General features: G+C 36.1%; 1 long non-coding RNA gene across 1 annotated transcript; it reads left to right on the forward strand.

Annotated features, from left to right (window-relative positions):
* The first annotated feature begins 12,780 nt into the window (after positions 1-12,780).
* Positions 12,781-40,731, forward strand: LOC111759954 (uncharacterized). The gene is made up of 3 exons (XR_002793782.2): positions 12,781-15,892; positions 16,971-17,101; positions 39,172-40,731. It is a non-coding gene; the product is annotated as an uncharacterized lncRNA (long non-coding RNA).
* Positions 40,732-72,089: the final 31,358 nt, after the last annotated feature.

The following is a 72,089-nucleotide window of genomic DNA, read 5'->3' on the forward strand; positions in this document are numbered from 1 at the left end:
CTACTTTCTCAGGAACATTTTCTATTATAGATTATAAATAACACAGAATCAGTTATTTTCAAGAATATTTTTGTTCTCTTACTTCAGTTCATTTTCAGTATCAAGGCAAAAGATGATCCTTTGAAACAACACAAGAACTTTTTATTTTTCTTTTAATAAAACCACACTTCTTTTTTATCACACTTTCATTAAACATTTTATGAATGTACTAAAAAATATTGACGCCAACATTAAAATGCTCTTCTCTCCTAGCAGAATTATGTTTCTTCATTCTTCTCGCCCTGTGTGTCATGGAGCATTCCAGCCATACTCTGAAATGTGGCCTTTGTGGGCCCCTGAGGGTCTAAGTGTGGACGCCAGCAAGGAAACTACCAAACAAGAATCTGAAAACAAAATCAAAACTGGATGGAAAAAAATCACTAGGGCTTCTTCTCTGAAAACTATCTTGAAACTTCAAGGTGTCGTTCAAGTCATTAATTCATTCATTAATTAAATTTATTTAACAATAGTTTACTGAGGCTTGCCACATGCCAGATTCTATTAAAGAAGTTGGGATATAACAGGAAACAAATCAGTTCAAAATCTCTGCTCACAAAGGTTACTTGCTGAAGAAAGCAAGCAAATAAGTAAACTGTATAGTTAATTGTAAGGTGACAATTGCAATGGATAAGAATAAACAGGAAAGGAGGATAAAGGGTGAGGTTGAGGTTTTCTATTTTAATAAGGTAGACAAAGAAACACTGACTAAAAAGTGACTGGAGTGAAGACTAGAAGAGTTGAGAGAGGAAGCTATGTGGACACTTGGAGAAAGAGGTTTCCAAGGGAGGGACCAGTGGGTGCCCTGGGGAAGACATGTGCTTAATGTGTTCAAAGAATAGCACAGAGGTTTATGTTTTAACAAAATCTTTCAAGTTGCCGTTTTGAGATTAGATAAAAGGGAACAAGGTTGGAATTAGAAACACTAATTAGGAGGCTAATGAATAATACAGGTGAAAAATGATCATACATGGACAAAGGTGGTAGCAGTGGAGATGATGAAAAGACAAAACACATATAAATGGTGCTAACTTGCAACCTATCTTTTGACTCTATAAGTAAGCAAACAAATGAGACAAATGTTATACAGCATCTGTTTCTAATACAGTTTATTACCCCTTCTTTCTTAAAAATGTAATTCATCAGAGACTTTTAAAAATATTCCTTTGCATTTCCATATCAAATTTCTACCAAAAAAAATCATACTGGCAATTTGATTGGAATAGCACTGCATATATGGATATTTTTAAAATGAATTGACATATTTTCAATATTGCATCTTCTAGTTCATGAACCCATATTCATTTATTCTGCCACTTATTTAGGTCTTCTTTAATATGTCTTAATAATGTTTCTTTAATATCTCTCAGTAATGTTTTATAGTTTTCTGTGTTTAGGTTTTGTACAGTTTTGGTATATTTACTCTTAGTTTTTGTTTTTATTTATTTATTTAGGAGGTACTGGGTATTGAACCTGAGACCTCGTACATGGGAAGCAGGTACTCAACCACTGAACTACATCTGCTCCCCTTGTTTTATTTCTAAATTCTATTTTCTAGTTACTTATTGCTGGCATATAGAAATAAAATTGACTTCTATGTGTTGACCTTATTTTCAATGACTGTGCTACATTTTCTCAGCTTATCTGAAGATCCTCTTAGGTTTTCTGCATATAAATTTTGTCTTCTAGAAATAATGACAGTTTTATTTCTTAGTTTCCATACCTTATGGAACTGGCTAGGAATTCCCATATATTGTTGAAAAGAAATAGAAGTTGTGGACATCATTTTTTTTGTGCCAGATCTCAGGTGGAAATCTTTCAATAGTTCATCATTAATTACAGTATTTGCAGTAAGTTTTTTCTTTTTTAATTATTTATTTCTCTCCTTCCCGCCCCCCCCCCCCCCGCCCCCCGCCCCATTGTCTGTTCTCTGTGTCTATTTGCTGTGTCTTCTTCTTTTTGTCCGCTTCTGTTGTTGTCAGCGGCACGGGTCTGTGTTTCTTTTTGTTGTGTCAGCTCTCCGTGTGTGCAGCACCATTCTTAGGCAGGCTGCACTTTCTTTCGCACTGGGCGGCTCTCCTTATGGGGCGCACTCCTTGTACGTGGGGCTCCCCTACGCAGGGGACACCCCTGCATGACATGGCACTCCTTGTGCGCATCAGCACTGTGCATGGGCCAGCTCCACACGGGTCAAGGAGGCCCGGGGTTTGAACCACGGACCTCCCATGTGGTAGACGGACACCCTAACCACTGGGCCAAGTCTGCTTCCCAGTTTTTTCTTAATCACTTACCAAATTAAGTCATGTTCATTCAATTCACAATGTGCCATAAATGGGTGTTGATTTTTTTCACTTAATCTTTCAGCATTTGTCAAGGTACTCATTTGATTTTTCTCCATTATTCTTTTCATATAGTAAATTAATATGATTAATTTCCAAAAATTGAACCAGACTTATATTCCTAGAGTAAATTCTCCATCGTTCAATTGCTAATATTTTGTTTATGCATCTATATTTGTGAGAGAGAATAATTTCCTTTCTTGTAATGTCCTTGCCAGGTTTTGAATCAAAGTTATGTTTGTGTTCATAATTTCTTCTTATTTTTGTAAAAGTGTGTAAGATTTGAAGCGTGAACCTCCTTTTGTTTCTGATATTGGACATTTATGCCTTTTCTCTATTATTGAAACTCATTCTCAGTTCATTTAAGGTGTTATCAATTTTATTAGTCTTCTAGAAATTTACTTTTTTCTTTTTAAATATTATATTATCCATTTGTTATCTACTGCATTAATTTCTGCTCTTTATTATTTCCTTATTTACTTCTTTGACTTTAATTTGCTTTCTTTTTTTCTAAATTCTTTGAATGAATACTTAGAGACCTGATTTTCAGCCTCTCTCCTTTCCTAAACATATGCTGTTAAAGTTATATTTTTCCCTCTAAGCATAACTGTAGCTGCATTCAAGTTTTGATATACCACATTTTCATTACATATGGTTCAAAATTGTTTTTATTTCATTGTGATTTCTTTTTGATCTATGTCCTTTTACATGTATAGTCATTAATTCATATTTATTAATTTGCCAATTGTCTTTTTTGTATTAATTTTAGCTTTATTCCCCTGTGGGTAACAAATGTGTTCTATGTGATATCAGTCTTTTGAAATTTATTTAGACTTGCTTCATGGCCTAGTATATTGCTAATTTTTCATAAATGTTCTACATATTTTCCTTTAAAACGTAGTCATTGAATGAAGAGCTCCATATTGGCCCAATGTATTAACTGTGTTGTTCAAATCTATTATATTTATACTGAGGGGTTTTTTGGTCCATTTATTCTAGTAGTTTCTGAGAGAGTTGTGTTGAAATCTTCACATCTGTTAATTTTTCTCTAACTTTAATTCTGTTAACTTTTGCTCTCTATATTTCTAAGGCCATTTAATTAGGTACTTACACTTAGTTTTTATTTAACCTCCTATTAATGGATCACTTTATAATTATGAATAGTCCCTGTTTTATCTGTAGTAATACTTCCTGCCTTTCTGTGTATGTTTCATCTAATGTTAATATAGTTATACTGGCTTTGTGTGTGTGTATTTGCATTGTACATGTTTTCCATCCTTTTATTCCCAACCTTTTTGTTTCTTTATATTAAAGTATATCCCTTTAAGCAACCTATAATTTTTTTTCAACTATCTGTGACAGTTTGAAGTTTTTTATGGATTCCAGAAAAGATCATGTTCTTGAAGCTTAGCCATTCCTGTGGGTGTGGGACCCTTTGATTGGATTCAGTTTGGGGGCCTTTGATTGGATTGCTTCAGTGAGGCATAGCCCAGGGTGGTTCTTGGGCCTCTTGCTAGAGTCCTTTATATATGGAGGACCAAAAGCTGAAATACACAATAAAAAAGCCTCAGAGACAAAAGGAGAGATCCCACAGGCTGGAGACTGGAATCAGCAGAGCACAGAGGCATGGAAGAGGTCCCCTAGAGGATAGGCTCATGTAGTGGCTTGGAGCTGAAGAGATGAGACCCAGAGGACAATGGAGATATGAGCAGACTGGCATTTGCCCTGCCATGTGCTTGATCATCCACAGTTGAACTTGTAGAGAAAGCATCTTTTGATGACGTTGCCATTGCCTGATCACATACAGCTTCAAGTTGGTGAGACATCATCTCTTGATGATGCCTTGATTTGGGCACTTTCACAGCCTTAGAACTATAAGCTTTCAATCTAATAAAGTCCCAAAATAAAAGCCAACACACTTCTGGTATGTTGTCTCTGAAGATTTTAGCAAACTAAAACACTATCTGATGAGGTTTTTAAAAATTAGAGTGTTTAGGATATTTACATTTAAAGCAAATATTAATATGTTTGGATTTAAACCTATTATGTTATTTTTCTTCTGTTTGACTCTCCTGTTCTAGGCTCCGTTTCTTTCCCTTCTTGGCTTCCTTTTGGGTGGCAGTAACTACATTCTTTTGCTATTCTTTCGGTGCTTATTCTAAGACATCACTACTTGCTTCTTTAACAAGTTAATACCACTCTTTTCCTTCTACATTTTGTGCTTTTGTTGTCGTATCATATAATCATGTTTTAGACTGCCAAAGGGCTGCCAGTGCATCGTACCAGAAATGTGTTGGCTTTTATAAGGGTATTTATTTGGGATAAAAGCTTACCATTCCAAGGCCATGAAAAGTCCAACTCAAGGCACCATAAGCAGTGCTTTTTCATACAGGTCAGCTACCATGTGTTGAAGCAAGATGGTGGGAGATTTTTGCCCGGTTTCTAACTTCCCTATCAGTCTGTACAGTCTCCCAGATATGAGCTGAGGACAACCAGGCATATTGCTTCTCTTTTTTTTTGTAGGTACTGGCTGGGAATTGAACCCCAGACCTCGTATGCAGGAAGCCAGTACTCAACCACTGAGCCACATGGGCTCCCCTGGGTTGAGCTGGTGCAGTCACTTAACGGCTTTGAGCCACATTGGCTCCCCAGGGCTTTTCTTTTACCAGGACTCCTTTCTCAGGCTCGGCTGCTCTGCTTTTTTCCTGATTTCAGCTATAAGCTATCAGGCACATGGCTCATCTTTCTCCAGGGCCTCAGCTGTCTGACCCTCTCCTTTCTGTCACATGGCAGGATCAAAAATGGTAGCTCTCTTTTCCTGTGTCTGAGTGTGTGTCCATTCATATCAGACCTAATCCAAAGCCCTAAAGTGATCTTATCAAGTAATCTAAGGAAAGGCCCCTCGACTGAATTTAATGTAATCAAAGGGTATCACATTCAGAGGAATAGATTAGTTTACAAGCATAATATTTCTGTTTTTAGGATTCATAAAATAATTTCAAACTACTACAAATCATATACATATATATATATATATACACAAACACACACATGTGGCTATTTAAACCCCACAGGACATTATTAGTATTATTTTGGACAATCAATATTTATTTATATTTGTCCATGTTTCTCTTTTCTCTTGCTCTTCATTTCTTCCAACATCAGAATGTTTCCATTAGGCATTACTTTCCTTCTGCCTAAAGAAGAATTTATGTTATTTTCTTTAGTGTAGATCTGCTGGTAATGAATTCTTTGTCTTATTTGGAGAATGTCTCATTTCATTTTTTTCTCCTTTTGAAGGTTGTTTCCATGAGATATAGAACTCTAAGCTGGCAGTTTTTGTTTTTTATCTTCCGTAGTGCTTTGAAGAGCTCATTCCATTGTCTTGCGTGTTTCATATATTTCTGCTCAGAATTCACTATATATAATCATATTTTTGCTCATTTTATTTCTTAGAATGTTCTTGATATGCCTAGGTATGGCTTTTCATTTGTAGCACTCCTTGAATATGTGATTTAACATATTTTCATCAGTTTTGGAAAGTTCTCAGCCATTATGTCTTCAAATATTACTTTTCCCTATTCTCTATATTCTCTTCCTCTGGGATTCCCACTAGATGTATGCTATAACTTTTTATCGTATTCTATCTATTATGCTTTAAGAAAAGAACCCATATTTTGAATTCTTTCTCTGTGACTCAGCTTAAATATTTTCTTTTTTAAAACAAACCAATTTTATAGTTACATATTAATAAACCATAAATCCATCCAAAGAATGCAATAAATGGTATTTGGTATAATCACATATTTGTGCATTTATCTGTAACATGGAACATAAGATAGTAAAACCTCATGTAAAACACAAATATGGAGGATAGTGCATATATAAGACTGTTTCCACAAAATATAAATACAAATATACTAGAAGGAAAAAGAAAAGCAGCTATGTATGGCAGGCAAGGCATAGAGAGGTTGAGAGGTGATGTTTGCTTACTTATTTGTTTTTAGTTTGTTATTATTATGGAGTAATGGAAGTCCTCTGGGAATGATTGAGTGATGAATATTTTCCTTTGATCTATATTCCAGGTCAATAACGTTTTCTTTATTTTTGTCTACTCTACACTTAAGACCATTCACTGAGGTATAGTTTCAGTTATTTGTCAACTGTTTGACAGGAACATCAAAATAATTGCCATTTGATTCTTTTTTTTTTCATTTGATTCATTTCTATCATTTCCACTTCCCTTCTGAAATTTTTCTTCTTGGCGTCTTTCTTATTGAATATGTTAATCATATATCTATTTTAAAGTCTGAGTCTGAGTCTGATAATTATATTATCTTGATACTGAGTGAGTATGGCTCTGTTGTTTGTTTTTTGGAGGGCATTTACTCTTGTCTTTTGGATATTGGTTAAATTTTTATTGGTATGTGGTTATGATATTTACTGGGAATGGTACATGAAAAAATGTAGAGCTAGTTTGGGACACTGGCTAGTGCTATCTTCCTTCTAAAGGTTTTGTTTTTTCTTCTGGAAGGCAGTTAGTGTTGAAGTGTTGGGCATTGAATCGTATCCCCCACAAGACACGTTCAAGTACTAATACCCGGTCTTGTATGTGTGGACTCATTTGTAAATAGGATCTTTAAAGGTACTATTAAGATGAGACCAAATTGAATCAGGGTGAGTCTTAATCCAATGTGACTAAAGCCTTATAAGCAGGGGAATTTGGCCTGGAAAGAGAAGGCACAGTAGTAAACGGAAAGAGATCACCAAGTGATGAAGGCAGAGGCTGATTGCCAGCAAGCCACCACCAGAAAGGCACAGATTTAAAGGATGCCTGGGCCTGCCTATAACTTGATTTTAGACTTCTAGCCTCCAACTCTGTGGGACAATAAATTCCTGTTGTTTAAGCCAACCAGTGTGTGGTATTTGTTATAGCAGCCCTAGAAAACTAACTTAATTCACTCATATTGGCTTTATTCTTTTTAAGTGTTGTAAATTTTAGTTTGTACACCATTGTGGGATGCACTGAAAGCCTAGAGTGTTTACTAAGGTCTCTCTTTCTTGGTAGACCCTGAACTCCGAATTTCTTACCCCAGGTCCCATAGATTTCCAGAAGGGGAAAATTGTCTCAAGGGGAAAATTGCATAAATATAAGGTTTAGTCTGGCACCACTTCCCTCTGGGATCTTGACTCTTAAAGTCTTGGCTAACTTGATAAGCTTTCTGAAGTCTTCAAACAAGTTCTTGTTTTTTTTAATAAAAATATTTTCTAGATTTTGTAGTTCTTAGGGGGAGTATCAGTCTATATCGAGCTTAAAGGAAGTGGAAAAGTTTTATTATTGCATTTTGTTTTTCTCCTTTTGATATGCCAAACTTCTCTGTTTTCTTTCCTATAATCATCTTTGATTTTTTTCTTCCCTATTTCAAACCTATTGTATTGCAAATTCAGTCTGAATGTCTGTATTCTTCTTTTAGTCTTGCTCTTTAGTGAATATGTTCACAGAGATGAGTCTCAAAAATCTATTCGGTAAACCATGATCTGGGTTTGGTCATTCTGTATGTCTATCTATCTTTTACTCAAAAACAGCCTATTGATTAAGAGTAGTGACATTAGAGAGTCAGATGATCTGGAATCAAATCTTGGGTTTACAACTTACTGTGTTTCTTTGGTCAAGCCTTTTAACCTCTCTCTGTCTTAGTTTCTCCATTCAAAATATGGGAATGGTATTAATACGATTATTTTGAGGATTAAATAAGGTTATATATAAAAAGGTGCTCTACCTATGCCTGACACAAGTAAACACTTAAAAATGTTAGCTATTTTACATTGAATACTCACTGTCAGTAAGATACAGAGATAGTTCTTAGGAATGGAAAATATGGTATGTTAGTATCATACTTCCCATTTTCTAAGGGAGTGTGATGGTTTAGTTCATGTGTCAATTTGGCTAGGTTATGGTGTACATTGTTTAGTCAAGCAAGCACTGGCCTGATTGTTACTATGAGGGCATTTCATGGATTTAAATAATGGGTCAGTTGATTGCATCTATGGCTGATTACATCTACAATCAACAAAGGAGAGTGTTTTCATCAATGAAAGAAGTCTCATTCAATCATTGAAGGCCTTAAATGGAGCACTGATAACTTCAACAGTCAGAAAGAAGAATTTCAATTTCTACTTCAGCCAGCCACCTTCTCCTGGGGAATTCATCAAAACTTTCATCGGAGTTCCCAACTTACTTCCTGTCTTTTGTTATTTGGAATCGCCATTCCCCAAGTTCACATGAGACAATTCCTAAAATAAATCTCATAATAGTTACCTTCTGTTTGTTCTGTTTCTCAGCAGAACCCTAATACAGGGAGGTATTTCCATTACATGTCTCAATAACTCTTAAACTCAATATGTCAAAACTATAGTCTCTAATTTCCTGAGACAGAATCAGTCATTTCTGATATTTCCAGTAGCACCTCCATCTTCTCAGTTGTCCAAACTGACCATAATTTTATACTTCTTCCAACCCTCTGTCCAGTCAGTCACTATCTCCAGCCAAATCTTTTTTGTTTCTGCTTCTCCCCTTTCTTTCTTCACCTTTCACCTTTATTTTAGGACTGGGCCTTTTTCACTCCATCCACTGATAGCCTCCACTAGTTATTCTCAATTATAACATTTGTCTGTTACATCCTATACCCAGTATAAGAATCATCTTGTAACACAATTCCATAACACACTCCTCTATTTATTAAGTTCACAAAATGTTTCTCTAATATCAATATTGAATCACAACTCCTTAGATTGATCTGTGAAGTAGTCTAAAGTCATTCCCAACCACTCTCTTCACTCTAATCTCACCAGTAGTAGTTCTCACTAATGAAAAGAAAGGTCTGGGGATGGCAATAAAAAGCTCATCTGAGCATACCCGGCATCCAAATATTGGTCTCTAATGATCATTCTCCAAAGGAAAACAAAACAAAACAGATCTTGAGTAAGTGCTCGATTCCATGGCTGGGGTGAGGAAAACACAGATAAACCTAGAATATCTTGTGCTGCCAGAAAGTTAGGAAATGTTCAAAAAAAAGGGAGGACTTGTGGAAAGAACACAGGATCCTACCTAACATTGCTCCCAGTGGCTGAAAATGGAATAATTTGAGGAACAAAATAAATAATAATACTGTCAGATTTAACCTATAGAACAAAATAAATGTCCATAAGCTCATATTAGTATTTAAAAATAAAGGGAAAGCTCTTCCTCACAGTAGAATTCCAATTAGAAATGTAGAAGGAAAGAGGGGAATAGAGAATCACCATTGGCGAACACTACAGTAATAAATGTTGTAAACAAGATTTATTTATGGTTGCTGAAAATAGCAGGCAATTGCTTGAGGAGAAGCAGGATTTGCATAGCTTCAAAGTATCTCCTTCAAAATAGTAATAAACTAAAAAGGGAGAAAGTAACTTTACAGTGGAGAGACCCTGCAGGTACCAGCAATAAGACATATTGACATCATGAACCTGGTGATATGATTCACTGAGAAGGACACATCAACAGTTTTTGTGATGTTCTTGCCAAAAATGCATAGCCTCATTCCAATCATGAGAAATGCAAATTTCAAATAAATGCAAATTAAGGGACATTCTACAAAATAACTCACCTGTATTCTTCAAAAGTGTCAAAGTAATGAACAACAAAGAAAGACTGAAGAACTGCAATGAACTGGAGGAGATTAAGCAGAAATGTGAAACAACTAAATACAGTGTGGGATCCTGGAACAAAAATGGTTAGTGGAAAAAATGGTGAATTTTGCAAGATCTGTATTTTAGTTAATAATATTGTGCCATTGTTAATTTCTCATTCTAGATAACTGTAATAAGGTTTTGTAAGATATCAACATTGGGGAAGCATGGTGAGGCATAAAAGGGAACTTTCTATACAATTTTTTTCAAATTGTAATTCTAAAATTAGTTCAAAATAAAAAGTTAAATTAAAAAGCTGATCTGCCTCCGATCTTCCACATGATCCCTTACCTCATGTCTTTGCTTTATTATCCAGGAACGTACTCACCATCCTCTATACACCTCTCCAGGGTCAACACCCATCTTAATACAGTTTCTTTGAACACAATATGCTTAATGGCTTGCATGTCAGCGTTGGTGTCAGATTAATTTGAGCTTAATCCTGTCCCAGTCTATTATTTTAGGTTGGTGACTTTAGGTATATTGTAGCTTTTCTAGACCTTGGGTTTCCTCACTCTATTAGTCAGCCAAAGGGGTGCTGGTACAAAATACCAGAAATCTGTTGGTTTTGATAAAGGGTATTTATTTGGGGTAGAAACTTACAGTTACAGGCCATAAAGCATAAGTTATTTCCCTCACCAAAGTCAGTTGCCACATGTTGGAGCAAGATGGTTGCCAATCTCTGTGAGGGTTCAGGCTCCCTCTTCCCCCTAAGGTTCTGTGGCCCCAGTTCTTTCAGGCTTTGTGTCTCTTCCTGGGGCTCAATTCCTTATGCGCTCAGATGCTCTGTTCTCTCCACAAGGTCATCTGTAGACTATCAGGCTCTTTCTCTTCCCAGGGTCTCTGCAATGTCCATGAAGCCATTTCTATTCCTCTGTGTTCTTCTCCTGTGTGTTTACTTCCCAGGGTTCCAGCAGCCAAAACTCCAGCTAACTCCTCTGCTATGTAGTTTACTCTGTGAGTCCCAGCCCACCAAGGGGGCAACTCAGTGTTATACTGATGTGGCCCAATCAAAGCCTTAGTCATAATCTAATCAATTAAAAGTGAAACCTCTGAATCCAATATGATCTAATATGCCCAGAGGAACAGGCCGGTTCACAAACCTAATTTAATAGCTATTTTTGGAATTCATAAACAACACCAGGCTGCAACCCTCACCTTTAAGATGGTGATAAAATAATACTTTGTTAAAAGATTGTTGTGAAGATCAAATGAAATACTGCTTGCGCAGTACTAAGCATAAAGCTGAACACATAGTAGGCATTCAATTAAAAGTATGATGTTTCGTGAAAATGTCATTTCCCTCAGAGATTTTCTCTGCTTAATCTTTTACTCTGTGTTCCCTCAGTGCATACCAATTTAATTCATACCATTTAAATTTGTATTTGATATTTAATAAGCTGCTCCTAAGTTTAGATAATTTCCTCAATTAAATTATAAAATCTTTTGAGGCAGAGAGAGTCTTCTACTTCTTTTATAGGCTCCAACTGCCTAATTCAGTATTCTGCACACAACGCATGATGAATGTTCACTGACTGACTGATTATAAAGTTGGCAACAGTGTATTCTTTCAGCTTTCTAATGAGTTGAAGCTTTCATATACTGATAATATTTAATAAAGTGAAAATCATGCAACTTTGCAAAAATTCTTAAATATTGCACTAATTTCCACATTTTAAATTAAGTTTTCCATGGTGCTACAGTCATAGGGAGACATCTAAGAAATAAATACATAAAACATCATAAGAATACTCAATTATATGGCAGTTTGGAACACCAGTGACATGACAGGTTTTATCAGAATTCATCACAACATCTTCCATCTCAGGAACCTTCATTCTGCTGTGTTCATTTATGAATGGTTCACCGAAACAGACCAAAAAATGCATATGTGATTGTTTGTAAATCAGAGACTTATGAAAAACAACCTCTATTCCAAGAAAGCTGTCACTTTCATTCTTTGGCTTGTGGGAGGAAGGTCTTCCAGCCAGAAATGAAAATTGTGTGATTGAATTTGACAGTTATTACTCTTAGAAACTAGAGATACCGTGAGATGGCTCAGAAGGCTTTGAGGTACCAAGAACGGTTAGACCAAGAGGGTGGGTTTTGACATCAGACTGCTTGGATCCCCATTCTCACCCCATGACCCACTAGATTGGCTGTATAAAGTTTTAGATATGTATTTTGGTTTTTATATTTATTTTTGCCAGTATTAGGAATCTCCAGAGAAACAGAACCAATAGTGTGTGTTTGTGTGTGTGTGTGTGTGTGTGTGTGTGTGAGAGAGAGAGAGAGGGTTTTATTGTAGGGAATTGGCTTGCACGACTGTGGGACTGGCAAGTCCAAATTCCGTATGTCCTTACGGCAGGCTGAAAATTCTAGAAGTGACGTTGAAGTCTGTAGTTGAATCTGTAGGGAGGCCAGGGAGGATTGGAGAGTATAGTCTGGAGGCAGAATTCCTTCTGATACTTAAAACCCTCAGTTCTCCTTTTTAAGACCTCTGACTGATTGGATGAGGCCCATGCTGAGGGCAATCCCCTTAACTTGATGCCAATTGCACATAGATGTTAATTCCATCTATGAAATACCTCTACCATAGCAACCAGGCCAGGATTTGACCAAAGACTCTGATATCACAACCTAGGCAAGGTGACATCAACTTAACCATCAGAGTGCTTCAGTGTCTTTATCTCCAAGATGGGAATAATAATATTATCTACATTACCAGATTGTGAGCTTACCTAAAATGCTATGTGTAAATAGAGAATCATGCATTGAGTAATTCTTCAATATATGCTAGCTTTTTTTCATTATGGATAGGTCCTCTCCATCCTTCACAACCTAAAATCTTAGAGGGAGAGAGGAATCATGATGATCGTCAAGTTTAGCCCAGTTATTTTCACAGAAGAAAGAAACAGAGAAGTTCAATGACTTGTTAAAGGTGGCAAAGCTATTATTACTTATTAAAATGGTCAGGTAATGGGATGATAAACAAAATCCTTACAGAAATACAACCATTGGAATTAATAGGCATACCATCCTCCCCAAAGAGCAGTCCTTACCAAAAAATGGACTCAACCCCTATTACTTCCCTTTTCACTGATATCCTGGCTTTATGTCTGAATGGTAGAAGTGTTTAAAGACAATCATTTGGTTCATTGAATCATTATTGCTTAATAAAAATATGCATTTCAGGCCAGGCAAATTGAAAAATATGAAAATATTCCAGGTGCCCTTTGACAAAAGAATGGATAAAGCCTGATTCTTTATATGGATTAAAGAAGAATGAACTATAGCTACATAAAATAAAGTGGATTAACTTCTGCAGTGATTTTAAATAGAAACAGTAAGCCCCAAGGTATTACATGTGGCATTGTTAAATGTTAAAAACAACTAAAACAAGAAAATATAATTTTTGGACATGATAAAATTATATAAATGAGAAGTAGCTGATGATGGACACAAAATTGAGGACGTGGTTATTTCCAGGTTGGAATAGAACTGAGTAGAGTACTACTAATGAGTTTTATGTAAATTATTGCTAATATTCTAATTTTCATGCTGGGGGAAATTTTATTATATTATTAAACAAACAAAGGACTTGTACCCATCAACAATAAGGGTATGTTGTGAACAAAACCATTACTTTAAGCCACAGTTGTATGTGTGTAGCAGAATGGTCAACAACCAGGGAAGATAGCTATGCTTAAGGAAGATTTTGCTTCTATTTCTGGCAAAGAAAGACCATGGTGAAAAAGATCTCACACATGCACACAATGCCTCCCACTGACTTTCAGGGTTTCAGCAGAAGTCTGAGTTATTGCTTCCCTGACTGTCCACTGATGTTCTATTATCCCGTAACTGGTAAAATAGTACATCTGGCCTGGAAGAGGCCAATGCATTCATATTATCCATTCTCCATTTTATAGACATGCACAAAATCATAAAGTATTTAGCCTGAGCTCAGAAAGTATCTTGTGAATACTTAAGGTGAGAGGATTAAATAGGTTCATCACATATTGGAGCAACTCTCTCTGCTCCCCTATTTCTAAGTATTCCTTCTATATTTATTCATCCTCTTACCTTTGATTACTTTCCTTGTCTCCATAAGGGCAGACGAGTGGGTGAGACATGGCCTGAGTTGACAAAGAATGCTAGAAATGTAGGTGAGAGTATGATGACAACAAGGAAAATGATAATAACTAAACAGCCACTGACTATTGACTGTGCCTGGCATGTACTCTATGCTTTGCATATATTACTTCATTTAATTCTCAGGACAAGGATTAAGGAGGTAATCTAAGCAATTACCTCACTGGAAACTGTAATCTCATCCTGTTTCCTTCTTTACCCCCACAAACTGTATACATGACAAACACCAAAAAGCCATCTAAAATGTAGGGAAGAAAAAAAAATTCCCTATATATAGCATTAGAAAAAGTCCTGGCATAAAAAATACTGATAACTGAACTTCTGGGTATCACTGTTTACTCTGTCTGATTTGGGGCAGGTCTTTGAGGTCCTTTGTATTCTCATTTAGCGCTCTGCTATGCATCTTCCATCCAAGTTGATAAAGAATTTATCAGCCATATATTTTACCCATCGGTCCTCTACAGTGGGGCAACCTGTAAGGATTGTGACTTTACTTCCCATGATTCAACACTTGCAGTGCTTCATTATTAGAGCCTGTGATTTGAATACTAGGCAGAATGGAACAGGGGCATTTATATAACTTAATTAGTATTGCCTTCTAAAACCCAAAGGCAAATTTCAAGTAATAAACATCCATGCAAAGACCCATACTGCACATGCAGTCAAGCTCTCAAAGCAGGAGTTTATGAGAATGCTTGTGCCATTATTCTAACCTCAGTTTTGATAATATTTTTGTAATCTTATGCCTTTAGAGCTGCCAAACCTTAGAGCTGTCCCACACCAAGGGACAGAAGAAAGAGAACCCTTAGGCCAAAGGGCCTTTGCATGATCCTAAATTGTGTGCAGGACTACATGAGCCGAGGCTATGAAAGCAGATTTGAGGGGCTCCAGAACAAATTCCTCTACATCCTCCTACCTCCCAGGGCCACTGCACATTTTTATAAATAAAGTCAGATTTAAATGTACCCAAGGCTTGAAGAGATCAAAAATTAAAAAGCCAGGAGGTCAAAGGGCATAGAAGGAGAGACCTGGTCTTTGTTTTTGGTGGGAGATGATTTAATGAGTCCCAGTTCCATCACTTACTAGACTTGGGGTAATTTAATTAATTTCCTTGAGCCTCAAATTCCTCAGTAGGAAGAGCAGCTGCACACTGTTCATGGGGTTAGTTTATGAATTATATGAGATTAGGTGTGTCAATTGCCTAAGTCAGTATTATGCACTCAATAATTTTTAGCTAATATTATTGTAGAAAGAGAAAAACAACACATCCCTTACCAGACTTTTTATACATGAGACAATGTGTGTTATATGCTGGGCATATAGCCTGGCACATAGTAAGGGCTAAGGAAAGCTAGCTTTTATTCCTTAGTTCTTGTTATTTAAAATAAGACAAGAAGCCTCTAAGAATAGGCCCAAGTTTCTAATTCACCATGTTTTAGGGCTTGATTGTTTGCAAAATCATCTTTATTTTACAGAATGTTTTCTAACTTGCTTGGTCTTCATGATAAGCTTATTTTCTCTTCTGAAAAATAGTCATCATCCTTCTCCAGTTGTGTGAAAGAAGAAATTATGCCTCATAAGCTTTTTGTAACATGCACAAGTTTTGCAGTGGGAGAGGCAAGATTTGAACTCAGGTATGTGGGATTCTGAAACCAGTATTCTTTCTACATTGCCTTTGTAAAGAGCTTCTACTGAGCTATCACGATCAAGTTACAAATTTCTGCCTTTTATAATTCATTCAAGCTGTCTGCATGGTTGTATTGAAGCAACTGTGTCTATTAACAGGGTCTCTCAGAATAGTGCCAGGGTTGAAAACCAACTACCAACCAAGAAGCCAGGAAAGGGAATGCCATGGAAATATTTTTTGGGGGAAGACTGCAGTTTGTTTAAAGGTAAAGAACTTTCTGGAGATGCAGCAGCAGCAAATCTATCAACTCCTTGCAGTGTCATCAATCACAGCAGCACAGGGAAAAAAAGCAAGTTGGACTCAGTACCCATCTTGTAAATTATTTTTCAGGAAATCCTGAAGGCTTGGTATTTTACCAGGAAACAATTACAGTTTAATATAGAGGACCACAGAATTCACATGGAACCGATTTCTATTTCTTTTTGTTCTGCTTACACAAAGAAAATGCAATTTTTCAAAAACAGCACAGAAATACACAAACGCTGGACTAATATAGTGGCGCCTGTCACTTACAACTGAGGGACTGTGTCATTTCTCATTGCCAAGCCTGACAGCGCCTCAAATAAAGAGGCGTCTTAGCAAATTATGTTCTTGATATTGCTTACCGAAATGCGACGTCTCCATTTTAAATAATAAAATGACAGTGCAAAGACCTGAAGCTTAATATGAAGAAACTTTACCATAGCTTAACTGATGATTCATTATATTGCATATGCCATTATCTTAATCTCATATTTTATCATGTCTTAAATGTGCAAAAATTTAAAAGCCAGAGGTAATTTTGTACTTTATCTGAATCCAGAGAGATTGTTAAATTACCATCACTTTGATATTAAATAACTTGAACCTGTAAAATGACCTTTGAATATGCAAATAGGGTAGCTTTGTTGTAAAAAATGTGATTTGCTAATTGTAAAAATGGTAAGTGGGAAAAAAGCATAAGAAAACTGGAATTTACTTTGATGCAAGCCTTGTTGAAGGTTTATGTGATAAGGATAAAGAAAATGTTTTATATTTATATGCAGGTTCAGAAGAATGATTGTCTAGAGCTGTTCAAATCTGTGAGTTTGCAGCTGTAATCAAAACCAGCGGGAGATTTTCTGACTTATATCCCTGGCAGAGAACTCACAGAATACATAATACCTACCCAGAAGAGGTAAGAGAATTTCAATGGTTTCTTAGGTAACAAATTTCATTCTCTGCTCTTAAGATGCTTGAAAAATGAAAGGCTGTATAACCCCAAATCAAACAATAATTAAACATCCATCTCCATTTTTAAATGAGCTTTTTAATGCCAACATGCTCATGAATCTAATGTTCCCAGAAATGTGGAGCGAATGCAACTTCCAAGAATGATGGCGTTAGTGGGCACGTTTTCCATAGAAATGGATTATTTTAACCTAGAGCTGCAGCATCTTGGATGCTTGGTTGTCAGAATTATCTCCAACAAGGAAAGTGCCCCAAGAAGGCTGGGTGGGCATGGACAAACATACATTGGGACTTGGATATGGCACCCCCTTTGGTTTCAATCTTGGGGATTTAGCTTAGTTCTCCAGACCAATAGCGACTCTACTACATGCCAACTGTGGAACCACTGCCTTTGCAGACTGGGAGTTATGGGCATATAATTTCCCAGAGGAGAATTCTCTATAAACATTCATAGTGAATGGAGCAGGCAGTACATTTCTTCTGCCTTGCCATCTCTGTTCACTTAGGCTTGGGACTGAGTACTCAACATTCCTTTCACTGTAGCATCTCATAATGTAGCCACTGGAACCATGGCTACATGTGACCATGAACCCTGAAACAAAAGTTATTTCTCTGTGCCTCTCTTTCCTCACCTGGGAATGTGGTTATAATGCTTCTACCTATGTCAAAATGTTGTATAATAAGTTCCCAGTGTTAGCTCTTATTACTCTTGGCTCTACTAGAACTGCCTGGGTCGTTGAAAGGTCCCCTTAGGATTCCTGGGTCCAACTCAGAAAAATGAAAAGTGGCTATCACCTAAGATACCTCAAGAGAAATAGAGAAATGAAGTGTCATGAGAAAAATACAACAATAGATAACATCTATTCAGTGCTAATATGTTCCAGCCAGTTTACTAAGTACTTAACACCAATATCTCACAGTACTGTCAGGAGTTAGATGCTGTTTTTAAGCCCATTTTATAGATACAAAGAGTTGGTCAGTGGCAGAAGTTTAACCCTAATTTGTCTGTCACCAAATCTTCTGCTCTTAATCACTATGCTAGACTGCCTCCCTAGGAGTTTAGGTTGGGAAATTCTGGTGACTTAAAACTATTTATGCCATTGACTAGCTTTGTAGCTTTGTGAATTGGATAAATTATTCTATTTCTTTGAGATTATTTTCTCTTTTGATAGAATCGAAGGATGTCCTTGGCCATTTCCAGTTCTGATAACCTATAATTCTGTAAGAAGAGAATATATTTTGCATAGAGAGAGACTTCCTTGCACATTTACTATATGAATGAGATAATTGAAGACAGTGATACCCTTGTATTTGACAAGGAGCCCAAAACACTTTTATGTATTTCAGTACATCCGTTCTTGTACCATATATCTATATACCATCACCATTGTTTTATAAATGAGGAAACTGCAGTATAGAAAATTTATAATCTGCCAGGGTCACAGAGCTAAGCCATAGAATCAAGCAATTTTACTATGAATATTAAACAATGTTCTCTGGATTATGTGAAAAATCAACATATAAATAAGTCTGAAAGATCCTATTGCTTCATAATGCAGATAGAGATGTACAATGGTCACCAGTCTAATCTCCTTGACAAGGTTGTACAGAATAAATGAGGTATCTGTGATATCAGAATGAAAGATACAGGGGGATTATCTATTTTGTAAATCTGATTTTTTTCTTACAAAGTTTCTTAAAGAAGACAGTTTAACAATCACATGGATGTTCTTTTAATATCATAATAACTGGTTTTAAAGTTTCTGAAGTTTTTGACCACCATTTCCACCTACAGGAAACTGGTACTACCTTAAAAGAAAATGATGGAATAAAATCTGTTAGCAATAATACAACTATAAAAATTCCAGTTTCTACTTTTATCAGAAGCCTGGATCTATTAATATTTATACACCTCTGTGTGAGTGGGTATATATGCTATAAAGCTCCTTCTTTTAAAATCTGAATCATAAAATAAAATCAGAGAACTCATCCTTTTCTTCTTCTTGATCTCTTTTTTGTTTTAATTTTTTATTCAAGGGGAATTAACTTTTGCAGAGTTTTGTGATGACAGACAAATTTGTATCTCAAATGGTATATTGGTTTTTGCAGTTCTGCTGGAGGGCTTGAGGAGATCAGAATGCCTGTTTGCTTCACAGATTCCTGTAAAACTCAACTTCTCCCAGATATACATCGATCTGATTTTTGCTTGGCCATATACGTTTTGACAAGGAGAAAATCAGTCTTGCATTGTTAATAACAAAAAACTTTAAGAGTTTTGTTCAAATTTCAATATTTGGATAAATTTAAAGGCTGAAAATCTTATACACATATTGTGCCTGGATTATAAATCCCTTACTAAATAATTGAGTATAATTTTTTAGAGGACAGTATTCCTATTAAAAAAATGTGTGTGTGCGTGTGTGTATGCATACATACATACATAAATATATATACACATATGTATGTGTGTGTGTGTGTATATGTATATATATAATGAACTTTGATGATGTTTAATGAAGGACCTTTCCCCAGAAATGCTTCTGTTAAAATAATCACATCTCTCAAACCTCAGACAGCCGCAGTGTGCTGGGTTTCTAACCTCTGGAGAGTACAACATTGTGGTTTACTCATGATAACCAGAGATGGAGGAAAAGTTAACTACTTGGCAGTGGATCACATTTCTGTAAAAATCCAACACACATTGTACATTGATTCATTTCAGAATTGGCACAAAATTAAGCAGCAAATATAGATATTTCTTTTGTCTTCTGACACTAGATTTGACTGTGAACTTCATTCAGAAGGTTCTTTTTCCTTCTTTGCTACTAGTTCAAATGGGAAGTCATTTAGCCCATTTACTAAAAATCTAGCTCCCCACCCCCAAATTTAAGAGTTTGGAATTTTGATACAAATCCAAATCTTTTGGCATTTAAGTTCATTTGCCTTTGGCAAAAGAAAATATCTTGTTTTCAAAAAGAAACAAGTCATAAGAGAACTTTATTAAAAAAAGGCTCAACCAGCTGTTTAAAAGGCTATTTTGATGATGTCAGTGCAAGTGAATAAAAAACACATGGATTTAAATTCCCTTAAATTATACAAGCCTTTAAAAATTAAAGGAACTATGTAGGATAAATGTGTTTCAGGTTTATTAACTTAGGACTCTTCCATGGATTCTAAAAGCCTTGTATTGAAGGGACACTATAATTGTTTGTTAAAGTTAAAAATAAGTTGAGAACACGGCTTAATAAGAGCCAAGTAGCATATGTTTGTGACCCCAAATGGGAGTGAATCCCTAACAGCTTGTGAGAAAGCTCATAAAAATCACCTTTCCACCTTCCCTCCCCAATAACACAGCTGTAACAAGTGGGAGAATGAATGATATACATCCAACTTGCAACCACAATTCTCTGTGATTTGTTATTTTCTGTTTAAATGTTTATTTGCCTTATTGTGTAGACAAAGCCTTAGTATTTGAAGAGCTGTTGGATTGATACCAATTCTTGAAAGAAATCTGCCAGCCTAAATGCTTCTCCATGTCTTCTGAAAATCATGGGCTCATTCTCCTAAAACTGAGGGCTCTTTTAGCTTCCATAAATTAGGCAGGGAGACAGACTATAAACAACTTTACTGTTCAATTCTTAAGGCAACATGACACCTCTTTGCAGGAGAAGATGTGGTGAACTTTTGACAAATGAGTACATTCAAACAGAGACTCTGTAATAAAAGCATTTGGAAAGCATGATTGATGCCCCCCAAGCAGTCATTTCTTGTTCTTAATTTGGTGAAAAATAAAAGTAGGTGTCTTTATCTTCCGGTTCCTTGGACTCCTCCAAGTCATTTCTGTTGTGACACTGTGACATGATGGTAGACTCTCAGCCCTGAAATAGCAGACAGAAATAACCAAATCACATCTGCCCCAGGGATATCTCAATGCATTAGTTGGCTTTGGGAGCCATAGCAACTCAGTTTTCTGGAAACAATGGCATGACTAACCCATAGTCTCTACCCTAGAGAATGCCAGATGTTTATAAACCTTTTGGTGAGGAGTATAGCCATTTTTACTGTAGTTGCTTATAATTACTATGCCTTAAGCTACCTGCTGTGGCAAAGACTTAATGTGATAGTATGTAATAGATGCTTAAGAAATTATTTACACACATCATCTCATTTAACACATGCAACTAACTTATAAAATAGCTTTTTATTCCTATGTTGCCAATAAGAAAAACAAGATTCAGACAGGAAACATGACTTGCTGGAGACTGTAAAAATAGCTAGAATGTGGCCAAAATTTTCAAATTTATAATACCACAGTGGCTAGAATTTTTTTAAAAACTGACAATATGAGGATGTGGAGCAATTGAATCTTGCATACCCTGCATAATTGGTGCAACCACTTTGGAGAGTGTTTAGCAGTTCCTACTAAAGCTAAATGTTCTTCCATCTTCCATCCTCACAGATCCACTTCTAGGTATCATGGAATTGCAGAATAGACTGCAGAATACACTCACCAAGAAACATGTACAAGAATGTTCCTGACAGCATTATTTATAATTGTCCCAGACTGGAAACAACTAAAAATGTCCAGAAACAGTCGAATGGACGTGAAATTGCATTATATCCATATAGTGGAATTTTGTATAGCAATAAGAATGACCATACTACAACCAGTCAACCACCTGGATGCTTCTCCCCAGTATAAATTGGAGTGACAGCAGCCAGACCTAAAGGAGTACATACTATAGGATTCCATCTATATAAAACTTAAAACCAGGCAAACAACAGCTAGCATTCCAGATTTGGGGCTAATAGTTACCCTTGGGGAAGAAATAATGACTGGAAGGAGTCATGGGTTGTGCGTCTGGTATAACTACAGTTTTGTTTCTTGATAGGAGTGCTAGTTACATGGGTGTGTTCGCTTTATAAATATTTATGGAGCTGTACTTATTATTTTTGCTCTTTGCTATAAAAAGTTTACTTTAAAAGATTTACTTTTCAATACAAAGTTTCCCCTGAAACATGCCACGGCCCCTCGGAGGAGAGTGAAGCAGTATACCCTGGAGGATAGGAGTCTCACCATTCTGGGTGCTGGACCTGGGTTGACTTCCCTGCTGTCAGTCTCGGGCTTCATGCTTTTTCATATGAGCTTATGCTCTGGGCAAAGGGGTGTTAGGCAAACTGTATGATATTGGGGCAAGCAGGGATAAAAGTACAGATCCTTCTTCCCACTGATACGACATCTCTTGGGAAAGAAAGCTACTCCAGTAGTTCATATATAAAAATATTTTCCAGATTTTAGTACCCAAAAATTCTGATCAGTTCACTGTTTGCCCCCACCCTACTGACTTGGATGAGCATTGTATCAACACACCTAGCCACCCCAGCCTGACTTGGTAGGCAAGGAAACACATGCATCCGTTCCTGACAATTAGAGTTGCAGATTTACTTTTAAAACCCCTCAATCTCCAGTCCTAATAAAAATATTCTCAGCAAGGAGAGGAAGCCCTTGATGCATTTTGTTTCTAGACTTGCTTCCTGATTTCTTTTTGGCAGTGCTGAGCATGTGGCCACTGCCTAATTTGCATGGTTTATATGCACACCCAAGTTTAATTTGGAATCACAAGACCCCAGGGCCCCTGATGCTAAATAACCTGGGACTTCCATCTGTAGCACAGCATATGTTAGTCTGATGCAATGTAATACTGGGCAAGAAATCCAGATCTGATTATAAATGTACAGTCAGCATGTCAGGTAAATTATGCTTCCTACAGGTAAAGTATTTCCTTAGGGTGCAGCTGGCTTTAGCGTGTTGGACCATCTTTCCCACAGTGCCCTCTACCTGTAAGTACCTCCAGTGGGCAGTGACAACTGAATGCTAATGTAAGGACTATAGGAGCCCTACACAACTGTTTGTGTGGTATCTAAAAAAGAATATTTCATCTATATCATCAGAAATATATAGAGACAGATGAACAAAGGCAAAGTTAAAAGACATTCAATATACAGTTTTTATCTTACGGTTATGAAGTGCTCTAGGGCACTGTTTTTCAAACAACAGATTATAGTGTGTAAGTAGGTCATGAAATCAATTTAGAAGGTCATGACTAGCACTTTTAAAAACTGAAATAGAATAAATAGATTAGAAAACGTTGAGTGAATTGCACTGGATGATTGTCAGTATTGTTTAGAGAAACACTTTTTGGTTTAATTTTGTATGTACATTCCAGGTCATAGTGTATAATATATTTCATACTGGGTGAAAAAAGTTTAGAAACACTCCTCAAAGGTGCATTGTAAATGGATGTAATATTACAATGACTGCAAAAATATCATTGCATTATTTTATAGTTCTTTTATTAAACAAACCAACCAACGAACAAACAAAAACTCTATTCAGTGCCTGGAATATGCTATTCACTGCTTGAAAATAGAGCAGTGAACAAGGCAAGCATGGTCCCTGCCTTTATGGACAGTGCATTCCAAAAGGGAAAGAAGTGTTGAATAACTAATGGCACAATTAATTAATTATGCAATTCTAATTGTCACAAATGGCACAAAGGAAAATAATTTAAGAGTTATGAGAGTAAATAAGAGGAAAATCAGATTTTCTGCATTCAGGAAAACCTTCCTTAAAGAAGTGATATTTGAACTGATATCTGAAGGGTGAGTCAGAATGAATTAAGCTCAGTCTCAGAAACCTTAAATACTTTAAATAATTTAAGAGCCCCTTTTGATTACAATTCTCCTCATTGGTATACCTCAAGATAGTCCATACTCCACCCACTTGGACTTCAGGGAAACTTCTCTAGATACTGATATTATTTTGTGTTAATGACTGGATTCTGAAAATGTCCTTTTCAGGGTCCCTCCATTCAAACTGACTGTTTCTTTGAGTAGAGACTTGTTCATTGATGACCCACAAAGTCATCATCAGTGGCACTTTTCAACAAGTATCTGAAGCTTTAGGAAAAATTTGGGAAATGATGCAAGGGATGATGGGTGCACCAATTCATATGGCCCCTTTTCCACCTTATGTAACAAAGTGGAGAAAGTTCCACATAATAGTTTTCTTCTTGAGGTGAACATTTCATTTGTTTGGAGAAATACTCTAAAGCCATTCCTTGGGATAGTGTCGGGCAGATGGTAACATGTCAAAGTCTTGCACAAGTCACAGAACCACCTTATGAAGAGAGTGGCCCCTACTTGAAGGCTAATTTTTCTTTCTAAGGAAAACATGTATAAAAGTGTGATGGTAAGGACTAGGTGACAGCCGAATGGCTCTACTTAATAGAGAGAAGTTTAAGTTCCCTGGGAGAGATCCAGGAAGCTCTGGCTATTGAGAAAAAAGATAAGAGAAAAACTCTTGGGGCTCCTCTTAGCTTTTGGCCCTTGGAGATTTCCCTTACTTTGAGCTCAACTTTGCATTTAAAGAGATATTTGTATCTTAGCCAGCATTTCCAAGTGCTGAAGCAGGAGTGTTTTCCATAATATCTACTCTGACATATTGCCAGCAACAGAAGACTTCTCTATTCAAATTTTGAGCAAAAGCCATGTACCAGACTGTACACAAATTATATTTAACAACAATATATTCTCCATCCATCATCCAAAATGTAATTTCTAAAGCCATGGTTAAAGTTATAAATCTCAGCAGAACAAGCAATACTGTTACCTTTCTAAAATGTGCCCAAAATATATTATTAAGGTGACTAGGAAATATCACGGTAATGAGCCAAATCAGTACTCTAGACTAGTGGTCTCCACTTTTTGACAGAGATACCACTCATTTTAAATTACAATGGGGTGGTCCTCTATTCTTCTCCAGAAGAAGAAAACTGGAATGGAAAACTGAATAAAGGCAATTCTAGTAAGAAAATAACCCTCTTATTATGCTCACTCTTACTAATTAAAATTGGTAAGAAGCTATCATTTACTAAATTTTTGGCAACTTTCAGCAGATAGATCTCTGGAGAGGTTTTAAAAGAGATTTTTTAATTGGTTTCTATGGGGAGTGTGGTATTTCTCTTCCACCCCATCCCCCAACACTTACATAGAGTCTATCTTGCTTACTGATACTTCTGAGTGAGTGTTGAGAATTGAATCATGTACCCCACAATGATATGTTCAAGTCTGAATACACATTCCTGTGCAAGTGAACCTTTTTGTAAATAGTACCTTTGAAGATGTTATTATTAGTTAAGGTATGGACTCATTTGTGAATCTTCAATGACTTTATTTAAATGAGGCCAAATTGAATCAGGGTGGGCCTGAATCCATCCAACCTGAATCCTTATAAGCAAAGGAAGTTCAGATGCCATCTGTTAGTAGGAGCCAGATCTCAGCAGAGACTGACAACAAGAATCAGTGGAAATTAGAGGAGCAGACACATAGAGAGACTTCACCATGTGAAGGAGGATTGTAGGAGAGCTACAGACTCCAGGAAAAAGCAGACCCTGCCAATACCTTGATATTGGACTTCTATCCTCCAAAACCATGGAACAATAAATTCTTGTTGTTTAAGTCAACTCATTCTATGGTATTTGTCATAGTGAACCTGGGAAACTAAGTCAATGAGTGAGTTGTTTGGGAGAAATGGAAAAGAGTGCTGAGTTTTGCATATGAGTAGATGCAAGGTGAAAACAGGGAAACAGATATCAACCACAAGGTGAAAAATAAAGATGCCTTCTGTATATCCCAGAAACAGGAAATACACTGTTTTCTTCTATAGCAATATCAAGATGGAGACCTCATTTTATTTATCCACCCATTGGTTGATGGACACAACTCAACTTTTGACAATTGTGAATAGAATAAATTTTTTAAAAATCCATGAAACTAAACAACACAAACAGTAAATCCTAAGTTAGACCATGGATTATAGTTAATAGTACAATTTTTAAAATGTTCTCCCATCAATTTTAACAAATGTACCACACCAGCGCAAGATGGTGGCGGTGGGGTGGTATATGGGAATCCTGTATTTTATGAATAAGTGTTCTGTAAACCTACAACTTCCCTTAAAAAAAAAAAAAAAAGCAAAATAACAACAAAAAGAGACCTCACTTGCCATTCTAGTTTAATGACAAAAAGTGATATAAGTAGTATGTCAGCTAGTCTATGACAGGGATCAGCAAACTTTTTCTGTAAAGGGCCAGATACTAAATATTTTAGGCTTTGTGGCCAGACAGACTGTGTCGAACTACTTACCTCTACCATTGTAGAGTGAAAGCAGCCACAGATGTAGGTAAATGAATGGGTATGGCTTATTCCAATAAAACTTTATTTACAAAAACAGATCAAGGTCTGGACTTGGCCTAGAGCTCTTTAATTTGCCAATCCCTTTTCTATGTTAAACGGTAAAACCTTAAAGGAGAACCAATTACTGTCTCTCTGCAAAGCAATTACTGTAATGTTTTTCGCTGGTTTATAAAGACTTCAGAGACATTATACCATATTTCTCTAATCCTTTTAGCAAATAAAAGAAAGCTGGAGTGATTTTCAAAACAATTGTGCTTTTTTTTTCTATCAGTGTGCTGATGTTACTATTTTTAAAATAAACAATGTTTCCCCCAAAAAGAAAACTATATCTGATTGTCTTGTGTTACTAGAAAGGAAATCAAATGCCCTGTGACTAGAGAGTAAAACTCTGAAATTAATCTAATCAGGGCATTGCTACTGATTCAGAGGGATAATGTTGGTTTTCATTAGCTTTTATCATAGTGAGTGCAAGAATATGTCAATCAAAGATCTATATGTTCATGTCCTATTTTTCAATCCAAACTTGCTTTCCAGTTAGCAGAGGTCTCTCTGTACAGTTCCAAAGAGAATGATGAACTGTCAATGTCATGGGTTCATAGAGCAAGAAGGGTCCCTGGAGGTCAACCATCTAACTCACTGGCCAATGCTTCCAACTCCCAACATCTGAGCCAAGAGGCTGGGCAATCCACCCCTTCCACCCTGCCTACACCTGGCTGCACACTTCAGTGAGAGGCTATTCATTTACCCCAGGGCAGCCCATTCCATTTCTGACTGTTCTATTGATCAAAATGGTATTTGCACACTGGTGTTCATATCAGCATTATTCATAAGAGCTAAAAGGTGTAAGTGACCTGAGTGTCTCTAAAAGATGAATGGTTAAACAAAATGTGGTATATCCATACAATGGAATTTTATTTATCCCTGGAAAGAAATGAAGTCCTGATACATACAACATGGAAGATGTCATATTGAGTGAAATAAGTCAGACATAAAAGGACAAATATTGTATGATCTCACTTACATGAAATAATTAGAATATGCAAATTCACAGATTCAGAAATTAGAATATGGGTTACCAGGGCCAAGGATGGGGGTGGTGAATGGAAGTTAATGCCTCATTAGTAGAGTTTCTGTTTGGGGTGATGGAAAAGTTTTGGTATGGATGGCGGTGTTGGTAGCAAAACGTTCTGAATGTGATTAACAGCATTGAATTATATATCTGAACGTGGCTAACTTGGAAAATGTATGTTACGTATGTATGTTACACATAAAAATTTTAAAACATTCATAGAAGTGTTATTGCTACACAAAGGCAAAATTTGCCTTCCTCTAGATTCTTAAAGGCCTTGTAGGCAGCAGCACCTTATTAATCTAATCATCTTCCCCAGGAACAATTCTTCAGATATTTGAGGATAACTACTTGTCTTTCAAGAGTATTTATTCCTCAAGGCCACACAGTTTTTCCAAAGCCCCCATATAGCACAGTTATGAAGAAAGTTACCAGACTCAGAGGTCCATGGGGCTGGACATGTATAAGCAATTAAAAGCACGTTTGATAGGACTTAGGGCCACCAGCAAGGAGGCAGTCCAAGGCAATAGGCTGATACTATCCACTAGTCATTGTGAAAATGTGGGCCGGGGCTGCCAGGGATGTTTTTCAAGGAACCTGAGAATCAAGATTTCTATTTGAAATGTCCCAATTTTTAAATACTGGCAACTATTTTTTTTTTAATGTTTAAATACTATGTAGGCCAAATGAAACACATCTGTGGACCATATTCAGCTTATGGAATCCTGGTTTGTGACCTTAAGTTTGGAGTCATCTTACTCTCCTGGTTGCCATATTTTGTATACATTCCAATTTAGTCAGTTGTAACTTGAGGAACATTAACCATTGAAAAGTAGGAGAGAATTCCTTAACTGAAAGAAAAACAGAGAAACAGTAACTTCAACACAAATGAACTCCCAGGATCAAGTTTACTGCATAATCAAAATTCAGGTCACAAGTAACACAAGGTTAATTTTTTAACTTTTAACCATGTGAACCCTAAAAATTGAGACATGTGTTAACAGTTGATGTGATAGGTTGACAAGAAAACATATTGCTCTTGTCTAGAAGAGGATTCCTAAAATGGGAATAAAGCACTAAAGGAATATAATATAAAACTATTACCAGACCATATGTTTGTGATATAACATGAGGCATTTTCTTGCCAGGATATCACATAACCATGGCAAACTGCCACTAGCTTCACTCTCCCTAGTATAAAAGAGAGAGAGACTCAACAGATGTTCTTGGGATAAATTAGGCTGATGTTTATTATAACTATTTGAATTACAAAATATATTCCTGGAGTTCAGTGCCACTCATCAAAGTAAATGAATCTATCATTGGACCGAAATGATATTGTTTTCTCATTCCCATGTCCGCTCTTTTTGTGACATACTGTTGTGCTTGTTTTAGAAAGACTTATCTGAAGTGCATTTTTTGTGCCATCCTTCTAGTCCTCAATTGTAGGTTCTTTTTTTCAAGTCATTTTCCTCTTTCCCCCTTATTTCCACAAGAATATGTTGGGAATTTAATTGAAAGGACAGAATGGACACTAAGCCCTCACTGGACAGCACCTGGTGTTAAGGTCAGACCTCCAGCCCCTTATCTAACTGCTGACCTCTTCCTCACTGTGACAGTTGGAAGTTCTTTTATTGACTGTCAAAAAAAGAACTAATCCATTCTTGTGGGTGTGAGACCCTTTTGACTGGACAATGTCAGTGAGGCATGACTCAGATTGAGTCTCTGCCCTCTTGCTGCATCTGAAATAGAGACACACAGAGAATCGGACTCACAGAATAAGGAAGCCACTATATCTGATCCTGCACTGTGAGAGAAAGGACTCCAGATTCGTCCACAGCTGAGCTTCAAAGAGAGAAGCTCCTGAGAGCCTCAAAGAGCTGAGGCACAGAGAGAGAGGAGCCATTTGTCTGAGATTGTGCAGCTGAACTTGGGAAGAAAGCAGAACAGGTGAGACTGATAGAGGAGGCCCAGAAAGAGATAAGCCCTATGCCTGGTTGCTCACTGTGAGCTTGGGAGACAGTAGATTCTGGAGAGGAAGGCAGAGACCTTGGCAGAGAATGGTGGCCATCTTGCTTGACCACGTAACCAGATAACAGGATCAACAGTTGCTGACTTTGGTGAGAAAGTTCCTCTGTGCCTTGATTTGGACATTCTATGGCCTTGGAACTGTAAGCTTTCACCACAAATAAAAGCCTTTTACCATTTATAAAAGCCAACCCATTTCTGTTACTTTGCATCAGCAGCCATTTGGCAAATTAAAACACTCATGGAAAAAGGTAGTCTCAGATGATTCTTTAAGTTGGACACCCTCATAAAAGTTTATTTGTCTAAAGCCAGCAGTTCATAGAAGGGGAGCAAGTATAGCTGTCTGGAATATTTTATAGTTATAAATTTATTAGTATTAAAATTTCCTCTTTCTAATCCAATCCAGCAAGTTAAAAAAAAAAAACCCTGAGAACTCTGAATACTTTAGAATATATTATCAAATTAAAAATTTGAAACATCTCTTCTAGATGCATATTAAGAAGATACTACAGATAAAATATTGAAGTTATGTTGTGGAGATAAGCTGATATTAGAATTTAGATTATTGTGTTATTACTGGAGTTAGTCTAAAAACATGCCAAGGAAAACTGTTTCCTCTTAACTATTAGAATTAAGAGATGAGACACGCTTAGATTTAATTTACCTGCTCCTCTAGCTAGAGAATAATTGAAGCAATACCATATGTAGTTACAGTATCCATTTCATCTGTTAACTGAAATCTAGAACTAATAACACTAAATCGGATATGTAAAAGGAAAAAAATGCTCGACTTCTTATTTTAGGTTTAAATTCCTTAAAAGATTTAAATTAATCAAGCAAATATACATAAATAAAATCCAGACAACTTGAAAAGCTCAATAATTGTTTTTTATTTTCATTTTACTGCTACTATAAGACTAGTCATTCCATAGTTATCCTTTCTAAAGATATTTCTCCTATGCGCATTATAGAATACAATCCCTGAAAGTTTAGATTTTGCTTTTAAATTTATGTATTTATATCAATCGATTATGAAATGCAGCACAGCTATTTCCTACAAACTTTGATACCTAAAGAGATTGTATTAAATTGCATTGTGTAACTTCTATCTCCTTGAATGCCACCTTCCAATTTTCTTCATCTCAAACTATGAAAATCCCTCTCATACTGCTTATGAAACTGAATGAAAGTGTTTCAGAAATCTTGTAAAATATAGACCATTTTAATGTACAATTTATGTGGATTAGTAGCAGCTTGCCCACACACTTTTCTGCATTTTGGATGCATATTATTCTAAAACGCCTGATCTTGTGCACAATTTCCTATCTTGTGCACAATTGCCAAGACACAAATCGTAAACAGTAGCAGAATTTCTCATCCAGATGAAAACATCATTGAGAAAGACTTCCAAGTAGATGTCTCTGTGGTTTTAAAGATTAAAAATTTTTATATTGACAATTAATTACAAACTTTTGCTCAGGGAATGACCCTGTTAAGGAGGAAAAGATAAGCCACAGACTGAGTGAAATGTTTGCCAACAATATATCTGACAAAGGAACACAACCCATTCCTAGAATATATAAAGAGCTCTCAAAATTCAACAATAAAAATACAAACTATCCAATTTTAAAATGGCAAAAGGCATAAAGAGACATTTTGCCAAAAAAGATATACAAATGGCAAATAAGCACATAAAAAGATGTACAACATCACTAGCCTTTAGAAAAACAGAGATTAAGTCCATAATGAGATATCGCTGCACATCTCTTAGAACAGGCAAAATAAAACATTTGAAAATAGTAAATCGAGGTGAGGATGCAGGAAAACTGGATCTCTCATATATTGCTGATGGGAATGTAAAATCTTATAGTCATTCTTGGAAATAGTTTGGCAGTTTCTTTAAAACAAACAAACAAACAAACAAAAACTCAACCTATACTTACTGTATGACACAATAATCACTTCCTGGGCATTTATGTCAGAAAAAAAAAACCCACAAACTTGCCCATTCAAAACCTGTACTAGGACGTACATAGCAGCTTTCTTTCTAATAAAGAAACATTGCAAACAACCAAAACATCCTTCAAAGGGTAAATGCTTAAACAAACTGCAGTACATTTGTGACATGGAATATTACTTAGCAGCATAAAGGAACAAACTATTGATACAACAACTTGAATGACTCTCAAGGGCATTATGCTGAGTTTGAAAAAGGCCAATCCCTAAAGGCCCTATAATGCATGATTCCATTTATATAACATTCTCAAAATGACAAAATTCTAGAAATAGATAACAGATTAGCAGTTGTTAGGGGTTTAGAGATAGTAGAGGTGTATGTGGGTGGATGTGACTATAAAGAGGTGGCATGAGGGAAATCTTTGTGGTGACGGGATAGTTCTGTATCTTGATTATGGTGATGTTACATGAATCTACACATGTGATAAAATGGCACAAAGAACTACACATACATTGTAACAAATATTAACTTCTTGGTATTTTACATTGTACTATAGTTATGAAAGATATAACCACTGGGGAAAACTGAGTGAATAATGCACAGGATTTCTATGTACTTTTGCAATGCCCCACCAATCTAAAATTACTTCAAAATAAAAAGTAAACAAAAAAGCCTCCAAGAGTAATGTGGAATCTAAAGAAATACATTACTGTATTAATTTTCTTAACAAGGTGAACAACTTAGCTGTTTTATTAAATTTCTACTCTGAAATGTATGTTAAAAGTATGGGGTTTGATGATATCAGATAGACTTCAGTCTCAGCTTTTTCATTTACTTGCCACAAAGTCTTTAAAAATATTAGTTATTGTCTCCAAGTCTCAATTTCCTTTCCTGATAGATAATCATTATGGGAATAGTAATAGCACCTAACTTGTAGTATTTTTGCCAAGATTTGAATGAGGTAATATATGTATTGTTCTCAGCAGAGAGTCTTACATCTAAATATACCCCCAATCAATGACAGTTGATAGTTTTTTCCTTGATTCAGGCCTTCATAGAGCTCTGAGCTATTGGTTTATCTTACTTCTGTGTTTAAATTGGTTTATGTTTATGATTTCCCAGCTGGATAGAAAAGTTCATGAGCTCATAGACTGAAATGCCATTAGCACCTAGGAAATTACTATATAAAGGCAAGTTGTCAATACACATTCTTACCAAATGTGTAATCTTCATTACACAACTCAAAGATCACTTTTCAGTGTTCTCTGGACACTTAGCAGTGCTTGACACAGTTGGCTACTTAGCCATTTTCAATCCATTTTGTTGTTTTCTATGACACTTTGTTCTTTTGTTTTCTCTTTTACTACACTGGCTAATTCTAGAGGCCTCCTTTTGCTTTTACATCCAGCATTTAAATATTGGAGTTCCTTGTGCTCTCTTTCTTCTTTTGTAATTCAATATTTCCTTTCTAGATGATCTGATCACTTGCCAAAGCATCAGTTATTATCTCTATGCTAATAACATCCATATTTATATCTTCTTGTTACATTCTCCTTCTGAGCTCCAGACCCATGCACTCAAATGTCTTCTTAACATTTCCACTAGGATGTCTTCTAGTCACTTTAAAATCAATATGTCTAAAACTGAAGTGTATCCATCAAGATTCTGGCAGGAAATAGAAGAAATTTTTAAATAAATGCTCTTTTGTAGAAATGTAGGCAAGGATTACAAAAGGCTACAAGGTTTGGTGTATTATTTCAGGGCTAGTAATAGCAAGAAGCTATTAGCACTCTTGGTTCTGAAGGGCAAGGAAAGAGAGTGGTTACAAGAACTGAGAGAGAGAGAATGAGTGTTTTATGGAAAAGGCTGTATGATAGAGGAAGAAAGTCAACCCCAGGTGACCCTGCAGGAAGAAACTCAAGAAAATAAATATCCAGTCCTCACTTTCCTCCCTTACTTTGCTCTCCTTCTTGTGCCCCATTGGCTGAACCCAACTCAAAACCAGAGGGCAAAGGAGCCTACTGAAGCTCCATTAAGTCAGCCTGTGGCAGAAGGCTGGGTGCTTAAAGGAGATTAACTTGGGAAGGGCGAAGGGAATATATCCAGTACAGAAAGCATGGAGCTCACACCAGCTTCAGCTCCTGTGTTTCCTACCTCAGCCAATGTCACCACTTTCAACACAAATCCTAAAGCCAAAATCCTGTGAGTCATCCTGAATGCTCTCTTTTTGCCCTTACATTCACATCAAGAACCCTAAACATAACCCAAATACTTCACACATCTGACTGCCTTTCTCCATTCCTACTGCCTTTCCTCTGGTCTGAGCCTCCATGACCTATCATGTCTCTATCATCCACCCTTGCCTCTCTCTATTCCATTCTCTACATAGCAGCCAATGCACATGTGGAAGGCAGTGTAAAGACTCCCTCTTAATCCCCATTTTTATTACATAGCAAAAGGGACTTTGCAGATGTGAACAAGTTAAAACCTTGAGATAGGGAGATTATCCTGGATTGTCTGGGTGAACCCAATATAATTACACAAATCCTTAAAATCAGTAATCTTTTCTGGATGTGGTCAGAGAGAGAAGGGACTATGGAAGCATGGTCAAAGAGAAGCAGAATTATTGACTTTGAAGTTGGAGGAAGGGGCCATGAGTCAAAGAATACAACTGGCCTCCAGAATCTGGAAAAGACAAGGAAACATATTCTTCCCTAGTACTTCTAAAAAGGAACACAGCTTGAGTGATACCTTGATTTTAGCCTAGTGCAACCTGTGTTAGACATCTATCCCACAGAACTGTAAGCCATTAAAACTTTAAGCCACTAAATTTGTGGTAACTTGTTACGGTAGCAAAAGGAAATTAATACAATGTTCTTGCAAAATCATGTTTTCATATTTTCCCTGCTTCATATCTTCCCTGTTTTAAACCCTTCAAATGCTTGCCATTGCATTGATAAATATTAAAATACTTAACCAGACTTCCAAATCACCAAATAATTTACCTGTGCCTCCCTCTTCAACTGCATCTCAGTCTCCTCTTTGGTCAGCATGCTTCAGTCATGCAGGACTTCTTTACATTCTTAGACCATGCAAGCTGGTTCGTTTGTGGATATGTTAGGGTCTTTGCACTCACAGCTTATTTTGCTGGAACAATCTACCCAACCGCAACACTCTTTCTGTAGGTGGGTGTGATTACTGCATAATTACAACGAACAGCAACTTCAAACCACATAGATTTTTAATCTCACAGTTTCCATAGATCAGAAGTTCATGCACAGCTTAGCTGTCTCCTCTCCTCAGGATCTTGCCAGGTTGCAGTCAAATCTGAAGACGAGGGAATAATCTTCTTTCAAATTCAAAGATGCAAAATTCAGTTCCTTGCAGTAGTATACCTGATGGTCCCTATATCCTTGATAGCTGTGGACTGGGGACATTCTCAGCAACCAGAGGCTACCCTCAGGTCCTTGCAGCATAGTCATCTTACATGTTCTCTCCCAACATAGGAGTTGATTTTTTTTAAGACCAGTAGGAGAATCACTCTTCAGTCTGCTAAGACAGACTTTTATCTCTAATATAGCACAACCACAGGAGTGCCTATCTCTTCACTTTGGCCACATAATATAACCTAACTGAGGGAATGATCAACCCATCATAGTCACAGGTTATATCCACTCAACTGGAGAGGAGGGTTTTACAGGGCATGTACACCAGGGGGCAAGAGAATCTTGGGTATCTTTCTGGAATTCTGCCTATCACGTGGGCTAATTATCTATACATCCTTCAGATTTCAGATTATGCATAACAACCTGTTATGTTTCACATTGTCAAATCAGGCAAACACAAATCAGTATCAAGATTTACTAATAATTTCTAGAATGCAAGCAATCAAAAGGCACAAACAAATCATTCGGAGCTCAGAGATCTGCTGTGTACCTCTCAGGTCTTTCTTTCATACATCAGATTTGTATTCTTTGCCTTAGAATACTAAATATGGTCTCCAGGTCAGGTTTACATTTGCAGTCTGAAGCATCTCTGTTTTGTACTCCCAGAGGGTTGTCCATTCTCTGGGTAGTTATGCCTCATAAATACATAGGTTGTAGGTATATTAATGTAAGCAATCCTAAATCAGAGACATCCCACTAAGGGGATTCCCTAGATAAGGACTCTCTTCTAGCCTGAAAATCCAGTTTTTATGTTTACAGGAGATTAGAAGATGAGAAGTGTCACCTAGTCCTCCTTTATCCCCCAGGAGTGTCCCCTGGCAACTGAGGGAGATACAGATCATAAGCTATGTATTAAGTTTCTAGGCCTGCTGTAAAAAATTACCACAAACTGACAGGATTAAAACAACAGAAATATATTCTCTCACAGTTCTGGAAGTTAGCAGTCCAAAATTAAAGTGTTAGTAGGACAGTACTTCCTCTGTAATTGCTAGGGAAGAATCTGTTCTTTGCCTCTTCCAACTTACGGTGGCTGTTGGTATTTCTTGGCTTGTGGCTGCATTGCTCCAATCTCTGCCTCCACGGTTACATTGCCTCCTCATCGTCTTAGTGTCTTCTCCTCTTATGTCTGTCTCAAATATCCTTCTGCCTTTCTCTTCTAAGAGCAATTGTCATTGGATTCAGGGCCCAGCATGATATTCCAGAATGATCTCCTCATCTCAAGACCCTTAATTTAATTACACTTGTAAAGGTGCTTTTCTCAAGGTGAAATTCACAGGTTTCAGGGATTAGGACATGGACATATTTTGGAGGTCACTATTCAACCCACTATAGGCCAACTACTTGAATACCTTCCTCCCTATGGTTTTCCCCATATTATGCTCCATCATACCTTGCATTTCTGCATAATTACAGTTGTGGTTACTCATTCACTAGTCCACTAGCACACAATCGCCCCATAGGTAGGAACTACATCCATCCTGTTCACAGCAATATTCCCAGTCCCCAACATGATGGTTCACATATATTAGGCACTCAATAAATGTGTTTTTTTTCCCCAAGGTTGTTTAACCTTGACAATGGTTTTCTCTCCCACTTTGCTAGATAGAAATGCCTAAGTCATTGGTAATGAAAGTTATTCCCACTAATTGTGATCTTGTCAACTCCCAAGCTGTGTCATTGAACAAAGCATTCATATTGTGAATTTAAATAAAGATGTTTCTCTTCTAATGCATTGCTTTACCTTACAAACTTCAAGCCAATCACATTCTGTAAAAGGAAAGCTGATACGTAGATGATGCAACCTCTTTGCTGTAATACATGGCATTTAAATGTTAATAAGAGTCCATACCTACTTTATTTATTTTTTTGTCTTTATTTATTTTTTAATATTTAGTGTAGGAGTTGCAAGTCTGTGGAGGCTCAGGGCCTGGCTATCACATGTTCAGTCCAGAGATTCAGGTCCCCTGGGTATACATTCAACCCCAGCACCAACTACAGTTCCAGTAAAAGTAAAAGGAGAGACTTGTGGACAAAGATCACATCTAAGTCCAGCTCCATCACACAGAAACAGAAACTCCAAAGTAGGGCCAACTGAGATGACACTGAACTCCATCTGCCATGACCATAGAACATGTGGGTCTCTGTAGCCCTCAGAAGAACCAATACCTGAGGTTGTATCTACTTTATCTGTCTCTGGGACTCTGCTCAGGTGTGCAGAAGGGCAACCCCTCTGATAACCTCCCAGCTCTTTTTGGAGACTCATAGCCATATAACTCATTTGTCCTTTCCATTTCCCCTTTTTCTTCAGGTCAAAAAGCATTTTTAACTCCTGGTATTATATGTAGCCTGAGATATTCTGCTGGTCCGAGTTGCCCCTTTTATTCAAGGTCATTTTCTAGTTACATCATCAACTGGTACTTGGTAGTAATCCCGCGGCACCAGGGAGGCTCATCCCTGGGAGTCATGTCCCGCTCTGGTGGAAGGCAACACATTTACATGCTGAGTTTGGCTTCGAGACTGGCCACATTTGAGCAACATGGAGGCTCTCAGGAGGTAACTCTTAGGCAACCTGCAGCTCTAAGCCTTGTTCTTATTTCAGGTGCACAGGCTCACAAGCACAGTCATTAGTATCAAGGGCTCACTGTTGGCCTTCCTTCTTTTTTGATCTTTGCCATTGCACTTGGGGGATTGTTGCTGTTCCTTTAGGGACTGTGATAGAGCTCCCCTGGCTAGGAACACAGCACTCCCTCAGTTGTTGTTTTTAATTGTAACCACTATGAAAATATCCAAACATTTTTATGTACCCTGGATATATACCCTGAAGACCTCCCTGCCAACCATGTGTCCTTGTCAATAACATCCACAGCAGTATTCCTCCCCTGCCATTGTTGAACCTCTCTGTGATCCAAAAGTTCTTTAAAAGTGAAGCCCAATATATTGCCAGGTTCCATTAATAGTAAAATGGAATATAGTGATGAGTTTAAAGGTTAGATATAGAATACATATTAATTTAGAAAAATTAAGGTGCCCTGTGTGCAAATTGGCAAGGCAACTATTTCTGTCTTTTCCTCAGTATCTACATCCTGTCTTTTTCTTTTTTCCTAATTATTAAGCTTATCTTCATGAAAGTTTTAGATCACCATAATTCATATATACAATACACAGTACTCCCACATATCCAACATAAAACCCTTTTCCCTTCCACAGCAATAATCTTTTTACATATTCATATTATATTTACTGAAACTGATGTACAGATATTGAGACAATAGCTTTCAACGTACCTACTTTCATTGTTCGGTTCTGTAAGACTGATTGGATTCTTTTTTACAATACAAATATTTAATCATTTCAAGTCTGAACTCTGTTCTCCTGCATGCCGTTTCTTATACAATGCAGAATGCAGAAGTGGTACTCAGCAAATGACAAATAACAACTACAATGATTATTGTAATGCTTACTGTAATATTGTTACTAGAAATATAATTATGTGAACAGACACTTTACAGAAGAAAAGGGACTTCAGACCCTTGTGTTGTCAATCTGGCCTCTCTATTAATCAAGGGTAATAATAAAAATATCACCCCCTTCCCGTCTGCAGTCAGCTTGTCAACATAGCAATATTTATAGAATGCTGTATATAACAATGGCATCTCCATGCAGATGGATTAAGATCGAGGAGCAGCTGCAGATGGCTGTTCATTAACTGAAAGAAGAAAATGAATTTGAACAAAGGCACTTATGGAAACCCTAATTTATTAGTGCCATAATAGGGAAGAGGAACTCTCTGGAATGGCAACTGAGTGAGACCAGTTATAAGGATAATTGTGAAAACAAGACACAGTTTCAGTACAACATACAGTGACATTTTATTGCCTGTAAGGTCTGTAGAATTACAAGGTCAACGAATATCAGACCCAACATCTAATCCTTCATATTATTAATTACATTCAGCAAAGCACTTGCCATCAATCTACTGACTGAAGTGAGGTTAATATTCTGTCACAAAAAACCTTCCCTGTTCATCTGGAGAGAGGTTAAGACATCTTTCACTTCTTTTTTATACTTAATACAGTACATATATGTGCACACACACACAACACATACATGCTCATCCTTTTCCCAAAATACTTTTTGACTGTGGTCCTCTGGATGACTTCCACTAATTCCAGTATTAGGTATACTAAATGCTCAGCAAAATGTTTAGTATGAAGAAAGTGCTCTCCAGGTGATTTTTTTTCTTTTCTTCTCTCTCCTAGAGAATACAGTGACACTTGTAAAGTGACCAAGAGAACTGCTGACAACATGAAGTCTTTGGTTCCTCTTCTCCAAGAGTCCATAAGGATCCAAGAATCTGTATCCATGGTTTCCAAAGTGGAATATGCTACATCAAAACAAAACAAAAATGTTCATCAATAAGTGAATGGATTAAAACATTGTGATGTGATCCACCCACACAATGAACTACTACTCAACAATAAAAAGGAATAGACTACCGATACAACATGCAGAAACATGGATGAATCTCAAATCATTATACTGAGTGAAGGAAAGCAGACACAAAGAATTACATACAATATGACTCCATTTATATCAAACTCTAGAAATGGTGAATTTAATCTATAGTGATTGAGAGTAGATCAGAAGTTGCCTGGGGACAAGGGAGGAAAATTGACAGGGTAGGGAAAAGGAAGGGGCACAGGATATCTTTTGGGTTGATGAAATGTTTCTCTACCTTGATTATGGTTCTATTTGTCAAAAACTCATTCAACTACTCACTTAAAATGAGTTTATTTATTGCATGTAAATTATTACTCAATTAAGTTGATTTATAAAACTTTCTTGCTCAAATATGTTTGAGAAATATTACATATATATTCTCCTCTCAGAAATTCATAATTAATTAATTAAAGGGTCTTAATCCGTTAAAGGCAATTAAATCATTAAAGGTTCTGGGATATAGAGTCAAAAACGATTAAATGAATCTCTGTTACTCCGAATTTTTCCCATTTTATTAAATCTTACTAACATCCTTTGAATTATGAATTTATTGGCTGTGTTACCATGGGTGAGTCATTTAAATTCTCTTTGTACCAATTTCCTCACATGAAAAACAGGATAATGTTAGTCCTTATCTCATAGGTGGTGAGAATGAAGTGAGCTAATATTTGTGATGCAATTAGAATAGTGCTTGAGACAAAGTAAGGGCTATGTCAGTGATAGTCTTAGAACAGATTTTGGAAAATGGAGAGTCTTCTTTCAATCACCCACTTAAGCAGAGAGAATTAGAATACATATCGCTGTCTTACACATCCCTGAAAGAGAAAGAAAGAGTGAACTACACTTAATGAAGAAGCTTGCCGAAATGCTCGGTGCATGAAGCAGTGGCACAATGGTGCTCTAGTAAGGAAGTATATGACTCAAGTTGATGTCCTAGCTTTGAGTTTTACTGGCTGTGTGACCTGGGTAGTCATGTAACATCTCTAGACCTCACTTCTCTGTCATTTAAAAATAAAGTGGGTGTACTAGATTGTTTTCAAGATCCTTATAGTTCATTCATTCATCCATTCGGCAAATTTCTATTGAGTCTCCATTGTATGTGTTACACTGTGAGGACAGAATAAAGAACAATAAATACATGGTCCCTAACCTCATGAATGGTATATCTTAAGAGCTTTGCTTCTCCTTGATGACCTTTAAAGTCAATGGATAGTTTGGGAGGTTGGAAAGCATGCTGAGGGTTTAGCATGAGATATTATTAATTGATATTACGGACAAAAAGAATAAAGGGAAGGGACTAGTATTTACTCAGCCCCAAATAGTAGTCACTGTGCTTATCTCATTTAACCCAAAAGGTTTATGTGTTAATAAAACAGGCATTATAGTTAACATTATACAGATAAACTAAGTAAATTCACTTAGGTTACATGTTTTAACAGTAGTATACGAAGGAGATAAAACCCACATGGATTTTATATAATACTACATTTTCACCCATAATGTAATTTTTATAAGCAAACACTATTTATATAAAACATAGAGCACATGTGACATTAAGATTTACCATGTTTCCTGTGAAGTTTGCCCTAACTGTGACAGATGCCAGCAAACAGAGCTAACAAGGTGAAGAAAACTAATTGGAGGCCAAGGAACCAGTGATATCTACAGAAATATATTTTGTTGTATTTGTACTCAAGATAGTTATTAATATTCAAAACCATTGTTTAGGATGGTTTTTGTTTTCATCTGAAGAAGGACATTGTTATTAAATTTCTTGAATAACTCCTAAAAGACTCTAAATAATAAAAATCTTGTGGCCACCATGGTTTTAAACACTGAAAACATTTTAGGGCAGGTCCCCATAGTCATTAACAGTTTTCATGCACTCATCAAGGAAATACTAAACTGCAACTGGCAAGGAAACTGAAGACACGTTGGATAGGAAAAGATACTGAGGAAAGACACACAGGAACCATTTACTTTAATCAGTAATTCACTAACATAAATCTATTTCCACATTTAGGTTGTATTATCAACTGGGTTGTTTGTAGGTAGGTAGAAATATTTGCTTTAATTAGCATCTCAGTTGTAGTAAAGGTTGGATTAGCTCCTCACAGTCCCAGGATTTATCAGCTGGAAAGGAAAATTGCCAAGCAAAGAATGGGCCCAATTCTTATGTCTTTTTTTTTGTCTTATTGCTACCATTATGCTGTGAAAGAAAAGGGGTGATGGAAAGCACATAGTTCCTGACTTTAGAGGAAAAGCTTCTTATGTTATAGTATCAAATTAGATGTGTTTTAAAGTTTTTTGAGATACCATTTATGAAGAAAGTTTTCTTCTGATAGCAATTTGCTGGGAAATTTTCATGAATGAAGATTAACTTTTATCTTATGCTTTTTTTTGCATTTTAATATGAATATACGGTATTTTCTTTTAGTCTGGTGATATTGTGTATTATATTAATGTATTTCCTGAGACTGAACCATCCTCACATTCCTGGTATAATCCTGGCCCTCATGTATCTCTTCAGTTTCATCTCTTATCTTTTGGCTTTAATGCTCACACTCTATAGCCCAGCCCTATTTGAACTTTTTTGTTCTTTCAATAAATTGACTTGTATGCATTATGCAGGCTGTTTTTTCTCCCTGTAATGTCTTGTCTCCTCCCTCTCCCCAAACATACCATCGTTGTTAATTTATTGTCTATCACCCTCAACTTAAATAACTCTTTTTTTGGGAGAGTTTTTCTTGGTATCTTCCTCCTCCCACCCCCCAACCCTTTGGCTATCCCCTTCTATGTGCTTCCAAACACCCACTGCTTGCCCTTTGACAGCACCTGCCACGTTTAACTGTAATTACCTGCTTAATTTTATTTCTTCCTAAATATGCTCTACACTCCAGATGCTACATCTCATTCACTACAATTTCTCTTGACCCTCTAGAGACCCTGGAATACTGTTAGAAATCGATAAAATTTTAATGAAACAGAGAGAGAGAGAATCTTTAATCTAACATAAGTTTCTGAGGAGACACAGAACATGAAAAAATTTGTCTTCCTTTTGTTTAGTCTCACCGTTTTCTGGTTTTATTCAAATTGTGATATATATATATGAATTCAAATAAATTATATTTCTTGAGCTTATAGGCCACTGTGAAGAAGCAACATTGGTAATGAAGTAAGAGAATACACTTACACGAAACATTTTGTTCCTATTGATGAAAATAAAGCTGGATTTTTTTCTTTGGTCTCTTTTTTTTTTTTAAGTCAACCCATGTGAAGAACTACAAAACACTGATTTTTGTTTAGGATTCTGAAACCTACCATTTTGTAATATAATCCTAGCCAATATGATATACAGATACTGCTACTTGGTATTCTGTTGTTAAAATTCCAGCAGCAATGAGGTTGTCACAAAATATCTTGAGCAATAGTAGGAAAAGAGGACAAAGTGGTAGAAGTAAAAGGAACAGAACAAATACAATCAGGGCCAACTCTAGTGAGAATAAAAGTCAAGGGTGCTGAGCGTAAGCAAAAGATGAAGTAATTAAAAGTCTGCTTCTCAACCTTTTCTATATTATTAATAATAGAGTTATATTTTAGTGCCAATACTATGTTTGCATGTAGGTTTTCATTTTCTTTCCACTCCATTCCTACTGCTAACCCTTTGCTTTATGCTCTCATCAGTTCAAGCCTGTATCCTTGCCATTAATCGCTTCCTGTTCCCATTTGTCTTCTTCCAAGGAATACACCTAAATGCTTCCAGCTTACTCCTACCTCCTCCAGGTGTTTCTATTTGTCTAAGTCCCAGAAGGCTTGCAGTTTGTCTCTGACATACTGGGAAGGATACTCATATTCTGTGTTGAGTCAATGTGTTGCTTCAGCCTCCGACTTCTTGCTAGGAAGAGATTATCACATTCTGGCAGTCCAGTCTTTGTTATTCCATTTTGGTCCAGCCTCCTTTCACTGATTTCTAAATGCCAGATCAATCTCCCAGGTTTTCTTGTCCATTGCATTCCTTCTGCCCTTGCCGTTTACCTGCTTATTAATATCCTGATCAGAAGCTGAATTTCCCTGCCTATTCATCATCTTGAACAGAGAACTCAATTGTTCCTTGTCTCTTCATCCATCTCTGCCCCCAGAAATTGTCCTGACCTCTTTACTTTTGTAAACATCTTAATTTCCTTTAGGAATTAGAAATGCCATAAGTAGGTAAGTAATCAAACAAAAACAAATGAGAGAAGAGAGTAGCACAGAGTCTATTCCAGTTTTATGTATGCTGATTCAGAGTTGTCCACTTGTCACTGACCTCTTCTCCCTGATTGATTCTGTCTGCTTCAGGCCTTGACCCACACATGACTTTCCAGCTACCACCTTATCTTTACTCTGTTTACCACTCACGTCTGCAAGCATCCATGCCTCCTTGCTGCCAAAAAGATCTGCTTTCATCACTTTCCTTTTCATTCCACAACTCAAGATAATTCAACGGCTTAACACAGTGGCTCTCAAATTATGCTCTTCTCTCACCAGCACCAAGGTTCCACAGCAAACTACAAATAAAGGGAATCTTTTCCCATTACACAGAAAAACTAAATGAACAGATTGAATTTTCTCATTTTAATGCTCTTCAATATTTCTGTTAGTCATAGCACATGACTAATAGCAATCTGGTAGTCTAAATACTCACTAGGCCAATGAACAAATACTCATTGATTTTACTTAACCAGTGTTTTTGGTTTGGGATTTATATGAAATTAAAAGCAGGTTCCTAAAGAATAAAGAACTCTTGCAATTTTTTTGTGATCATACTGTGGTCTCTTGATAATTTGGGAATATATTATAAGAGAAAAATAGTGTCAAATAGCTATCTACAATATTTACATATATTTGGGACAATTAATATATACAAAGTATAAATGAATAAATATAGCCCCATTTACCACACACATAAAAATATTACCTATGCTACCAATATTTATAATTCCAGTATCTTTTACTTTAAAAATGAAAGCAATAATATTCTTTACCCTCATTCCTTTCCCTCTTTTTACCTTTTGAACCATAAAGTTTGTAGAGCTTTGTGTTTGTTTGGAGGTACCAGGGCCAGGGATTGAACCTGAGACCCTATATGTGGGAAGCTGGCACCCAACCTCTGAGCCCCATAGCTTTCCTGAGTTGGTTTTTTCATGTGTTTACTTGTTGTTTGATCTTTTGTTTTTAGGAGGAAACAGGAATGAACCCTGGACCTCCCATGTGGGAAGTAGGTGCTCACTGCTTGAGCCACATCTGCTCCCTGTAGGTTTCTGATTAAAATAAAAGTATTTTTCTGTTAATAATTAAATTCAGACAAAGCTAAGATGAGAGTTCCTTTGGAAAAATGCCTAAGAGACCTCATGAATGTCTGGTAACACTTAAACGTGCTCTAAATACCCTATTATATATTTATCAAATAAAATATCTGTTTATACCAAGCTTTACAGTAACTCACGCTCATGCATTAGACAGACATATGGATTGTTTAATTACATTGGCATGTCTTATATCTCCAGAAGAGTTTGCTGCCATGGCACCCATACACTATAAAGTAATTATAGATGCTTTTTTTTTTTTGCACAAGGAATACATTTTGGAATGACAGTCTGGCTCAACTCCATGATCTAAAATGAATGATAACGCTTTTTCAAAGAAACTTTGATTTTAAAAAATCCAAAAGACTGATTTACAAAAACTCCTTGCAGTCGTTTCAGTTACTGGGAATGTGTTATAGTATCCCTAGAAAATTATTTTGATAATCTGGGTGACACTCCCTACCCTATTTGCTGCTTTTCCAAACCAATAATCTAAAGAGATGTTTATAATAACTTTTTTCCTTAATCTCCTACTAAATGGAAAAAGGTGATTTTTCTGAAATCAGGAGAAAAGAGGTGTTACAAGCAATCACTGATGATGACACTTGACACTTGCTGGACAGACGTCAGACATCTAAAAATTAGGAAGGCATTGGTTCCTACATCCACAAATAGAATCCGATGTCAGCGGTTGTCAGAAAATGTAACCTTAACTAGGGTAAAAAACACCCCATGTGGTTATATAACTCACTGGAGTCATTTTCAGGTTCTGCATGTAAATTGTATAAAACCCTTAACAATATAATCCTCAGGATAAGGGGATGATTGACAGGCTGCAAAGCTTTTTCTTTAGACTCAAACAGTTCTTTGATACAAACAATATTTTTCATTTCAAAGGTAATTGTTGGTAGCCAATAGGCACTGATAGTCCCATGTGGGTAGCACAATAAGTACATTGCCTTTCAAAAACAGTATTGCTTTTCATGTGATAGAGACCATTTGTGCAATTGAAAACCCATTCAGTAAGCACACTGATAGACAGACCCTTTAAAATTCCAAGATGTAAATGTATTGAAGGGCATTATCAGACAGGCTCCCACACAAAAGCTTCTTGGAAAATAATTTAATATATGTATTCCAGTCATCATTGTATTTACTTTTTTGGCAATAACTCCTTTTCCTTATTTTCCAAAATACTTAGAGCAAAACCTCAGCTGTGCCTCAGCTGAAACAAAGGCAAGCCACAGCCCCAAATTTCAGTTTTTACCATTGTCTCAATTACTATTTCCCACTTTCCAATTTTTGGGTTTTTTACCACCAATTTGTAAATAACCTACAGGACACTAAGCTAATAAATGACATGAATCCTGTCCCTGGCCAAAAATGCCCAGGAAAGTAGATTTTTCAAGTAAATCTTGCAAATTGTCTCCTCTTTTCTCCCAGGTTGAGTTTATCTTACACCAAATAGCAAACCATTTTTTAATTTCTATTATTTCTACTAATACTCTTCTTTTGGAGGAGAGAGCAGGAAGGAAGAAAGCTCTTTAGGCTGCTAAATATTTGTACTTATTGACAGGGCTGAAGGAAACTTATAATACCAGAGTATAACAAAATGTACCGTTAAAAACATAAAACCAAGAATAAAGGATTTTGCATTACCATTCATCAAGAGATTAACCATAATCCTTTTAAGAAATCAAAGTACAGTTCTAAAAGAACTCCACACTCAAAATTCTGAATTATCAGTTGTCTGAGATAAAAGTCAATTCTTTATCACATCAAGAATAATCTTTTATGAATCTCTACATAACTATTGATAGTTATACAATTAAAATAATAAAAGTTCAACAACAATCTCGAGACATTATTTAATCAATTTCTGTAAATAAAAAATGAAAAGCTTATTTAACTGGATCTTGGTACTTGGGAAAAATTAGGGCACAATATAAAATTGGTGTGGGAATCAAGAGATTCAATTCATTTTATCTCTGCTTATATCACTGCGTGACCTTCAACCAGTTGCTTAATCTCTCTGTGTTTAATTTTTACCTTCTGTGAAAATGAGAGTCCATTTAAACCACTAAATCATCAGAAATGCCCAAAGGACTGAAGGCATCATCTTCCTAAAAGTACCTACAGCTATTGAGAAACACAGATCTGTGCACTAAAATTAAAAATCCATATTTCAAATTAATGCTTTTGCTTGTCTATGTGCTAGGAACACTCCATGATGCCTAATACAAATGTATAGATTTCAAATGTTATTTTTTTATGAGCATCTAGAGGCTCTTTCAATTTTCCCAATATGGTTTTTAGCTAATCTAAGGTCTCCTGGGCTGGTGTTTGTTGTACCAAAGCTATCACTGTCATCAAATAGTCTTTTAGATACTTTGGCTAAACTCCAAAATGTTGATAATAACGACACTGTGATAATGCCTTATATATACACACCACTTTGCACTTTATGATCTAATTTACATAATTCTTTCTTGGTTAGTAAATGATTCTATTTTAAGGGTCTAGGTGCACTGAGCTATGACCTCAGTCCTTCTGAGCTATAAAGTAAGTGGAATTGATCGTCTAGAGATAGGAAATTTCTGAGATTGCCTCTTAAGCCACACCATATGATTCACCTTTGTAATCATCTTCATTGGATATAATCATGTACATCCTGCTGTAATGGGGGTGTGAACTTCCATTCCTCCAGGAGTCAAGAGGAAATGAATGAAGTGAAACTAGTGTTGGCGAGACAAGGAAGAGATATGAGGACTGTGCCAAACTGGAGATTGGTGAGGTCTGATTGTTGCCATGGGGGAATTCAAGCCCCATGACAAGCCCTTCAAAATTTTTAAGAAAAGCAAGAAATCTGTACACATATCCGCGAATATCCTGATCTTTAAGTAGAAAACAATTAAAAACTATCAGAACTCTGTGCAAGCCTTAGCTCACAGGTTGCCAGTCTGTGACTGCTGTGCTATGATGTAATAGCTGTGCTACTAGAAGTCTCAGTCATCAAAAAGTTTCCTATAAAAACAGTTGTTTCAAAGGGAAAATGGAGTCAAGTGCTTGAAAGTTTCAGTCTCTCTATAACACGAGCCTTTATTCTGTAGGAATTTCACAGTAACAGTGGTTTTTTAAGTGTTGTGCTGTAACACCTAACCATCATGCAGTGTGGACTACAGACTTTTACTCAAGAGCATTGCCTTCTCCCATCACAAGTGCTATCACTAATAGAGCACTTCTTGCATTTCTATCCCTTTCTTCATCATTCTTAAGATAAAGCACAAAGTCACTTATGCAGAAGAGATGGGTTATGAATACAACCCATATTACATTGGTTACTCCTGATTTCCATCTTATTAAAACCTGAATTATGCATGCTATCCACAGTATGCACAATAAGTGGTCTTTCTATAACTATTTACATCTCAGTCTGAGACTGCCATTCCTGCTGATGACTGAAAAAAAATACTTCAAAACTTGCCAATTACAGTATCTCACGCCCTTCCAGTTTTAAATCAGTTCTTTCGGTTTGAAGCAGTCTTGTCCCAGAAATTATTAAGGCAATTCAAAGTTCAGTTCCTATCAGATCTGCTGCTTTTCTCCCACTCCCCAAGGGGACTTCTGGGTTCAAAGGTTACTTTTGTATCTCAGTGGTGGGGGGGTTGGAGCCCAGGGTCCTTGCCCTCTTTTCTGGGTCTCCATTGACTACCTATGTGTCTACCTCTGTTGTCAAGCTCTGGTGCCCAAGAAAGAAGTGTTCAGTTACGGCAATACCTAATTCCTTTGGCACATATAAAGTTCGTGGAGTGTTCCTCTGGGGTTAGCCATTACCCCAGACTGAAAGTCCTGCTACTACTCTTTTTTTTTTCTTCATTGTAATAGAATGCATGTAACATAACATTTATCATTTTAACCATTTTCAAGTGCACAGTTAAGTGGCATTAAGCACATTCACAGTGTTGTGCAACTATCACCACTAATTCCAGAACCTTTCTATCACCCCAAGGGGAAATCCCATCCCCATTAAGCCCCTGGATCACCAGTATTTTTTCTTTCTTTATGGATTTGCCTGTTCTGGATACTTCCTATAAATGCAAACATACGCTATAACCTTTTGTGCCTGGCTTCTTTCATCTAGCATATTATTTTGTATGTTCATCCATGTTGTCACATGTGTCAGAATTTCATTACTTTTTTTTAAGATTTTTAAAAAAAAATTCTCTCCTGTTCCCTGCCACTGCGCCCCTCCCCCCCGCCCCCAGTTGTCTGCTCTCTGTGTCCATTTGCTGTGCGTTCTTCGGTGTCTGCTTGTATTCTTGTCAGTGGCATCAGGAATCTGTGTCTCTTTTTGTTGTGTCATCTTGCTGCATCAGCTCTCTGTGTGTGCAGTGCCACCCCTGTACAGGCTGCACTTTTGTTGTGCTGGGTGGCTGTCCTTACAGGGTGCACTCCTTGATCATGGGGCTCCCTTACTCAGTGGACACCCCTGCATGGCATGGCACTCCTTGTGTGCATCAGCACTGCGCATAGGCCAGCTCATCACATGGGTCAGGAGGCCCTGAGTTTGAACCCTGGACCTCCTATGTGGTAGGCAGATGCTCTATCCGTTGAGCCAAATCAGCTTCCCTTCATTACTTTTTATGCCTGAATAATATTTATTTCATTGTACGGATATACAACATTTTGTTTATACATTTATCTGTTGATGTGGACCTTTGTTTCTTTTTATCAGCTTTTGGCTACTGTGACTAGTGCTGCTGTGAATATTTGCATGCGTGTTTTTGTTTGAAGGCCTGTTTTCAGTTCTTTTGGGTGTATACCTAGGCATGTAATTGCTGTTTGCATGGTAACTCTTGCTGGCTTGCAGAGCCTCTGATTCTCAGGTATTTCCTTCATCTAACCTCTAGTTTAGATGTCTACTCCACAGTTTCTACTCTGGGGTCACTTTGCTTCTAATTACAGAAGCTCTCTAGCAGGTCTGTGAGCTCTTGACTCAGCCTTCTGGGTGGAGAGAGGTACTCAAAAACTCTGAATCTCTCGAATATCACATATAAGTATAGAAACCAGCTGGGCTCTCCCAAACTAATCCCTTACCTCCCTTCCTCTCTGCCATTTTATCACTCCTGAGCCTTGTTGAATGTGCTTAGAAAGTGAAGCACGTGCCTGGGTATTCTCAGACTCTCCTTTGACCTCTCTGAGAAGTTGTACGGGTGTTTTTATTTCCTTGTCTTACTATCCCCAACTCCCTTCTCTTCCCCAACCCCCACCAAATACACATATGACCTGTCTAGGGGTTTCTACTCTTCTCACTTGTTGGGATGCTTTGACCATGAATAGGACAGGACATTTCCTCCAACTTGCTATCCTTCCATCTCTTTTTCTCCTTCTTACATAACTGGAAACACTTCCACTTCCCAATTGGCAGGGACTTACACGACATTCCATCTTATTCATTCATGAGGTATTATTTGACCTCATTTCTTGGGTTGTAATGACAGATAACTGCAGGACAATATGATATAGGGGAAAATGAAAGCACAAAAGTTTAATATTTTAATATTAAATGATTCTTTATACATATCTAATAGTCTATGTAATGCAAATCACATTCCTTAATTAATCGTTATTTTACATTCACTTTGCTTTAGGAATTCTGAAACTATAGGAAAAATGCATTACACTTTAATCTTTATTTTCTGAAAAAATTAAAATTGTTGGGAAAATTTTAATCCAGTCCACATGTCCCCTATTCATATTTTCCATGTTATTTATTTTTCCCATTGTTTCATTCATAATAACTCTTTCTGCGTGCTATCACTGAAGTCTGTTACAACCATCCATTGATACTTCAGTCCCCCAAATGGTGTTTTAGCTTCTGTCTTGTCCTAGGTTTTTAACCACAAGCCCATTTGAAATAAATCTCTGGTCTAATCTGGATCTCATAACAGCAGACTAAGCACTGTACTACCTTATCTGGAAGATAGACAAGAGAGGGCCTTGTCTAAGCAGTCAAGAGAGCAGGGAGATTCAAAAGGGAAGGAATTGCTAGGAATGTCAAAAGAATGAAGAGAATTTCAGTTAAATTAAGGTTTATAGTGTCTTAGTGGCCTTAGTGAAAGAAATTTGTAGCACTCATTACAGTCTTAATTCATTGTGTAAATAATGGTTTGAGGTTGGTTTTCCTTAAAGACTACAAGCTTCATGAGTGCAAAGACTATTTAAAAAACAAAACAAAACTTCTGTACTCTCAGGACTGAATGCAATCTCATAGAAGATGCTCAGTATGTAACTGTCAAGTGAAATATCGAATTAATGAAAAGTTTAAAGACTCACCGCCTTTTAGGTACCACGGGTGTGAGCAGAAATTCTAGGAGAAGGCAGTTCTAGTCCTAGCGCCACCCCTCACAAGCTGTGTAACCTTGGACATGTCTTTTCTAATAAGGTGATTATATTTGCTGAAGATTTTTTTCATCATCAGTACCTGTTCACTAAATTCAGAGTTGTTTTTTCATTTACAAATGAAAAATTTTCACTTTCTCTTCTTCATACCAATACACATTTTATTCACAGTGCCCAGCTTTTTACTGACCTAAGTCCAGCTTGCTAGATTTACTATGATATTTGCTTTAACTTTTTGTCTCATCATCTGGTTCTGGGAGTCCTAACTTTCTTTATTTGTTTCTCAGTTTTAGTTCCCCAGCCGTATTTGTTTCTTTTTTTTTTTTTTTTTAAAGATTTATTTTTATTTATTTAATTCCCCTCCCCTCCCCCGGTTGACTGTTTTCTGTGTCTTTTTGCTGCGTCTTGTTTCTTTGTCCGCTTTTGTTGTCGTCAGTGGCACGGGAAGTGTGGGCGGCGCCATTCCTGGGCAGGCTGCTCCCTCCTTCGCGCTGGGCGGCTCTCCTTACGGGTGCACTCCTTGCTCGTGGGGCTCCCCTACGCGGGGGACACCCCTGTGTGGCACAGCACTCCTTGCACGCATCAGCACTGCGCATGGGCCAGCTCCACACGGGTCAAGGAGGCCCGGGGCTTGAACCGCGGACCTCCCATGTGGTAGACGGACGCCCTAACCACTGGGCCAAAGTCCGTTTCCCCGTATTTGTTTCTTATTTGGTTTTTGTTTGCTTTTTTCTCCCTTCAAGGCAAGAGACAAAAAAAGAAAAAGAAAATAGGGGCAGGCAACATACTTTGATCATCAATGTGACACTTTCATGATGATCTTTTTCCAATAGTGAAGATTTCCCTCTGGGAACCAAACTACTGGTTTTTATTTTCAAGCGTAAATTCATATTTATACCTTATGATGAGCTCATTTGCACTAAATGACTCTTTGTTGAATATAGTTGGATTTTCTCCATGTGCATGAACCTAGGTTTATGGCAGTTTCCTTAACAACGAAGCCCACTTTTAACTTTGAACCCCTTAAATATACATTTAGTGTAAACAAAACAACGCAATTTAAGAACAGAATTATGCTACAGATATCCTATTTTATTTCAAGGAAAAGTAATTTATAATGGCTAATGATGGAGACCCAACTCTTTCTTGATTATATCAAGGCATTCTGTACTCAAGTCTCAATGGTCTCAACTACTAAGGGAATATAATAACCAATAGGGATCAAACTCAAGAAGTTTTAAAGTAGGATAGTTTAATATGCAATCCAATTTTCTACTCTCCAATATTATGACATGGATGAAATCAGGCTCTGAAAGAACTCAAATTGAAGATTCCAATTACTATTAGAGGATAAGGCAATTAGGGAAAAACAGTGGTTTAAAGGAAAAGAACCTTGAGATATTGTTGAATTAATTAGGTGAGATGAAGGAAAGAAGTTTTTGAGTTGAAATTAATTTTATAACTTCAGCGTTCTTTTCTTCAGGAGAAGAATTGGAAGGTTATAGATGGGGGACCTGGAAAAGAAGATAAAGGAAGAGATTTTTCAAGGGAAGAAGTGGCCAATTTCTCCTTGTAGTCCTATAACTCTTAATTCTTTTAAGTTTTCCTGCTGTGGAACATTATTTTCCATTGTAAAAATGTCCTAAATTCTTGCCAATGAAAAACACCTATATTTTATAGTCTATTGAATCAAAACTGATATAGTATAAGTGATTTACAGAAAGATGCATTGAGGCCAGTCCCCAAGAGGGATGCTATCATTTCCTGTAAAAATGACTCAAGAGTAAAATGAACTCTCAGAAATGTTATTCTTTCCCTAGCCAGCTCCTGTCATCCTACAGTGAGATCCTAAAGTTGATGAGCTCAGAGGTAGGGGTGGGTGTTACTGTAGCTAATTCTCTGAGTCTAGGGTCTTACAACATTCAAGCATTTTCTTTGGGATTTTTACCTGCATCAAATAATTGAAGACACACAATTTTAAAAAAATAAAACTCTTACCAGAGGAAATATTTTCCCCTGATTTTTATTCATGAAGTGTTAAGAGTTATTCTATTTTTCTAAAATGCAGTGATGGATGCATTTTGGCAAAGTGAAAATTGAGTATAAAATGTTATGATGAATTATAAATACAGATATATTTCATTCTCTCATCTCAGTACTTTGCATTAAATATGACCGTTGTATTTCTTTCAAGTGACTGAGTTAATTTTATCTGAGAAAATAATAAAATGAACATTCATTTCATAGGGATTTTTGGAAAAGTTTACACTCATTTCCTTTTCACTATTACGCACATATATTCGCTACTCTTGAAAAGCCAAGAAAATGCTTTACCCATCTCATGAACTCCATCAAGTGGAAAAGAACTTAAAACAAATATTGACATAAAGTAGTGACTTACCATATTACCTAGTGAGGAGAAATTTAAATTAGCTTCTTGAGGGACAGATCAACAAAACTCAGTGGTAAGTGAAGTATGTATGATCTTTCAGAAAGCTTGAACTCTGGAATAGACTTTGGAAATTTTAATGAGACCAAAATGGAAAAGGGGGAGAGACAGAGTGTACAAATTATCGAGGGCTATTTGAAAGATATTTTGTGTGTGTGTGTACAAATGAAAGGAATAGAGGAGGGGAGGCAGGAGGAACTAAGGGACCTAACAGTTATAACTTAATCGTGATAAATCAGTATAATAAAATATTGATAAAATTAAATAACAAAATAAAATGTAATAACTTAAATGTTATAAAACTGCAAATACATCATGAACATACTAAATAAGGTATTCAGAAAAGAGAGTCAGAAAACTAGTTTTGTCTTCCACATCAAATATATGTAGATGTATAAATTTTCTCTATGTATAAGTATTTGTGGGTCTGTTAAAGAGTTCATAAAGCTGCTCATTTTAGTAGGAGACATTAAGATTTCACCTTTACCTACAGATAAAAGAAAAGTACCTACACATTTGTGACTGGAAGAGAAGTTCATTTCCACTTGCTCTTTGACCAGTTCTTCTATTATGCAAATCTTCTTTTATGTACACAAACACAGAAGATACATGATTAAAAGGACATTTTAGACAAAAATCATTGGTAAATTTTGTCATGTGTTAATAATTTAGAACCAGTCATTCTACAAGAAAGCTTCATGAAGTAGAGTCAAGATTAAATCAAATAAAAATAAGATGATAAAGGCAAACAACAATTAATGTTATGTAGAATTAAGCTAAGATTTAAATTGGTACTCTAAATCCATGCTATAAGGATGAACCACAAATTCAATTCGAAAGTCTCTAATAAATGATGCAAAAGTAAAAATAGGATTAATTATATGATTATTTAAAATATCTGTAAGTTTAAAACAAACAATAGACTAAGGGAAGCCCATTTATTCCCAGTATTTATACCAGAGAGAAGTTTCTCCAAAGGGTTTGTTAAGAGGAGAGTGTGAAATGTAATGATTATAATCTTCAACCACATCTTCAGTGCCATGGCTCTAATCTCTAAAAACAATTTGAATGTCATAACAGCCTGACCCTGGAATTATTTATTACATTGATGAATAAATGTTGCTTCGAATAGCCTCACTGATTGGCTTTTGTTCTTTGGGGAAGATTTTGAATTTACAAAACGTGCAGCATAATATAGAAAAACACCTGTATACCAAACCCATAGCTTAATCACAGCCAAACATTCTGCTATATCTGCACTATATTTAAAAATAAAATAAGACTTACAGATAAAGTTGAACCCTTGTACTCCCCTTTCAAATCTGTCATCACCCTCACTCTCCAGAGATAGATACTGTTATTAATTTGATGTTTATCATTACCATCCACTAAAAATGTTACTCGTTAGTTGAATTAACACATGTACAAGAAGTGTATAAATGGTTAGTGTACAGCAAAATGAATTTTCACCAAATGAACAGGCCCATGTAAACATTACCAGGACTTCAGGAACTCCCTAAATTGATGCCCCTAACAGCCACTACCTCCACCCTTCTTTTTAAAAGTAACCAAAAGTCTATCTTCTACCACCATAGACTAATTTTGCCTATTTTTGAACTTTACATTGGAATCAAATAGTATGTCTCTTCCTGTGTCTGGCATCTTCTGCTCAAAATGATGTTGGTGACATTCATCCAGGTTGTTGTATATGAATGTAGTTGCTGATTTTCATTCCTGTATCAATTGTATCAATATACCCCAATTCATTTAACCACTCTGTAGTTGACAGCCATTTGCACTGTGCCTAGTTTCCATCTATTAATAATGCTGCTATGGGAATTTTTGTGCATAGGTGTTTTTTGTTTTTTGTTTTTTGTTTTTTTGGTTAAGCACATATCAAAAAATGGAATTCTGGAATTACTAGATAATGCTGGTTTCCAAAGTAATTTTAACAATTTATACTGTTATCACCAGTGTATGAGAGTCCCCATTATTCTGCATCCTTGAGAGCCCTTAACATTAACCATCTTTTAATTTTAGCCATTTTGATGAATATAGGTATATTTTATTGTGATTTTAATTTGCATTTCCCTGATGAAATAATGAGGTTGAGCATTTTTCTTGCGTGTTTATTGGTTAATATGTATTTAGGTTTATCACCAATATTCTATTGGGTTGTCTGCTTCTTTGCTCATTAATTTGAAGGAATTCTATCCATACGTCTATGTCTATGTAGATTTATATAAATAAAATTTTCCACTTGCCTTTATACTATAATATTTTTATTTAACAAACAGAAGAAGTTCTTAATTTTAATGTATACAATTTACAATGTTTTCCTTTATGGATATTTGCTCTATCTTATTTAAAATAGTATTTCCCCATCCAAAGTTCACGAAGATTTTTTCCCATGTTTTTTCCTAGGACTTTTATTGCTTTACCTTCCACATTATGATTTTCAATCACTTGGAGTTATTTGGTGTATGATGTGAGAGAGGGATGAAGGTTTTTTCCCCAGATGTCTATCCCGTAGACTCAACATCATTTATTGAAGAGATCACTATTTCTCTTCCATGCTCTTCCAGCCTCCTTTATCATAATCATAGATGAGAGGGTTTGCTTTCTTTATTCTGAATGGCGGGTCTATTTGTCCATCTTTGTGTTTATAATACCACTCTCTTCAACTAACTACTCTAAGTTTATAACGGGCCCCGATAGCAATGGAGTAATTTTCCTCACTTTTTTCTTGTTTAGGAGAAAGAGGTGAGGGAACTCACACTTCATAAGTAATTTGTTTTTTTTCCCTTTTGCCTTGTACTTCTGTATACATTTTAGACTATCCCTATCAGTTTACACACACACACACATACACACACGATCTGCTGGAATTTTGTTTAGAATCATTTGGAACCTATAGATTTACTTGTGGATATTTTTTAAATAATATTGAGTGCCATAGTTAAAGAATATGGTACATCTCTCAATTTACTTGTTTTTTTTTTAATTTTCCAATTTTTTTTCTAAATTTTCCATGTGAAGATTTCAAGTGTTTCACTAAATTAAGTACAAAAACTCCCATTTACCACTCACCCCAATTTCCACTTAGAATTTTCCCACATTTGTCATTTATTCTCTCTCTTCCCAATAGATAGATCAATAGATAGAAAGAATGATAGCTAGATAAGACAGAAATAAATATAGTAGATATGTAAATAAACACATATATATGTACATCTACACACATATACAAACACACATATATGTATAGTCCTTATGCATTGATCTATCTAAAATAAATAGAGTAGCTAGGCAAACAGATGTATGTATACACATATACAAATACACATACATGTATAGTCTGTGTATCTATATCTATCATCTACACATACGTATATCATTTTTCTTTCCTTCTTGTGCATTACACCAGGAGGCACATGGTGTTAATTTTTTCCCATTTTAAAATTAAATTACTTTGTTAAAGTGGTGTCCACCAGGTTTTCCTCTTTACAGTTTACCTTTCTTCCTCTTTATAATTAATACATTAACTGTGAAGAGATACTTGAGACTAAGTAAATATCCTATTCCTCTTCAAATGTTTATTCAATAGTTTAAATATTCATTGATAATCCTTGTCTGAAGTATTTATTACTTTCACTGCACTATGAGGAAGACCTTTCCTTTTTCCTTTATTGATTGTTTGTGTACTTATTATTAACATGGACTCATGGATTCTTATTTTATTCAATGGTTGTCACTGTCATTATTCTTTTGAGGTTAAATGTGCCCCTAATATAGCCAGCGCGGAGCATCATCAGGTTGGCTTTATATAATTTCCATATGCCCCCTCCATTTTTTGACCACTTGTTTGCTGTTTGGTATAATGAGGTGTTCCAGGCTCATTTTTACTTTCACTTTTTATTTTTGGATTTTGCCACATCTCCGAATGCTGAGCATTCTTCTTAGATGTAATGGTTTCGCCGGGATTCAGAAAGCTGTAGTGGATTAGACCAGCAGCAGATCACCCAACAGTGACCATGATCTTTTTTTGATGTAAGTTTAGCTTTGGGAAGTGCTTTGGAGCTTCTTTTCGGTCCAACCACTGAGCTGGCTGTTGCCGGTTGTCATATAAAATCCACTTTTTGTCACATGTCACAATCCAATCAAGAAATGGTTCATTGTTGTTGTGTAGAATAAGAGAAAAGGCAACACTTCAAAATGACGATTTTTTAAAATTTCAGTGAGCTCATGAGATACCTACTTACCACGCTTTTTCAACTTTCCAATTAGCTTCAAAAGCCCAACGACTGTAGAAAGGTCAGCGTTGAGTTCTTTGGCAACTTCTTGTGTAGTTGTAAGAGGATCAGCTTCGATGATTGCTTTCAATTGGTCGTTGTCAACTTTCAATGGCCGGCCACTACGCTCCTCATCTTCAAGGCTCTTGTCTCCTTTGCAAAACTTCTTGACCACCACTGCATTGTATGTTCTTTAGCAGTTCCTGAACCAAATGCATTGCTGATGTTGGGAATAGTCTCCGCTGCTTTATGACCCATTTTGAACTCAAATAAGAAAATCGCTCGAATTTGCTTTTGTCTAACATCAATTCTATAGCCTAAAATTAATATAAAATAAACAGCTATAGGTCATTAGCAAAAAAAACATAAAGCAAGAAATGCACATTAAAATGTTGTATAACATAACCACATTTATTTAAGAATGTGTGCCAATATCTAGTAGCAAATTTCAACAAAGCAAAACTGCAATTACTTTTGCACCAACCTAATGTCCTACTATCAGACATTCTTGTCTCATGTCCTATGTTAGAGGGAAATTTTTCAACATTTCAGTTTTAATAGTGATGCTTACACTATGTGTTTTTCTGTATACTGTTTTAAGTTTAAGGAAATTCCCTTTTTTCCTAATTCCTACGTTTTAAATCATATATAATAATGTATTAGTATTACTTTCCTATTGCTATTCTAACAAATTACCACAAACTTACTGGCTTAAAGCAACACAGTTGCTTCTTAAGTTCCTTTTTGTCTGATATTAATATTTCCCTGCAGATTTTCTTTTGGTTGATGTTTGTATGGCATATCTTGTTCCATTCCTTTATTTTCTATTTTTCAGGATAGTTTTATGTTAGGGGGATATTGTTTTTTATAATCTAATTTGGTAAATCATGGTTTTTAAGTGAGCTTAATCAATTATATGTATTATATCTATTGATCTATTAAGCCTTATTTCTACCATCTTATTTTGTGTTTTCTGTTAACATCCTTTGCTCCTTTTTCTCCTGTTTTGTTGTGAATTAATAAAAAATTTTATTGTCCCTTTTACTTTCCTCTACAAGTTTGGAGACCCTAATTTTATTATTATTTTGGTGGGTACTATTGAATTTAAAATATATATATATATATAATCACTTAAAATTTCTAACAAATTCTAAAGCTGTGCAATATTTCTCCCCCACTTTTGATACATACAACAGAAATTAACACACTACAACCAGACATTAGTCATTTCAACCTACCAACTTTTTTCCATTAGAATTATATTTTTACATTTCTAAAAGTACATTAAACATTAAATTGTTTTACAGTCAATAATTAAATAAAATTAATGATATATTTTATCAATTTCTGAGTGAACTTTTCTACTTGATAACAATTTTTATTTTTTAAACAGAATATCTGTGGTAATGAGCACACTTAGTGTTTGTGAGTTAGAAAATATAATTCCATAGTCTTCCAGGTTTTCTTATTACTGTAAAGAAATTTCCTGACACGTAATCATCATTTTTCTATAGATATGACTTCCTTCTATCTTTCAGGCTTATTTTTATTATCCCTAAAGTTTAAGTTGTAGATTTATATATATAGCTATCATGTGTAGTACTCAGAATCCAATAATTTCTTAAAACATTTTTGTCTTCTTAACTTTGGAAAATTCAGTTATATCTGTTAAGATACTGTTTCTATACCAATCCCTCTATTCTCTTATCCTGCTACATCCCAAATTAATCATCCATATTTCTTAGCTGCTTTTGATTGTTCTATGTGAATTCCTCACTATAATAATCCAATTCATTAGTTCTCTCTTTTTCTACAGAATTACTATATCTATAGCATTCTTTCAACTATTGTTATTACTTCAATGACTGTATTTTTCTTCCCAAAATTGGCAGTTCAGTATTTGTCTTATCATCCCAGGGGCTTTTTTTGTTTCTGCATGCGTTTGTTTTATGGATTCTTGTTCTTCAATAAGAAAAATTCTTCCATTTATCTTTGTCAATATCCTGCCCATACTCATTTGAAAACCTTTGCAAGAATTTCACTTACAATTAATTTTACCTTGATTGAATTCATGTAATGATTATTGATTTTTAACTTCTCAGAATTAGTCTTTTAAAATTTATTATTTAATTTTGTTATACTTTAAAAAAATTTATTGGAGTATATCACTCACATAAACATACATAAACAATAAGTGTATAGTAATAGTTGTGAACTTACAAAGCAAACATACATATCACACAGCGCTCTCATATCTCACCTTACCACCAATACCTTGCATTGTTGTGAAAAATTTTGAACTAATGATGAGAGAGCATCCTCGAAATATTACTAATAACCAAAGAATCTATTTTTATTTGAAGTTGTAGGTTTACAGAAAAATCAAGCAAAATATTCAGTTCCCACATATCCCCTCACACAACAGCATTCCTGATTACTAACATTTTTCAATAATGTGGTATAATGATGAAACAATATTATTATAATTATATGATAAACAACACTGTGGTTTACATTAGGTTTCACTGTTTTTGTTGTACTTTCCTATGGTTTTTTGAGGGTTTTTTTTTTTCCATTCTAGGCATGTATATACAACCTAAAATTTCTCCTTTCAACCACATTCAAAAATACAATTCATTGGTGTTAATCACATTCACAATGTTGTGCTACCATCACTACTATCCATTGCCAAAACTTTTCCATCACCCTAAACAGAAACTCTATACCAAATAAGCATTAACTTCCCATTCCTACTCCCACCCTGGCCCTGGTAATCTGTATTCTAGTTTCTAATTCTATGAATTTGCATATTCTAATTATTTCAAATCAGTGAGAGCTTACAATTTTTGCCCTTTTGTGTCCAGATTATTTCACTGAACATGGTAACTTCATGCGCCACATGTATCAGAACTTCATTCCTTTTTATGGCTGAATAATATTCCATTTTATGTATAAACCACACTTTACCATTTAACTGTTGAACACTTGGATTGCTTTCACCTTTTGACAAATGAGATAGTCGTTATAGACATCTGTGTGCAAATAAACTGTATGAGTCCCTGCTTCTAATCCATTTAAAAATGAGGGACCAGATCATATGATAATTCTATCTGTACCTATCTGAAGGACAGTCAAACTGTTTGCCACAGCTACTATACCATATAACAATCACACCAATATTGAAAGAGGGTTCCTATTTCTCCAGAACCTCTCCAAAATGTTTTGTTTTCCATGTTTATAATAGTAGCCATTTTAGTGGGTGTGAAATGTTATTTCATTGTGGTTTTAATTTTCATTTTCCTGATGGCTAAAAATATTGAATATATTTTATGTGCTTATTTGCCTTCTGTATATCTTCATTGGAAAAATGTCAATTAAAGTCTTCTGCACATTTTAAAAAATTTATTTATTGGACAAGTTGCAGATTTACAGAACAATCATGAATAAAATACAGGATGCCCCTATACCACCCTACCACCAACACTTTCATTGGTATGGAACATTTCTTACAATTGATGATAGCTCATTTTTATTACTGTGCTATTAACTAAAGCCCATGGTTTAACTTAGGTTCATTGTTTTTGTAGTGTATTTCCATGGATTTTTTAAAAATTTATTCTACTACCGTTTGTACAATCTAATATTTCCTCTCTTAATCATATTCAAATATATATTTCAGTACTTTTAATTGCATCCATAGTGTTGTGCTACCATCACCACTATCCATTATCAAAATATTTCCCCATTCTGAATAGGAACCCTGTGTGTTTTAAGTCTTAACTTCCCATTCTCGATCCCCACCCTGTCCTCGGGTAACATACATTCCAGCTCCTGACTCTTTGTTTGCTTATGCTAATTTTATCAAATCAATGAGATCATACAATATTTACCTTCTGTGTGTCGTTTATTTCACTCAACATGATGTTTTCAAGATTCATCCACGTTGTTTCATGCATTTGAACTTCATTCATTTTTACAGCTGAGTAATAGTCCATTGAATGTATTTAACACCTTTTATTATGCACAGTTACCTAAGATGGGAGCAACCCAATTGTCCCACAACTGATGAATGGTATGAACAATGGTATATGAATATCTGTTTGAGTCCTGCTTTTAATTCTTTTGGGTAGTGGGAATTCTGGATCATAAAGTAGTTCAATACTTAGCTTTCTGAGAAATCACTGAACTGTCTTTCACAGTGGCTACACCCTTTACATTGCCACTAGCAATGAATGTTCCTATTTCTCCACATCCTTTCCAATATTTAATTCTCATTTTTTAATAGCAACCACTCTAATGGGTTTGAAATGGTTATTTCACTGTGGTTTTGATTTACATTTCCCTGACAGCTAATTATGTTGAACATTTTTCATATGCTTTCTGGCCTATGGTATATCTTCCTTGGAGAGATGTCTATTCAAGTCTTTTGCCCATTTTTAAACTGGGTTATTTGTCTTTTTGTTGCTAAATTGTTAGATTTCTCTATATATTCTTTATACATACTTATTTATATATATTTATTTGATATGTGGTTTCCAAATATTATCTTCCATTGTGTAGGTTATCACTTAACTTTCATGATAAATTCCTTTGTGGCACAAATTTTTTTATTTTGATGAAGTCCCATTTACCTATTTGAAAAGAGTTTAAGCAGAATTGGAATTAAGTCTTGGAATGTTTGGTAGAATTCTTTTCTTTGTTGGAATATTTTTGATGACTGATTCAATCTCTTTACTAGTTATTGGTTGTTCAGATCTTATGTTTCTTCTTGTGTCAATGTAGGGAGTTTATGTGTTTCTAAGAATTTGTCCATTTCATCTAGGTTATCTAATTTATTGCCATACAGTTGTTCATAGTATCCTCTTATAGACCATTTTGTTTCTGCAGGATTGGTAGTAATGTCTCCCTTTTCATTTCTAGTTTTACTTGTATCCTCTCTCTTTTTTTCTTTGTCAATTTTATTGATCTTTTCAGAGAACCAACATTTAGTTTTGTTGATGCTCTCTTGTTTTTTGTTTTCTATTTCATTTATCTCTGCTCTAATCTTTGTTATTATCTTCCTTTTGCTTCCTTTGAGATTAGTTTGCTTTCTTTTTTCTAGTTCTTCCTGTTTTGATGTTAAATCTTTGATTTGTCCTATTCCTTCTTTTTAAATGTAATCATGTAGAGCTATAAATTTCCCTCTCAGCACTGCCTTAGAACCCATAATTTATTGCTATGTTGTATTTTCATTTTCATTCACTTCAAGCTATTTTCCTAATTTCACTTCTGATTTCCTCTTTAACCCATTGGTTGGTTAAAGAGTATGTTGTTTAATTTCCACATATTTGTGAATTTTCATTTTCTCACTCTGTTATTGATTTCTAATTTCATTGCCTTGTTGTTGGAGAATATACATTGTGTGATTTAAATATTTTTAAAATTTATTGAGACTTGTTTTGTGACCTAATATATGGTCTATCATGGAGAATGTTCCATGTGCACTTGAGAGGAGTATGTATTCTCCTTTGGTTGGGTGAAGTGTTCTCTATATGTCTGTTATGTCTACTTGGTTTTGAGTATCATTCAAGTCTTGATGTCCTTATTGACCTTCAGACTAGATGTTCTACCCATTATTGAGAGTAGTGTATTAAAGTCTCTTACTATTAATGCAGAACAAACAAATTTTCCCTTCAAATCTGTCAGTATGTGCTTCATATATTTTGGGACTCTACTGTTATGCATATATATATTTATAATGGTTGCATCATGCTTTTGAGTTGTCCCCTTTATCAGGATATAATGACAATCTTTGTCCTTCATGACTGTTTTGACTTGTCTACTTTATTGATATTAGTATAGCCACTCCAGCTCTCTTTGCATAACTACTTGCATGGCATATATATTTTTCCATCCTTTCTCTCTCATCTTACTTAGATCTTTGAATTTAAAATGAGTCTTTTGGAGATAGCATATAGTGGGGTCATGCTTTTATCCATTCTGCCCATCTCTGCCTTTGATTGGAGACTTTAATGCATTTTCATTTAAAGTCACTACTGATAATATAGGACTTTCTTCTGTCATTTTGCTACTTAACCTTTATAAGTCTTATATCTTTTTTGTCCCTCCTTTCCATTAATGCCTACTTTTTAAAATATATATTTATTTGCTACCCTATTGAGTGCCTTCTCATTTATATCTTGATATATTTTTTATCTGTTTTCCTTGTGGTTACCATGGGAGTAAAATTTGACGCCCTAAATATGTAACACTCGTATTTGGTTCGATACCAACTTAACTTCAATAGCATGTACATATACTTTTCCTATATCCCTAAGTCCCCAGACCTTTTTTTGTACTTGTTACCATTTATATCTTTGTACATGATATGTTCAAAAAACATAATTTATAATTACTTTTTATGCATTTGCATTTTAGCACATGTAGGAAGTAAGAAGTAGAGTTACATGCCCAATAATACACTACAGTAATATTGGCATATATAATTACCTAGATGGTTATGTTTATTACCACAGGTCTTTATTTCTTTATGCCACTTTCAGCCATTGTGTAGTGTCATTTTCTTTCAGTCTGAAGAATTCCCTTTAGAATTGATTGTAGGGCAGTCTAATGGTGATGACCTCTACAAGCTTTTGTTTATCTGAGAATGTCTTAATCTCCCTCATTTTAAATATAAAGTCTCACTGGATATAAAATTCTTGGCTAGCAGTTGTTTCCTTTTTCTTTTTTGTTAATACTGCCTTTTAACAATTTTATTCCCCCCCTTGCAGTTTGCTTGCTTTCTGCTCTCTGAGTCCATTCACTGTGTGTTCTTCTCTGTGTCTGTATTTATTTTATTTATTGCCCCTCCCCCCTTGCGACTTTGTTGTCTACTCTCTGTGTCCATTCACTGCATGCTCTTCTGGTTTTTTTTTTTCCTTGTCTCCCTTTTTTTGTTGTTGTTGTTGTTGCATCACCTGGCTGAGTCGCCTCTCCACAGCGTTTGCAGGCCAGTGGCTCTCTGCTGTGTATGGGCGAGCCTGCCTTCAAAAGGAGCCCTGGGACACAAACCCAGAGCCTCCCATATGGTAGATGGGAACCCAACTGATTGAACCACAGATGCTTCCCCAAAACTGCCTTTTTAAAAAAAAAACTTTATTTTTTATGTTTAGAGTTGCTTTCTTTTAGAACTTTAGGTATTTCAACACACTCCCTTCTTGCCTCCATGGTTTCTGATGAGAAATTGGCACTTGATCTAATTGGGACTCCTTTATATGCAACACTTTGTTTTTCACTTGCAGCTTTCAGAACACTCTCCTTGTCATTTTCATTTGATAGTGTGATTAATATATGATGGAGTATATTTTTGTTCATGTTTATCCCATTTGGTGTTCTCTGGGCTGCTTGAAGGTGCATATTCACATCTTTTGCTAAGTTTGGGGAGTTCTCTGTCATAATTTCTTTGAATATTCCTTCTGCCCCTTTCTCTAGTTCTTCTCCCTCTGGGACACCATCATGTGTATATTGGTGTGCTTTACGGTATACAAAGGTGTCTTAAGCTATTTTCACTTTTAATAATTCTTTTCTTCTTTCTGCTTCTCAGCTTGACTCATTCCAAGTGTCTTATCTTCAGGTTCACTGATTATTTATTCTGCAAGCTCCTATCTGCTCTTAAAACCTTCCTCAGAATATTTTATTTCGTTTACTGTGGTCTCTAACTCTAGTAGTTTGGTTTGGTTTGGTTTGGTTCCTTTATAAAATTTCTGTCTCTTTACTAAAACTCTCATACTGTTCTTTCTTGGTTTCCTGATTTTTTTTTTTGGTTCTTTCTCTGTGTTTTCCTTCATTTCCTTGAGATTTTTAAAAATCATCTTTTTAAAAAGCTTTGTTCAGTATGTACATATTCTCATCTTCTTCAATGGCATTTTCTGGATTTTTTTCCCCCTTCTTCCTTTGGATGGGCTATCATTTCCTATTTCTTTGTCTTACACTCATTTTTTGCCTGATGTATATTTTAATATTTTAAAATGTTAACTCTGGGATTTATTCCCTGCAATGTCTTTTTTTTCCATGACAGAGTCTTTCTTTTTAAATGATTACCAGTACATTAAGCAATAACATATAATAAGTTCTTGAGTTCTACCTAATAATTTTTTTTAAAGATTTATTTATTTATTTATTTATTTATTTCTCTCCCCTTCCCCCTCCCCCTACCCCAGTTGTCTGTTCTCTGTGTCTATTTGCTGCGTCTTCTTTGTCCACTTCTGTTGTTGTCAGCAGCACGGGAATCTGTGTTTCTTTTTGTTGCATCATCTTGTTGTGTCAGTTCTCCGTGTGGGCGGCGCCATTCTTAGGCAGGCTCCACTTTCTTTAGCGCTGGGCGGCTCTCCTTACGGGGCGCGCTCTTTGCGCGTGGAGCTCCCTTACACGGGGGACACCCCTGCATGGCACAGCACTCCTTGCGCACATCAGCACTGCGCATGGGCCAGCTCCACACAGGTCAAGGAGGCCCAGGGTTTGAACCACGGACTTCCCATGTGGTAGACGGACACCCTAACCACTGGGCCAAGTCCACTTCCCATTCTAACTCTTAGCCGGAAAGGTTGGCTGCCGCTTCACACAGGCTATAAACAACAATATACTTCTTTTTCATAGGTAAAGGCCCTGACTTTTAAGAAAGCCTTAGGGAAATAAAATATTTAACCCCTTTCTTTTTTCTTCAAATAAGTGGTTTTTTGGTACTAGAGATAAGAAAGAAAAAGTCAATATTGCTATATATATAGCTAGAGCTAAATGGCAAAGGAAAACAGACAATATATCCATTAAATTTATAAGAAATAAGAAGTAAAAAGATGAAATTCTTTGGAGAAGCTCTAAGTCTGTACGAAGAAACTGGGGTTTGCTACTCTTCAGAAAGTGAAAGGATCTACTACATAATATACAGAAATAATGTAATGCCCTTCCCCAAGAATATAACTCTAGCTTTGCTGAAGCTTCCTATTCTGCATGAGGGCATCTAAAATGCCAATCCAAGGTACCGGAGCAGGGTTTCCCTGTCTTACTGGATCTCTGGCCTCTGCCTGTTAGTTGTTTTGGAGTTCCTTTGTTTACAGCAGTTTAGTTGTTCCCTCTCTATCCCAGGAGATAAAAGGAGACAAACTTCCCTCTCCTCAGTATCTGAAGCTGGCAGGCTTTTCTCCAGACTCCCTGCCTCTATGGTTTTTAACACTCTTTTCCGTGGCTCAAGCTGCTTTTGCCTGGAGGGCAAATTCTGGGAGGAGGGGCACGCTGGAGAGGACTTTCTCACATCAGTCTTTCCCTGCCAAAACAGGGTCAAGGACCCACAAAAGGAATGCACACCGGCTCCAAATTTTCCCTTGAGGGGTGGGGCAGGGAGGGCAGATCAGGAGGGGTACCAAGGGCTTCTCCAACAGCTCCCCAAAGCTGAGCTTTCCCAGCAGATGCACCCCTTCAACTGAGCTCCCCAAAGCTGAGCTTTCCCAGCAGATGCACCCCTTCAACTAATTGTCCCCTGCAGCTCTGAGGAAGCACAGTACATTAAATCTCCACCCCCACTGCTGCAGCCCCACCCAGGGAGGGTGAAACCATGACTGCTGCTACCTTTGTCCAGGATGGGTTGAAACAATAGCCCTCAGAGCCTGGCTTCCAGCAATCCAAATTCACTAATAAAAGTCAAGGTAAGTGATCAGCCCTGTCCACTCCTGTCCTTTAGGAATAGGATTTTTCCATCCTTTTCTTTCACAGTGAATAGCCAGGGTTTGGACCCCTTGGCAGTCTGCGATAAGAGTGGGGGATGGGCACTGGCAGGCTCTGGTAGCCACTGTACTGACAGAGCAATTTACAGTTCTTTACTGTAATTTTTCTCCTTCTTCCTCCCACTCTTCCCTGAATGCCGTACAATGTTTTTCTGGCCTCCAGAGTTCCAAAATAGTTGTTTCAGACCATTTCTGGCTCTTTAATAGTTGCTTTGGTGGAAGGACTGAGTCCTGGACCTCCCTGCTCTTCCATCTTCCCATAATTCTCTTTTTTGTCCATCTTTAAACTGAGTTGTCTTTTTGTTGTTAAGCTGTAGCATTTCTTTATTCTGGATATTCTACCCTTATCAGATATGTGGTTTCCAAATATCCTCTCCCATTCTGTAAATTGTCTTTTTACTTACTGATAAAGTCTTTGATGCATAAAATTTTTTATTTTGATGATGTCCCAATTGCCTATTATTTCTTTTGTTACTAGTAATTTTGGAGAAAAGTTTAAGAACCATTGCCTAAGAAATGGCCCTGAATATGCTTCCCTATATTTTCTTCTAGAAATTTTATGGTTTTCATTCTTATATTTAAGTCTTTGATCCATTTTGAATTAATTTTTGTATTTGGTATGAAGTAGGGGAACACCATTTTTTTTTTTTTTTGCAAATGGATATCCAGTTTTCTCAGCACCATGTGTTGAAGAGACTATACTTTCCCCACCAAGTAGACTTGACACCCTTGTCAAAAATCAATTGGCCATGGATGTGAAGTTTTATTTCTGAACTTTCAATTTGATTCCATTGATCTATATGTCTGTCCTTTTGCCAATATCATATTGTTTGGTAACTGTAGTTTTGTGATAACTTTTAAAATTGGAAAGTGAGTCCTCCAACTTCATTCTTTTTCAAGATTGTTTTGGTTATTCAGGGCCCCTTACTCTTCCATATACATATGATGATTAGCTTTTCCATACCTGGAAATGGAAAATTTTCTTGTCCTTGGCATTGAACTGTTTGATACTATATGTCTGGACATGGTTCTCTTCAAGTTTATCCTGTTTGAGTTTTGTGAGGATTCTTAAATTTTCATTTTCATGTCATTCATTAAATTTGGGAAATTTTCCACCATTATTTTTTTAAATATTCCTTTTGCCCCTTTTTCTCTTTCTTCTATTTCTGTGACTCTCATAATGCATTTATTGGTATGCTTGATGGTATTCCTCAGGTCTCTTAGATTCTTTGTTTTTTTACATTTCTTTTTCTTTCTGTTCCTCAGCCTGAATCATATCCATTTTCTTGTCTGCCATTTCACTAATTCTTTCTTTTGCCAACTCCATCCTCCTGGTTGAAATTCTCTAGGGATTTTTTCATTTCAGAATTGTGGTCATCAATACCAGTATTTCTGCTGTTCCTTTTTAATATTTCTATATCTTTATTAAGGTTCCCATATTGTTCACTCATTGTTTTTCCTGATATCTTTTAGTTGTTTCACTGTGTTTTCCTTTATCTCTTTGATCATATTGAGGATAATATTTTAATATCTTTGTTTACAGAAATATCTGTGTTATTGAACCTCATTATGACAATATGAATGCCTTCTATTATATTTTGTCTGTTATTGCTATTATTTTGGAACTGAGGCAGTTGGTAAAAACATATATTCTTCTCCACTTTGCATGTGTTTGAAGATTTAGTTTTTATTAGATTTTTTAAAAATTGCAAACAGCCTCTTACTCCAAACCTGGTGGAAATTATTGTATGCCTCCATATTAAAGCAGTAAAGTAGAAGTGATTACCTTTGGGAAACTCACCAAAAAAACAATGAGGTGATTTGGAATAGAAATAAGGAATTCTAGCCGTCACCTCCGGTTCTGCACCTGGAGCACGCCAACCGTTTGGTATGATATCCCTGATCCTCAATTTGTCTGTCAAATAGGGTTAGTTGTAGATAAATAAAATAAATAAATTTTGAACAATGACGACTCCAAAATTCTGGTTTATTACCTCTCAATAGGCCTTTTAATATGTTACAAGAAAAACATTCCTTGACCTGATAAGCTTGGATAATTCTGGCTAAATAAAGGAAACCAGGTTTATTTACTGCTTTAAGTCTCAGAACCTTTCCTATCCTAAAGGCTTTGGATGTCTTCCTTAGTGAGCCATCCATGCAACATTTCCCAGTATTGACCTTGGAGCTCCCCTGCCTTTGTTTTTCAAGGAATACCTGTTGAGAATTTGTGTTCTTTGAAACAAGCATTTAAAATTTTTAGATTTTAAAAAGTTAATGTTCTTTGTGAAGAGAATGTGCAACTATAACATACAGCTGATTGCCTGCTGTCTTAGTTTTGATGGCGTTAATTGATGCAAGGTGTGAACCCAAACAACAACAATGACAATAATAATAATAACGGCAACAGAAAAATTGCTTAGGACTCCAGCCCATTACTTAACCTCATTAACAACCTACTCTAGTCATTTACTGGATTAAAGGTAGAAGAAAACTTGAATAGGACCTACCACAAATTAGGGGTCAGGATCTTTAGGCTTAGAAATAGAGAAATCAGCCAACTATGGAAAACAATTTCATGAGACAATGCTAATGGACACTGAAGTGTTAGCTTCTGTTTTTATGGATGGGTACTCTAACCAGTTAATTAGATTAGATGAAGCCAGGAACTCTATTTCTTAAAAGGGAGCAGATGTCATTTGCCTATTTTTATCCAACATGACGATAAGTAACCTGGACTACAAAGAGTTTTCAAATAGCACTGGTCAGCAATATCAGTAATTATAGGATTTGGGGAGTGGTTTTTAAAATGAAAATGTACTAGAACCAATGTCTATTAGTAGATGCATTTTTAGTCATAGAATCAGACACACCGCAGAAAACAAATTAAGGGAGTACAATTTATATATTATATGTATAACTATCCTCATAAGTAAGCTTAGTTTATTGTATTGCTTAAATTAATTTTTTATTCCATTTACATCTTTCTCCTAAACTTCCTATCTGCCTGATCTTCTGAGTTCCTATAAAGTACATTTTTGAAATTTGAAATCATTTCTGAGAAACCCTTGGTAAATATTCTCATCATTTGCTATAAAGTGAGCCCTAAGAACAGAGAGATGTTGCAACACAAGCTGAGACATAGTTCTTAATTTCTTCTTTAGAGATACTTCCTCTCTGGCAATTTCTTAGACACAAGAATGAATGCAAGGTCACAATTATGGAAATTTAGAACTATTATAAGGAACCCCCAGAGGTCACTGACTTAATATTTATGCTTTCTGACTAATCTGTAATAATTATTTGCAAAATGCTTATAGCATGTATCATGGTTTTGATAACTTTTAAATACAGTAAGCAATATCTTAATTAATTTCTCTAATATTTGTTTTCCTGCCTTTTGTATCATTTCTCCTCAGGCATCAGGAAAACAAAAATGAAGAAAACTCTGCAATCGTATAAATTCATTTATTTAGGTTTTAGTTATTTAACATGCTCACACTCACAAAAAAGGATTTGAGCTGGCTTAGGAAGAAGGCTCTTTGCAAGCACAGAATTAAATCCAAACCCCTTACATTGGCATACTGGGCCCCCGCATGATCTCATTCTAACTTGCCCTCCAATGACTCCCCGCCTTAAAATGTTTATTCCAAGAACACTTAATCTCACACAGTTGACCCATTGTTGCTTCTTATTGCTCCCTCTACCAGGAATGGTCCTTCTTTGTACCAATAGCTTTCTTGTGTCTTGGCCTGGTCAACTTCCACTCATTCCCTAAGACGTCCCAAAGCAGACTCTACTGAATGTCCTGGGTGGAAAAGTAGCCTTTTCTGGGCTCTCATAATAGCCCATGCAAAGATCCACTTTCACAATTTCGATAAATTATTTTGCTTATGTGGTTTCTCCTTTCTGTTTGAGAAAAGGAACTGCATCTCGTGTTTTGTGTGATTGGTGCATAGCATAGTATCTGGCACACAGTAGGTGCCCAGTTAGCGTTTTCCGGGTTCATGAGTGCTATATTCGACAATTTCTCATTAAAATATTTGGGACTTGTGTATGTAAACCCTGCTAAAATAAGAATTAAAGAACAAAGCTATGTAATGCAATGAAGATGTTTTGAAGGTTTAGAGATAAGAATATCTGAAAACTTTGGCGCAGGATAATTAGCATGTCTCTTTTACATCAGTGAGATATTGAAGCATTCCATATAAGTGGATTTATCATGCACAACACAGTTGATAAGTGGAAAGCTGGTGAAGATTATGAAGTTGGCTCCATCTTTGTGTTCTTTCTACCAAACTGCATTGAGTTCAGTGCTGCATAACAGTATTTGAGGTGTGCTGAAAGTAGGCTCTTTTTGTTTGCACATATTGTTTGCCTAATGACCGAACTGTGCTATATAATCTTTCGGGCTTCCTGGTTGATTGGGAAAGTGGA

The sequence above is a fragment of the Dasypus novemcinctus genome, chromosome 6 (assembly GCF_030445035.2).
Source record: "Dasypus novemcinctus isolate mDasNov1 chromosome 6, mDasNov1.1.hap2, whole genome shotgun sequence".
Classification (NCBI taxonomy): domain Eukaryota; kingdom Metazoa; phylum Chordata; class Mammalia; order Cingulata; family Dasypodidae; genus Dasypus; species Dasypus novemcinctus.